The 72,089-nt window shown below is 32.8% G+C and overlaps 1 pseudogene across 1 annotated transcript; it reads right to left on the reverse strand.

Moving 5' to 3' along the window:
- Positions 1 to 40,274: 40,274 nt before the first annotated feature.
- On the reverse strand, positions 40,275 to 41,742 carry LOC149575301 (mitogen-activated protein kinase kinase 9 pseudogene; annotated as a pseudogene). Its single transcript, XR_016360149.1, has one exon. The product of XR_016360149.1 is annotated as a mitogen-activated protein kinase kinase 9 pseudogene (transcript).
- Between the last annotated feature and the right edge of the window lie 30,347 nt (positions 41,743 to 72,089).

The raw sequence follows: 72,089 nt of genomic DNA on the forward strand, positions 1-72,089 counted from the left end.
AGTAGGATCCATTCCTCCATAATTGATTTTGGTCTCTAAGTAGGATCCCTACTTGTAGTGGCAACAACAACATGGCAACTCCACATGTTTCTTTGATTATATGCACTAGTTGGCTATATATCCATTCAGGTCCAAACAACCATGCCTGGTCATATACTTCATTATCTCCCTTTGTATTTTTCCACTCTCCTAATGTTCTTCTATTGTGTGGAGGGAAGGAAATACATAGACTTCTTTTAATAAAGTGAGCTCATTTTTGTAGTGGTTTGTACTTTCTTCATGAGCCTGAGAATAGGAAGATGTCACCTTCACCATGGAATCCACTAGTTGATGGTTTGTCACCTCATTGATTTGAAAAACCAAGTCAATTTCACTCCTTCTCTCTTTCAATGTATTATTGAACTGTGTTCACAATTTGAATGCACATAAAGAGACTCACAAGCCAATGACCTTTCTTCAAGTTTTAGTTCCATAGCTGAGTCATCTTAAGAGGGTTCATCCATTTGGAGGGGTGACAAGAACTCACGTACAATCTCCTTTTCCTTGCTATAAGAAAAATTTATGTCTACTAATAAAACTCATTCTTCTACAAACTGATAGGTAATCTCATGACTATTTTCTTCAATCACATCTTTATCAAGGATAAGAGTCCTACCAGTGGGTTCATGAAGTTCCTCCTCATGCTAACACAACCATTCTTTGGGCCGAACTTCATTACTTCTTTCTTCAATTAGAGTCAGATTTGTAATTATTGGCAGATCACAAGTGGAATGCTCTAGGGTCATGCCATAGTAATGATTCCCACTTTTTGGTGAACTTTGACATTGAAATAGATATTTTTAAAACAAATTTCATTTTTAGATGTGTATTACTAAAAAAATGTAAAGTATTTGAAGATGATATAAACTAATGATTTTTAGCATCTTCATTCTAGTTTCTAACTGGACTTTTTAAATTTTTTTAAAATTCATTTGAAGTCCATTTTTCCATCTCCTTTAAGAAGTGGTTTATATGAAAATCAACATTTTCAAAGAGTGACAAGTCGTTTGATCAAGATATTTTTTAAAAAAGATGATAATGACAAAATTCTTTCGACGATAGAATAGTAACATCAATATCTAGCAAGTTTAGTTGGTTTCATTTAATTTCATAAAAAAAAAATTAGATTTTATTTAGTGGCAAAGTGACACAAATGATAATTTAGACATAGCTTATTTTTTATCAATATAATTTGAGTTGTATTTATCAAAATGGAAATTGTCTTCATTTTTAAGAAAGGTAACACACATACATTTGGTGCACATATTTTTGAAATTTTTTATTTTCTCATTATCTATTTTTGCTGAAGCTTCAAATTGAGATTTGTGAAATGGACATAAAAACTATATTGAATAAAAATAAATTAAAACAAAAAACATCACGATAAACACAATATATAATAAAAATATAGCCATTGGAAAGCTTATTCAGAGTACAACAATTTTCTATATTTAGTTTCAGAATGTGGGCCTAATTAGCCCTTGTTTAAGCCTTCAAAAGGGAAAATTTTGATAGAAATTGAAGTAAGTTTGTAAAAATTCCAATTTTGGGACCTTCAAATGAAGGGGCTTCTTTTGGAGCCCCCTAAGAGGTTGTTTGGGTGGCCCTAGGGGGGTTCAAATGAAGCACCCTCACCCACTTTTCGATCGCCTATTGGCCCTAAGGGTTTAGCTTGAAGCCATAAGGATTTGTTCAAAGCCCCTTGTGGTAGTTGGCACAAGGGGCTTTGAATAAGCCTAGGGCTTCGAACGAAGCCTCTAGGGCCATAACTTCAAACGAAGACCTAGGGGGCCTTCATTCAAAGCATAGGCTTCATTCGAAGGCCCTAGAAGATGATTTTCCCACTTTTCATCAGATTTCTTCATGATGAAAAGTGGGAACCATTATTATGGCCTTACCCTCTAGTGTAGGAAGATGATCATTAGAAGATTCTTCTTTAGAGGACTCTGATGGACTATTGTCACTTTGATCTATAACATCAAGAATAGCCACTTGCCTACCAAAGACTGCAATAATATGAGAATTAGAATTACGTGACATTACCATGGGAACTTCATAATCAGGTGTAGATGTTATCTTCAGATTTAGCTTCTTTCTCTTGTCCTTTGATGGTCCTTTAACTTGTGGAATCGATTTTAGAGGTGGTCACATATCTTATTTTCTTTTGGTTCATCTCCTCTATTAAGGCTCTCTACAAGATTCAACAAGATCTTCTGAAAGACCTTATCCTGAGTTGTATGGAGTTCTTCAAGAGTAGGCTTAGACCTTGGCCTCTCCTTGGTGTTCACATTAATAATGTTCACCTACTCTTTAAACATTTGGAAACCATAAGGAATGGAGTCAGCTAACCTTACCAAGGGTTTTTCATGTTCAATCATCTAAACTTGTTTGAGCTTCCTTCTTTCACTTTCTCAAGTAGGTCTTTAAGTCTTTGGAAATGAGTACAGATGTGATTCCAAAACATCTTTGACATATGATCATCTTTTATGTTGATGTTCTCTTGAGTTGCATAGGAGATTCTTTCTCTATACTGGTCAAAATGCTCATGAAGCACCTTGTCAGTTGTGGTGTGAAGCTCTTTAAGAGTAGGAATCAATTTCAGCCTTGCTTGCTTCAACCTCAACTTCTCTCTTTGCATGTCTTTTAGCTTGTAGAATTTGGATCACACACATTTCTACAGGGATGCAAAAACATGATCATCTTCAATGCTACTATTTTTTGGATAGCATGGGAGATGCTTTCTTTATATAGAAGCACAAGCTCATGCAGTAGCTTGTCTATAGTCACATTAATCTTCTTGGAGAGTCGGCTTAAGCCTTGGCCTTTTCCCAATCTTTTAATTTGGCATGGCCTTTGAGTTACACTAGACCTTGTCAAACCAAAGGGAACAAGTCCTTCATATAGAGTCATTAGTCTTCATCCTAGGGAACGCACCTTTAAATTTTTGAGAATGAGAAACCAAACACTAAGCTTAGATTCTAATCCCCAAGAGAGTCATCAAAAATTGTTGGTTAATAGTTTGACCCTCTTGCTAACTAGGCTTTACCTTGACTCTAGATGCCTAGAATGTGAGTAAAAAAAAGGATGTCACTAACAAATGGGTCAGTGTATGTGTTATATCACTGCCCTCTAAACTATAATGTATAGCTCTCTTATATGCAATACATGCAATGAATTGTGTTTTTAATAGATCATTGGGATGGGGGGTATGCTCTTAACCTGAAGTGAAAAAAAGGATAAACCAGGATGCTCATAACTACAAACATCCCAAGAAGAAATAGGTTTGGGAGACCTATAACACCTAGTGGAATGGATATCAAAAGCTACCTTAAAGCCCTTTTAATACTACTACTAATCTAACCTAAATGCAAATTATTCCTACTGAAATGCAATCTAGGGAGAAAGCAGAGATGCACATGAAAGATGAAATGGAATCCACCATGACTGATAACTCTCCACTAAAATAGAAGCTAGTAAGATATCATTAGCTTCAAATACATCTATCCTACAATCCCATAAAGACTACTTTACGATACATGGTTAGCTGAGCAACTGGAGGAGAGAATAAAGAGAACATTAGCAATGTTGATACTAAATGGAATTAAGACCACACAAAACCTAGTTGTAGATACCAATCAAATCCTCCATTTTATACAACCTCTCGATTCTCATTTAATATATGGAAATATAGGGGGAGAAGTTGCATAAAATTGTCGATCCTTTCTATTAACTTAGGAAATTACATATATAGGCCCCCTCTTAAGGTTCTTAGCTAGGTACAGATTCATCAATTACATTAACAAAGTACTTGAATCACTCAAAAAGTAGATAGTCATCTATTACAATTCAATACAATAGAGAAAGAAAGCAGAAATGGTTAGAAACTCTCAAAATGATTCATATTCTTCTTCAATCTGTTGGTGCCAAATTCATATAATTTGAAACTCAACAGTCACAGTAGGTTTAAATCTCCACTGTCAATCTCCTATCAATGGTCACAATCAAAACCTAATAATCCTCTTTATTTCTCCCTTGTCCCTTTTTTGCAACTTTCTTTCAATTGATATCTTTACTCGATGCGATGATGCAATCCAAAAATTATTATTTTATTTTGCAGTTTTGCAACCTGAAATGTTTTAAATTCTTTTTAGCCTGTGGCCTTGTGATTCCTCTTATTTACCACTTCATAGCTTGAAATGTCTCCATTTTACTAACCGTGGTGACTTAGCAACAACTACACACTAACATGATGGCGCCTTTGCAACTTGAGACAACTTCAATGTATTCTAACTTGAGACCTTGCAATGACTGTTTGAGTTTGACTGTTATCACTTTCGTTGGGTTGCAACCTAAAAACCTTTAAATGTTTGATTATCCATGACAATGTGATTGTTTGTTTTAAGGTTTAACTGTTAACACTTTTTCCAGGTCGCAACTTAGAATGTCTTAAATGTTGCTTAGCTAGAGACCTTGCAAAAAATATTTACCTTAACCACTGTCATCTTTCACACTGTCACAATCTTAACTTTAGATTACCCTTAATTGCTTATGACCATGTGATCCTTCTATTGGTTTCTCTATCGTTGCCTTAACTCTGGTTTTCTTCTAACCACCTGCAACCATGTGATCACTAGCTTTCATTGTTTCATTGTGCTAACTCTGGTTTTCATCTAACCCCTTGCGACTATGTGATCATTGGCTTTTTCTTGTCTATGACCTTAACCCAAGGTTGACTTAAACTACCTATGACTCTGCGAACACAAGATTTTCTCTCTATCATGATACTAACTTCGGATCATCTTTAATCCCCTATGATCCTATGAAAAATGGTTTTAGCTACTTTGCCATGTTAATTTTGGGTTACCTTTAATCACTGGTGAACATGTGATGATCATTGATCTTTATAATCTGACGGCTGGGAAGATATATCTCTAAGGTCCATTATAATTCCATCTTAAAGCACCATCCGTCGATATGGTCTTCATCTAACAATTTGGACTTAATTTTTCAGTCATTTGACTTGTCAACTTTGGAATGTAGATGCATGGATTAAATATAAGCCATCAATTGGATTTCAACGAGATTCATACCACCTTTGACCGAGTTCTTTTTACCATTTCTTAGGATTTATCTGCTTCTCCTATATTCAATTTGACTTCTATGGTTTCCATGATGTTCCTATAATCTACACCTTGGACCTAAGCTTTGATCCAAATGTTTTTAGTCATCATTTGTTCTGAATACAATGTGATATCTTCTTTCAGATGTCTCATGCCTTTAATGAAATATTTGATCATAGAGGTAGGGTTTTTTGAACAACTTTCTTCTCATCTAGGAAATGCATAAACTTGCCCTACCTTCCCTAATCACCTAACATGAATGAATTCATTAGATTTCTTTTGAATGCCCACCTAGGTGTACACAAAGGAATAGATGAGAAGAGAAGTTACTTAAAGGAAATCTAGACACAAACATGACATCACATTGACTTCCTAATCCTAAAAGTTTGAAAAATATAGGGGACTAAAATCATGACAACATATATACAACCTAAAAATTGTTCAGGTAGTTAAGTAAAACTATATAAATAGTTACATAATTAAACTACTAGAAAACTACTTCCTAAATAATAAATAAATTAAAGATGATCCCAAAGGATTAGTTAGCAAATCTCACCCCTCAACACATACATGCCTCTAAAAAGACATATTTTAATTGTAATTAGGTTATTTTCTTCTTTCATGCTTTTTCATTGATATTATTCATCATTCTTGATTTTATCTACCAATTCTCCATCCTCCAACCTTTCCAATCTGAAATGTATGTTTACCATCATCTTGTGGGTTTTCTTCAGGTTTAGTTCTACTCTTTAGTTATCTAATCTTATTTTTTAACTATCTCAAAAAACTCACTCACAATTAGAATTTTTTCACTACCCAATAGAGATTATTGACAGTCTACCTCAAAAAATCTTGTCTACCCACTTCTGCATAGTAGTGGACATTTATACACCAAGCAAACTTTTATCTATGTTTTAATGACGACCAACATGATCTTGTACAAGATTCATTCTCTTAGTAATTTCTTGCTTCTACAATTCTAAACTCTCCCAAATCTACAACAAATTAATTAAAGCTCGATGAAAGATCAATCTAACAACATACAACCTTGACCCATCTCCAAAAAGAAATTGATTTTGAATTGAGTACCCAATGAAGCCCAACCAATCTAAGTAGCTCTTACCAATTTGATGGTGTTAATTTCAATTGCTATGAATAAAATACATTCTATCCCAAGATATGATGACAACATTAAAATAAATGATCTCAGTGTATCTAAAGCATAACAAACCTATGAATTTTATTTTTGCAAGAAGAGGTCAAAGAGTAAAACATCAAGCGAGAAGAAGAAAAATCCCAAGAAGGAGAAGAAGGTCAAGGATCCAATCTTTTTGCATAAAACCACAAACTACTTTCTTCTTGTTCATATATTGCCTATAATTCCCTCATGTGTGTATATTTAATTGCTTTTGTTTTGTTTGATTGATGAAAACACATACAGTTGGCCCGTCTTCTTGTTGACATTGCTTTAATGAATAAATCAAGAAAACATATCAAACTATATGTTTTCTCATCTAGCATTACTTTTCAAAATCTTCCAAAACCTTATCAAGACACACACTTTCAAATCTTTCAAAAGTGTGTGAAGTCCCACTAGAACCATAAAAAGCACATAAAATCAAGCCACAGATGAGCATACATGAATTCTCACCACTCATTGGACAGAGATCCTTAAGCTCGTCAAGAATCAAAAATATTGATAGTGGATTTAATAACTTCATGAGGAGGCTTCTTAGGCTTCTTGAGAACTAAAAGAAAGGCTCATCCTATAGCACCAACAATAGCAATACCTGCAACAACAATTGTGAGAGATCCATACTTGTTTAATCCTAGTCATCCACCTTGATGGAGGATGTTGTTTGGATGTTGCCCTGGATGCATCTTTGACTTCTGAGTCCCAATCTTGTCCACATCTTCTGGTTTCATATGGTGTGTATCCACATTACTCTTTCATTCCCCTTCTACTGCCATTGTTTCTCCACTGCGTCAAATAAAACCCTAACAATACTAGATGAAAATTAATGTTGTATGGAAATTGTATGTGGGAGTATGAAGTATAAATGTATGAGAGTGGAAGAAAATGGTGGAAGTAGGTACATGTAAAATTTCCATGCAATGAGTTAGTTATGCAACAATTTGGGATACATGAATGAACTTGTAGATGTCACACACACACCACTTTGTAATTTCCCTCTCTTTGACTAACCAACAAATGGCAAAAAATATGCATTACATTGAGCTCTTTTACCATAGTGGTAGATATTTATTTGTAGCAGATGTTGTTTAGCTAGTTTTGGATATGGGAAATAAATAAAGGGTGTTTAGCAATGGGAAATTAGATCTTTTTGTAGGGGAGTAAATACAATGGATTATGATATTTAGTTTTTTATTAAGAATGTGGATTTTCTTTTTAAAAATCAAGATTTAATTATTATTTATTTTAAAAAGTAAGTTTAATGTCCATTTCAATGTCTCAAAGTTCATATCCCATGATATGAGGACACAAATTTAGGAAAAGTTCACATGTATCGATTCATCTTTTGAATTTAAATATAATTAAATATGTATAGAAGAATTAATGTGTTGTCTATTCCAATATTTTTTAAGTTTATTTTTTAAAATATTTGAACAATGACTATATTGATTTTGTAAAATTCTTTATATCATAGGAATATATATATATATATATATATATATATGAAAGTCCAAAAATATATATGAAAGAGCTCAAGTACAATACATATTGCCTACACAATGAGGTATGTAGATTATTGTCTTGTTTCACTTCACCAATAAAGAATGTTTTGAATATAAGTTCATTTTTTAATAATCTTGAAGAATAGAGGGATATGTTATGGAAGTAGGAAATGAATTCTAATTCAAATGTCTTTTAGTATTAGCAGATAGTATCGTATTTTGGAAAATATATAATATTAACTATTATATTTATAAATATCTAAAAAGACTTTTTATATGTCACAAGAACAAAAAAACATTACAATATCAAATCTTTAAAAATATTTGAAAGAGCTCAACTATAATGCAAAATGTCCACAAAATAAGGTACATAGATTTTTTACTTATTTCGGTACACCAAATTCAAATGTTTCACATTTTAGTAGGTTATCCAAATATTGTACAAAAGGGGAAGATTTGAATCATATATGTGCAAAAATAAATTCTAATGAATGCTTTTAAATATTAGCACATATCATTAAATTTTGAAAAGTGTGTACTATTGATGGCTATATCATAAATATCTAGAAAGGTTTCATTTATCAAAAGAATAAAATGCCTACAATGTTAAATCCTAAAAAATATTTGAAAGAACTCAAGTACAATACATAAGGTCCATAAAACGGGGCATGTAAATTTCCAATACACCAAACTTAAATAAATTTTCCCAATGGAGAATTCTATAAAATACTTATAGAGCTCAAGTATAATGTATAAGGTACACAAAATGCAATATGTAGATTTCTTACTTATATTGCTACACTGAATTCAAAATTTTCACAATATGTTCTAAAAGAAAAGAGGGTGTAAAAAATGAATTCTAATGAATACCTTTGAATATTAGCACATAGAATCAAGTTTTGGAAAATGTGTATTGTTGGTTACCATATAACTAAATACCTAAAAAGTTTTCATCTCTGTTGTAAAACAAGGTGAAGATAACATGCAATAAGAACTTAAACTAATTATTTAAGAAAATCTAAAACCAAAGATTAACCCTTAATAAAATGGTCATGGATTCAAACAAGAACTAGAAAGTCATTGAACATAAAGCACTAGATGTATGTGGAGAACTCCTTTCAGGAGAATAATTGACCACAAAAATAGAGGGAAGTATACTACTAATCGAATGAATAAGACGAGAAATAAATTTCTTCGTAGACCCATGTAGAAATTTAATGTCGAACACATTTTTACCCTAGAAACTAAACAAGACTGAATGATTAAATTTAGCTTAAAGTCACGATTTATAGGAATTTGTGAGGATGAAAACCATTATGGTATCATAAAACAAAATATGATAAAATCATCTGGAAAAATCTCACATTCATCTCCAAAAATAGCCTAACAAATGCTCTTACAACTGTCATAAAGCATCTCTTATGCATGTCTACTTGCGTAAGGAATCTGCTATAAACTATTATATGTGTTGTCATACAATCTTATTTAAAAGCATCTTTGTTACTATCCCTAGCTTCAGACTTCTTCAATTTAGCATTGTTGACAACATTATCCATCTATACCTCCATCTTAATAATCTTTTCATTAAGACCTTTGACCTCATTAACCATCCATTTATCTCAAGGTTTTGTGTGCTCTTTGGCTATATATCAATGTTTTATAGATCAAATTCTAAAGCTCTCTATTTAGGGTATTTTAAATTTTCACCATGTAAAAAAAAAATTCTACATGGTAGTCACAACAAATAAAAATGAAAGGATATCACATCTCATAAAAAATGCAAATGATCTCACAAAGTCCAAGCATGTGAGTATAAGCATGCGAAGTCACTTGTACACCCACTTTCTAAGTACTACAAAATTATTCCTTTCCTTCGATATTTGTTTAGCTTCTTATCAATTATAGAATTTTCTCCTCTACGTGTGTCCCATAACTATATATCCCTTGCACCTCCTTTAGGTGCAAGTGTTAGTAACTATAATGACAAGTGTAGGCCACTATGTAGCACTTGTTTATGTGTAAAATCATTATTAAATCATCACAACTAACATCGTAAATAATTATATTACAATAATCAAGATTTAGGATAAGCTCATTCTTGGCTGCATGATCTACTTTAGTGATGTGCCAACATCCATTTAACATTTATTTTCCATCATTATCAAGAAGTTCTGCATAAATCTCTAAAATATACATATTTTCAAATTTAAAAAATAACAATGAATTGTACAATATTGACTTGACAATTTGGGGCCCCCGAATTTGTGGCCCTCTGCAAGATCGTGCACGCATAGGATTACTTATGCCTAATCACTTGCACTATTTTGCCTCTCTACTCAATAGTTGAACATACAAAATTTTACCTCTTTTGAGCTTTATCCCATTCAATAGAAGGAATGCAATGGTGGTTTAAAGCTTAATCAATCTATTTGCCTTGAAATCCACACAAAATTCATATTGTGATGTGTAAAATAGCTGCCTCATTAACATTGAATGAACCAATTCATTGCATGGGTTTCTTTCACAAATGGTGATGCCTATCATGATTTATCTAATAGTTTTGTAGAGATGTCACCTTTACAAAAAAACATGTGTTAAAAATTATTGGGTGAAGAGGTTGAGTGCAATTCAAAATATCGAGAATGTAACAATGGAAATCAACAATAAAGAATCGAACTCTATTTTGTCCACGTTGTTTTAAATATGGTACTTGCTACTTTTGTTGAAGTTAAGAGAAAAAAAAATTGTGCTATAGGGGAGAGGACCCAATAGTTGAGCACCCTAACTTCGCACTTCTCAAAATCCTATGTGGAAATTTTAAATCACGATCATTTTTTATAGTAGCTTACTTGGCAAGTCCCCTGCTTATAACTAAGGTTTTAGAGCCACATTATCAAATATGATGCCACATCACCATGTTTTTTACCAAAGTGTCCAAAACAACCCCAAAAAAAAAGTGAGACCAATCATAGTGCATTGGAGACCCCCATACTTGAGCAGTTGATGTGGCATCATACTATTGGTTGTTGTTTTGGGAAAAGGGACAATTTTCATTCAATTATGGGTAGTCATCATTAGCAAGAACAACTTTAAAGTTACAACTATTGGTACAATCTTGTCAAAAATGTTGGATATTAAATCAACAAGTGTGGGTGTTAAGTTAACAACTCCTATCACAACCATTGGAACATGCTCAAGTACTAGATCCTCTCCCTATAAAAGGTCAATCATATAGGTATGTTGGTATTCCACAAAGCTTGACAAATGTCTCCTTAGTTACCAAATAGTGTACGTGACAAGATAGTTTTTTAAATTAAATAATAATATTTTTTAAAAAAATTGAAATATAATTATATTCTAATTTTTATTTAATTATTAAATATAAAAATATGTTTTATTAGAGATCCTTATCATGTCTATGTAGAATTTAGTTTAAATTTTTCTCCTCTTCTTTGATGTATGAAAAAGATACTATTGTTGAAAATATTTTATGGTATAGTTTATAGTATAAATTTTTTAATTGGTACATAGTTTATAGACTTTATTTAATTTGATAAATATTTTATATTTAAATAAATTAAATTATAAACTACAAAATCATTGTCTTTCAATTTTTAATTTAATTAATATACACAAAATATCTATTTAATCGACTAAATTTTATTGACTTCATAGACATCACCATAAATTTTAAAAGATTTGGAGAATTTTTTCTATTTTCTACATTTAAGTAGCATTTGCTTTGTGTAGAAGTATAATGATAATATTATTGAATAAATAAGTGAATGAATGTTTGTAATGAAGTTCACAACGTCAAATAGTTTATGGGACTCACAGATAGCTAACATTGTAAACAATCATGAAACTACCACAAATAAAAGTTGACACAACTCCACTAACAAGAATAGGGTAGGCCCAAAGATCATACATGTACTTACTCCAAACAATGGGTACAAGGTTCAAATTCCACATGCAAGTAAGGTGGTTAAAGATATAATGGTTATAGGTAAGCGGGGAGTAGCTATACTTAGCCCTGACAAGATGGAGAGGGATCTAATCAGGCCATTTGAGAAGAATTGGGCATTGACTAGGAGGACAATAGGAAAGGGGATGTCTCTATTGGGAATTTAGCTAAGAGGATGTGTGATGATGATATAGATTTTTTATTTATGGAAACATATACCTACTATGAAGAAGGCAAAACATGCTATGATATTTTGGATACTTGGACTTACAAAATTGTCTAAGTGTTATTCTGGAAAATTGTAAATAGTCAAGGTTTTTTCTTTAGCACAGTTTACTGGAAGCACTTGAGACTATGCTTGATTGAGGGAAGATAGTATGGGATGTATAGAGCACATAGTTAAAAGTTCTCAAAAAGATTAATTGTATGGACAGAGATATGAACGTTTTACTATGTACAAGCTATGACGGGAAGAACAAAGAAGATGATAGAGTAAAGACATTTTGGTTAAGGGATTATTTTGATTTACCAAAACAATGACTTAACAAGGTTGGGATGACATCCTAGATGTTAACACTCGCTTAGGAAAAAATTAGTTCAATTTTTGGCAAACATCCAAGGTATTGCAAGCTCGCAGATTAAGCAATTATGTATAAAGGAAGATAGTTTTGATGTAATGAAGTGTGGCATTGTATTGTAATGATATATTGTTTAAATGGGAAATTTTTACTATCAATATTGATGTAAACTTGATGATAGTATAGTACATTATGAATGATTAGTTATGTGAAGAGAGCTACAAAGGAAAAAAAATTTATTGAAAATATCAGCATTGTCAGAAAGGTTTTTGTATCTACACCTTTTGTATACAGATTGTACCATTGTATATGCATAATTAGGCAGTGGGCTTAACTTTCTATTTGTATTTTAATACCAACTCCTAATAGGTTTGAGGCTTCTAATAAGGCTTGGTCCTCTAACAAGGACAAATACACTATACAAATGTAATAGACTCCTAACAAGGTCTATATCTTTCACAAGATACTTTATATTAATGGATCATTTTGTACCCACACTAGGATTTTCCCTTGGCCAATGTTTCCCTAGTTAACAATAATGGTGTGATGAGCTTCATTTTGTTATGGTTATGTTTACTTTTCAGTTTGATCATATATGCAATTTTGAATATTGTTAATAATATTGATAGTTGGAAAAAAATTGTGGAACACTAATTTACCCCCAACCCCCTCCTGTCCCTCTTTCCCTGCCCCTGACCCTCTCAATATTCCCTATTTCTAAAAATTGGTATCAAAGCACAATTACTCAGAGAAGGCCTAGTAGCTTGAGTAAGATCTCTATGGATATGGATCAGTTATAGAAGAATCTAAAGGAAACTCTTGAGAAACTTGATGTAGTTACAAAGGAAAGAAGCATGAAGATCAAACTTAGAGATGCAAAAGATTTCATTCAAAAGTTAAAGGATCATATTGAATCAACTAAATCCAAGAAGAAAGAGTTGTATGATCAGATCAAGGATAGTGATGTCATTTCTAAACTTAAGAAGGAGAATAAAATTCTAAAGCATGAGCTTGAGATCACTAATCATAAGATGAGTATGATGGAAGATGAAAATAAAAGTCAACCTGATTTGATATTTTAGAATGTAGATCTGAAACCTCAACTTACCAAGGTGACATCTAAGCTTGAGAATACAAAATTATAGTATATAGAACTTGAGAAGTACAACGTTATTTTTAAAGAAGAACTTGCACAAATAAAGCAACATGTTGAAAAGCTATATTCTAGCACTCAGAAGCTAGATGAGTAGATTATGCCACAAAGACTTGTTTAAAACAAGACATGGATTGGATATGTTGAAGGAGAATCATCTAAAGGATCTGAAATTACTAAAGAACAAGATTTACTGAAGCATCAACCTAATCAACAAGAAGGTTTGAACAAAGAAGTACATAAACCACCTGAACAACATGAGGAAGTAAAGAACCAATTTAATTGAAGATACTTTGCATGTAATCATCTTGGACACATGAAGAAGGGTTGGATAGATGAGTATACTAAAACCTTCTTTGGTTATTGTTATAATTTATTTTCTAACATGGGCATAAATCTAAGTAATGTAGGAAACCTAGATATAATAATAATAGAATATAGGAAAGTACCAACCCTGCAGCTTGTAGCAATTGGGAGCAACAAATGTCATAAGAAATGAAGTTGTGTTATAAATGCAAATTTTTGGACATATCGCTAGGGATTGAAAAATATAGACTGGTCAATTTAGATATGAAAACAATGTTATATCATGTCATATTTGTAACAATTTGGGACATATAGCAAGGTTTTGTAGGATGAAAGAATATGAATATGAGATCACAAAATATTAACTTCAGAAGGAATGCAAATTACAGTTTATGGACTCCCACCGAGCGAAGAAAATACTAAAAATCAAATAATTAAACTTGTATCAGCCAAATATGTGAGAGGGGACCATTCACTTGAACAAATAATTGGAGATAGAAGTGTTGGAGTAAAAATAAGAAGCAAAATAAGAGAAGGTACATGTCTAAAAATTGATTTTGAGCCTAGATTAGTTAAAGTTGCATTGGATGATGAATGTTGGATTAATGCTATGAATGACAAGACTGATCAATTTGAGAAGAACAACACATGGAAACTTGTACCAAGACCTGCTGATAAGAATGTGATTGGAACAAAGTGGGTTTTTGGAAACAAGGTGAATGAGAATGGAGAAGTGGTAAGAAACAAGGCTAGATTGGTCTATAAAGGTTATGCCCAAGAAGAAGGAATTGACTATGGTAAGACTCTTGCACCAGTTGCAAGATTGGAAGGTGTAAGAACTCTTTTGGCTTATGCTAGATACAAAAAATTCAAGGAATATCAAATGGATGTTAAATATGTAGTTTTTAATGGAATACTTAAAGAGGAAGTTTACATTAAAAAACTTGAGGGATTTGTTGAACTTGGAAAGAAGAACATGGTTAGCAAATTGAACAAAGCATTATATGGATTGAAACAAAATGTCCCCCTTGATAAGATGTGTGTTTTCGTTTAGAATTCTTACTAGGAAGTTTGAAAATGTTTGAAAAAAAATTCTATCCATTTTGATAAGATATGTGTTTTAGTTTAGGGTTTAGATGTTTCCAAATAATTTTCTTAATTTAATACTAATAAAATTAGAAATATAATTATATTCTAATTCTTAATTTAATTGTTAAATATAAAGATATGTCTTACTAAATATCCTTGTGATGTCTATATAGACAATTCAAAAGAGTTTATGCCATAGTTCATATTATAGATTTTCAAATTGGTATGTAGTCCATAGATTTCATTTAATTAGATATATATGTTGTGTTTATAAATTACAAAACCACCTTCGGTTTTTAATTTAATTGATATATACCAAATATTTGTCTAATCAGTCAAATTTTATTGTCTTCATAAACATCACCATAAATTTTTTTTAAAGAAAAGAAATGAGGAGAATTTTTCCTATTTTCTACATTTAAGTAACATTTGATTTATGAAGAATAATGATAATATAATTGAACAAGTGACTTGTATTTATCATGAGTTATAATAGTTTAATTAAGTATAATAGTTAAGATTAAAATTTAATAGTTACAAGAAAATAAATTAAATTAATTGAATTTATTTTATTTTATTTTTGATTGGCAATGGGAGCCTAGATTAATTATTATTATTGTTTGTTGAGATTAATTATAATTATGTTAAACTTGAGTAGATTCGAACCCAAGACCTCCTTGATGAGAGGCTCACAAGTTACCGTTGTGCTATAAGCTCTTGCCTAAATTAATTGAAGTAATTGTAATGATAATATTTAGCATAATTTAGTTAATGTAAATGATTTTTCTATGGAAACTCTAATTTTTAATTTAGAATTATAATAAAAAGTATCATTCTACTATTTTTTTAAAGTATGTATGATATATTTATTTATTTATTTAAATATTTTAAAGAGAATATTTATTAATTAAAAAAATTAATAATTTATAATATAAATGTAATTTTACAATTATAATTTAATTATAATGTTTAAATTTTTTTAAATACAAAATCATTAAGTTCAGACTCTAATATATTTTTTTGAAATGTTTCATTTATCAAATATCTTATTTTTTTATTTTTATTTTGGTCAATGGGCCCTTAGTCTACCGGTGAAGTTGAGTGGCTCACAAAGAGCCTACTAGGGAACAAGTCTTACTGAGTGCAAGGCTCTGATATCATAAGGGATGAGGTTGGGATCGCACGTGCCCTAGGTGATTTTGACGATGTGGATGCCCCTCAGTCATTGGCTCTAAGTCGAAGAAGTTTTAGGCACGAGTGGGCCCGTATCAGGTCCCTAAAAAGTCTATGTGGTGGCCTTCATTGGTTGGTAGCTTGCAAGCTTTGTGCCTTGCTGGGTTGCCTTGCAAGTTTGAACCCTCCATAAAAATAAAAATAAAATCTAATTTTAAAAAGTCATTAGATATTTTGTTGTTTTTTATATTCTTATATATAGTTCATCCTCAAATATTAGGTAACTATGCTTCTTGAAAATTCATTCACTCCTTTAAGACCCAAAATGTATAAGCCAATCAAGTTTAAGTAAAATAATTTTAATATTTTTAAAATGATAAATATGACATTTAAATATTAGAAAAATAATAACTTACAAATGAAACCGTTTTGATTGGAGTGGCTTTTGTATAGTTTCCATTGTCATTTCATTGGCCTTCGTTGCTACCATTTCCAAATTCTCACCAAGTTTCTTTTCATAGTGGAAGTTTTGGTGTTGGGGTTTTCAAATCTGGTGGTGATTGCCAAACATCGTGTAGACTCTCTAGATCGTATTCGCTAATAATATGAAGTTATCTAAGTGGCGTTCCACTAAGCTCTCCTTGCCTTTACTATAACTATAGAATAGCCCTTTCGAACTAGCCACCTAAGCCGATCTCCAAACCATGGAGCAATAAATTTGTAGCATACGCCTCAATTTTATGTCTTACATACAATTGATTAGGCTTTTTGATATAGGTCGATAACTGCATCTCTCCCACACTAATTTATTTTTCACAAAGATGAGTTCCAAAGGAAGAGTGAGTTTTGTGTGTGTCAATTAAATATAGTGATTTCATTAATACAAGGTTTGATGAGTCCAATTGTTCAAGAATTTCTCCTATGATTATAGTTAAGATATTGTCCTCTCTAGACACCTAAGGTTAGCGTTGTTTTTTCTAGCCTCTTTTTGCTTTTCCTATCTCATTTAATTTTCTTTGTTTGTTCTGATTCTTCATGCCATTTCAAGTAGATTTGGTAGTCAATTTCAATTCAAATAAGTGGTTATACATCTAAAAATGTGACTAGTATGGTTCCACTCTTCTCAAGTGCAATCCCTATTAACAATTTCAATTTAGAAAATATAGATGTTGTATAGATGACACTCTCTAACATTGGTATTCTATATCGGAAAAAAGTATAGAAGTGTTGTAATCCTCTTTTAATTAAAGTTTTGTCTTATATAATACTTATAGTATAATCTACCAAATTTCTTTCAAAGTTCCTATTTTAACCTGTGACTAAGTACATTATTTATAATTTTCAATAAATTTTTTGTTCTTAGTATTATTGTTAACATTAGAATAGCTTTGGTAAAAATTTTGAATCATCCCCTAAAAAGTTGTTTCTCAATCGTCAACATTTATCAAGTTTGATCAAGTTTAATGAGTGAAATAAATTGGAGCTAACATGTATTATTGAAAATAAATGTTGGATGTCTAGAGAATTTGGTTGTAAATAATATGTCAATTATTTTAAACAGAAATGGTGGGTGAATAAAGACGTTGATAGTAACTAATATGCAAATTGCTTGAAAGAAATGGTGGATGTGTGGATTGTAGTTATTTACAATAGAAATATTAGTTTGTGTTTAAATTGTTAAAAATATAAAAATTGACTGTATTCAGTGTACAAATTATTCGAAGTAGTCGGTATGTAGAGAGATTGATTATTTTTAATATATAAACCTCTTAAAATAGAAACAATGGATAGTTTGAGAAATCAGTCATAATTATTGAAATAATTTTTTTGGGTGTGGTGTAAAATTCATTGTAATTAGCATGTAAATTGTTGTAAACAAAAATGGTGAAAGTGTGGAAATATTGATTGTAATTAATATGTAAGCTCCACAAAACAAAAACATTAGAGTAAAACATCATTTGAGAAAGATTATCCTTCATGTTTGTTCTTAAGATGTTTGGCTAGGGGGAAACCATTGCTATAATGACTACTAAATTGAAATCTAAGTATATGAAACTATGTTTTAATTATCAATATCAATGTCAAGTTACTTTTGAATGCTTTTAAAATTTTGTAACTTCTACATTTTTTTTTTTAAATGACTCATATGTACTTCCTCTTATCAATTAATCTCTTTTTCCTCTTGCGTATAGGTTCATTAAATAAAATATTAAAGTTGTACATTGTTGAACCTTCTAAGAGGTTAGTCAAGTGTATATGTCTCTATTCAATATAAACAAATAATTCTGTGCCATCAATTTGAAATTTTACCTTTAGTTTTACATCTCTTCAAATTTTCTTTTCTTAAAAACCTATAGGCGTACCCCTGGCACCTCTTTCCAATATAAGTAGTAGTTTTATTTTTTTTAAGCTTATATCACATACAATCCAAAACAATTACCCGAAAATAGAGGCAAGGACAGCGTCTTAATGCATTATCAACGTGCATATGTAATGCGTAAAACGGCTTTATCTAATAATTTTGTAGAGTTTCCACCTTTGGAAAAACATGTGTTAAAAATACCGAGTAAAGACATTGACTGCAATTCGATAATCGAGAGAAAAGACATGAAATCAATAAAGAATCGAACGACATCATTGAGTGTAATTAAAGATATCAAGATATATAAAAAAGTTTTATTCAATCAAAAGTCATCTTTTGCCGAAATTAACAAGATAAAGGGGGAAAAAAAAAGGTTTTATTCAATCAAAATCATCATATGTCAAAGTGACAATCATATATTCTGATATTCCACAAAGCTTGAAAAATATGTCTTCATTTATCGAAAGTATAAGTGGCAAGGCAGTATTTTTACTTTAATAATAATAAAATTAAATAATCAGATATATAATTATATTATGTATATTAATTTAATTTTTAAATGTATAAATATGGCTTATTCGAGATCCTTAATACTTATTGTGTCTTTATAGAATTCTAACTAAAGTTTTTAATCTTTTTTAATGTGTGGAAAACAATACTATTGTTTAAAAGAGTTTATGACATAGTTCATTAGCCCATAGGCTATTTTTTAAGGGAAAACTCCCTAGTCATATGATGTTTCATAGAGCAATAAATACATATGAATGTAAAAATTTAAGAAAGTTTCAGTTATGAAAAAAATTGTTTGAATAAAGTCACTTGGTAGAGCAACACTTGACATTCACTCACAATTAGTCCATTTCTGACTTTTAGCCCAAATGTCATACAAATGTTATAAAAAATGGCCACCCTTAAACATCACATATCTTGGGAAAATAAGTCAACTTTGTCTATTTAACACCTTTAGTGTAGGAATCAAGCCTTAGTGTGTGATATTGAAGTCATCCAATAAAAATTAGGGAGCCCCAAATTAGACTATAAAGGCATTTGGACACACTTTCTCAGTTTAGAGTGCATCCTTCTAGTTGTACTGCTTATCTAAAACATAAACAAACCACAAAAACAATTTTCATTACAAAATGTCTGATATAGCTAAGAGAAATCATTTGAACAGAGGCTAATGTCATGATGATAAAGACCTTGAGAGACATTGCTCTTGAGGCTTGGAATTTGTCAAAGCTTGTGTCCAAGTGCTTGCTCTGGGTGATATTGTTTCAAGTGACCACTACTATATTAATTTTGTCTACTCTTGAACTTTTAGTGTTAAATTTAGTGACTCAAGCTTCTTTGTTTTATTCTTCTTGTTTCTAAAATATTTTGTATTCATTTCATTAAATTTTAATTATGTTAGTGCTATAGTATTCTTTTCATTTCAAAAACAAAAATCTCTACTTCTTCTTATTATTATTCTAGTGCTATAATGTAAACAAGAGGATTAGAAATTTCTATTTAATATTATAATAAACACAATAGAATTTGGAATTTATTTTTCTTAATATTTCAATGCTATAAAATATGTACAAGACTTGTGATGCAACTTAAATCCCTACCTTTTGCCAAAAATAGCAATGTTTGAGTTGGTAATCAAATAATTGCAATGTCAGAATTAACACTAAGATTTGTACATCATAGATTGACTCTAGCTTTGCAATATGTTCAAATGTTTTTTAAATTTTTATATTAAATAATCAAAGTCTAAAAAATCTATTATAAAAGATCTTTCTCTAGTTCATATGAATTATTTGTAGCTAATTATTTAGTAATGTTAAGCTTTACAAAAGATTATGCATTTTTATCTAATTTTATGTATTTGATTGGAATGCCTAGATCTCTTGTTTAGAGGGAGTTTGTCCAAGTTGTGTCCTTGGAAAATATCCTAGCGTTCATTTTCCTAATGGTATGGACATGCATGTTTTGACTCCCCTTAAGTTCATGCATAGTGACCTCATGTTATTTACCACTCCTTCATTTTCAATGAAAAAGTGTGTGCTCACTTTTATCGATGACTTTTCTAGGCATGTATGGGTGTACTTTTTGAATTACAATGATAAAGCTCTTCAACATTTCATGACCTTCTTTCTTACATAATTATTTCAAGGTGAATTAATATTTGATTATAAATCATACATATCCTTAAGAGTAAGTTGTGAAATAAATTTTGAACTTGAATAAATAGATTAAATATGTTTTATTTGAAATGTAATGTAGATATAGTATTGTTACCAACTTTTTTACCTTGGCCTTTTTCAAAATTCATTGAACATAAAAGACACTCCATCGAATTCCAAACCTTGAACTTGAATCTTATTGTTTCAAGGTTCAAAGGTTCAAGCTCACCACTTGCTCCATGTTGCAGTACTCTACCTTGTTGTTATCTTGCATGGAACCGGAGTGTCAAACTTGAACCATTGAACCGCTTGGTTCAAGATTCAACATTCATGTTTTCATCCTTGCATGTTTTGTTCATCTAAACATGTAGTTTTTTTATCACTAAGTGGACCTTGGTGTTCTTAAAGTGAAGTTGAACTTTGCACCTCATGTCATGCTAGTTTGGGTTCAAAGTTTGATAATAATAAAAAAATTCCATGATTGTTATGAGGGAGGTCTTTTGAGCACCATGTCCCAATATCATCGGTAAATGGAACTTGAACTTTGAACTTATTATTTCATGGTTCAAAAATTCAAAATTCACAAGCTTACAACTAGTCACTCATAAACATGTGGCATACATGAACATTCAATTCCTTCCAAAAAGGTAAAAGGACATGTATTAAATGATAATTGGGAAAGGTAGCGGTGGAGTGACATTTAGTATGTGCGAAGGTGAATTCTTTCATTAAAGATTATGATACCTTATCAAATCGATACTTTCCCCTATCATTCAATGAGCATGTTGTCTAGATCTGAGCTATCATAAATCCCTTTTTTGATAAAATGCCATGATTTTATGAATGAGCTAAGCTCACTGTATTTTCTTGGAGTTAAAAGGAAGTGGAGAAGTAGTGTTCACATCATGAGAAATTTTTTAATTCAATCATGGTGAGTCTATATCTCTTACCCAAATTCTCTATTTTTATTTCGCTTTCAATAATTTAGAAACTCTTATGGTTTCTTCTTTGTAGCCCATTTAGTGACACAGAATTAAGACCTGCAAATTCTAATGGCAACCCCATGTCCCAAATTTCCTAAAGAAAAGAAACTTGCACCCTTGGTGAGTTTCTTACTAGAACTAGGGGATATCACACTGATTGATGAAGAAATTGAAAGGGTAGTGTCTAGGTTTGAAAATCCCCAACCTAGGTCTATAGTTGAAAAGGTTTTTGAAAGTGGATTAATTCAAGCTCGTGGGTTCGTTGAAGCTATTCTCTATTCTAAGTTTGTGTAAGCCCCAACTAATGATGTAACTAAGAATGCTATAAATGTGTGCGATAGAGTCATATTGGTTGTTATGTTCTCATTGATGTCAAGTATTAGTTGATTAGACATTATGCTAAAACAAAAGAGTGCTATATCATTTGTTTGATGAAGAGGATTTGAAGAAAGTATGATGATGATAGAGTTGATAAGTATGGTATTCAATGGGCACTTGAATGAGTTGGATAGTGATAATGTAATGTTGGTTCGATTTCATTTAATTATGGGTAGTCATTATCAACAATGCCAACTTTAAAGTCAAAATTTTATTGGTGCACTTTTTTTTAACAAATATTAGACATTAAATCAACAAATGCTATCATAACTATTAGAACGTGCTCAAACATATGGTTTTCTTTCCTACCCATATACATGTCATGATAAAGATAAATTTCATTTACAAATGAAGTGAGTGTATCTAAGAAAGAAAGAAAGAAAGATAACAATAATTTGAAAAACATGCATGTGATAAAACAACCCATCCATAGAAAATAAATCTTCATCTCTAAGAAAAATTACATACTCTAAATGATAGAATGATTAGATGCCACAACAGAAGGATTACTTTAAAATGATTGAGGTATATATTAATGTTGCTAAAAATTGTGACATCAAGGTATGTGTAGGATCATGGTGTGCCAAAAAGTAGCAGTGTGAAAAAATGGAGTTTGAAAATGTCTAAAAGTGTTTCAAAATCCACTATAACTTTTTTCCACCCATCCTAGTACCAAGGCTAAAAATTTAGGACCAAGCCTTTTCGAGTATCCGATTTCATATTGAATACCCAATATTATATCGAGTATCCAATATGAAATTGGATACCCAAAACCTATGACATAGATTTTTTTTTAAAAACCAAGAGCTCTTTTTACATTGCATTTTTTTTTGTTTGATTATTGAGCTTCATTCGGTATCATATTACTGAATGGGTATCAGATTAGGGTAATTTTTTTTTTTTATGTTTTGAATGAATATTATTATAAATTAGTTATTTTAAAATGAATTTGTTAGAAATTAGGTTTTTTTAAATAGAAATTTTTGAAATTCAGGTTGTTATGAATAGAAATTATGTTTTGCAAATTAATAGGTATGACTAACCCAAATGATAATACTGAGGCAAGAAACAATGTTCCTTGTAACCCTCCACCAAATGATCTAGTACCCCCTCAAAACCATCCACCAAATGATCCCCTACCCCTCAAAACCCTCCACGAATTGAAGATTTGATATTTAAAAATCTCGCCGAATTGAAAGTTTTGTGAACACATATAACACTATACCTACATTGGCTCTCATGTTATCTACGTTAAACACCATAGTGGATAATATTGAAACACTTACCAATGAACAAAATGCTGCTCTTCACTAGTGTGAGAAAATGCACGCCATGTTTGATGATGGGTTGGACTATTATTATAAATTAGTTATTTTAAAATGAATTTGTTAGAAATTAGGTTTTTTTAAATAGAAATTTTTGAAATTCAGGTTGTTATGAATAGAAATTATGTTTTGCAAATTAATAGGTATGACTAACCCAAATGATAATACTGAGGCAAGAAACAATGTTCCTTGTAACCCTCCACCAAATGATCCCCTACCCCTCAAAACCCTCCACGAATTGAAGATTTGATATTTAAAAATCTCGCCGAATTGAAAGTTTTGTGAACACATATAACACTATACCTACATTGGCTCTCATGTTATCTACGTTAAACACCATAGTGGATAATATTGAAACACTTACCAATGAACAAAATGCTGCTCTTCACTAGTGTGAGAAAATGCACGCCATGTTTGATGATGGGTTGGACTATGATGAAGTTGTGGCCCTAAATATAACTAAAGATGATATAGTTCGCCTTTTTGTGGACCCAAAAACTAGTAAACAACTAGAACACACAAAGCCTAAACTATCAATTAAATGGTGCACAAATGAGGCTATGTGTGTGAACGTTTGGGATCGTTGGTGGATGGTTTTTGACATCCCTCCACGCAACAATTTAGAGGTGCCATTCTATTTCATTAAAAAATTGTATGTCAAATTTGTGTTGCACCTCAAGGTGAACTATTGGAGCATGAGGCCCAACATGGGTGTAAGAGGAGGTGCTCCTTAGAACAGACCCTTTGCCCAATAGAAGAAAGCTGGCACTTTTGTCCCCCTACTAATGTCTCCCCCCCTCCTCCAGTACAACATCCTTATATCATGGCAGAGGCTAGCTCTCACACTATTAAAGTCATCCAGAGATTGAGTAGCCTATTAATATCCCAAGCTAGGTTAATGTTGCCTTCCCATGTTGATGATGCTGGTGCGAGCTCATCATCGGCGAGCTCATCACATGTTTGTGTGCCCCATACTTGCATAACATGCAAGAATATTTGTCTAGGTCTCATAGGTGATCTTTCTAAGTATCAGTTTGTATTTGAGGAGGATACACCAAATGCGCGTACAAAAGCTACACACCTTGATGTGAGAGAGGAGAGGCGTGCAGAGGCATGGAATCCTTCTATGTCGATATGTGTATACATTTTTTTGTTACAACATATGTGATTTAAAGTTAATCTTTATAATAGAGTAATTTTAATTTTTAACCCATACTGACTTATACGTGTATGTGATCTTCATTCATGTTTAGTTGATGTCTGAGGAGGAGCTCAGATACGTTGATAATGTCATGCTCTTGGCTATTTCATTTGGCCTTGAGACATCTACGGTACATTATGTTGTGTTCTCATTATTTTTTCTATTTGATATTGCAGCATATATGGTTTCTAATCTTTCTTTTCTCTTGCAGGTATCACCTGTTAATGGGGGGCAGAATGTGAAGAATGAGGCACAACCCATTGACAAGGGAAAGATAATTTGGTGCTTTTAAAGTGATTAAATATCAATGCATGAACTACTAAAATGTTTGTGGTAATGAAATTTAATTACATTCTTTATTGTATAGGACGTGGCTACTAGTGATGATTCTAAGCAGATTCCACATCGAAAACCCTTTGGCGTTTCCATTCGCAGTGATAGCCCCATCATATGTATAAGTATCATTTTTTTTTATTTTCCTTATTTTCATAAATAAATTCAAAACTAATTTCCATGATATTAACAACTAGTATTTTGTATCTCATAGGAAACACCTAGTGCACAGGAGGTTGGATGCCAAAGTTTTGTATCTTTGCTGGCGCAGCCATTATATCCAGAGGAGGAGTCGATAGAGGTAAGTTTTAGTTTGAATTCTTGATTATATGTTATAAATTTAGCATGCTATGAATTATAATGTTATAGTTTAATTTTTAGATTCATCTAACAAACATACTTGAACATATATGGGCCACACTCAACGAGGTTCAAGCATTGTTGAGGACACATGAGTGGACTCCTAACCAGTGCAGGAGGTTGATAAGAGAGGTATTTATGATGAAAGTTTAATACTATAAATCTTCATTTAAAAAAGGATCATTATGCATTTGAGTAATTCAATGTTAGATACATTAAATCATATAAATTTAGTAGTCTAACTTTGGGTTTTCCTTTTTTGTTTATGTAGGAGGCATTTGATCCACCTAGTGCAACAAAGAGGCTGCATTTTGATCATCGACCAATAGCATAGGATAATATAGTTGTCATAGGATGAATCATGAGATATTTTGAGATGGCATATGCCACATTGTATACAAAAACATTGATATTATACACATTTTGATGGCATGATCAGCCAGATTATATCTATATATATATATATATATATATATATATATATATATATATATATATATATATATATATATATATATATATATATATATATATATATATATGCATAATTTGTCTATGGATACATGAACTTTGATATATATTTATGTAATTTGTCTATGGATGTATGTATTTTGATATATATATTTATGTAATTTTTGTGCACAATTATATACATATTAATTTAGTATAGTATTGTTCAATTTATCGTGGATCATGTGTATTGTTCATGTTTATGGAATATCATTCATTTTGATCATATTTGTTATATTAAATTCAAATGCAATAATTTTTGAATAACATTTTAACAACCTTTATTATCAAATTTTGATGTAATGTTTAATTTGAAATGCTATCATATATATTTAATTTGAAATAATCTTTGCAATCCCTTAAGATGTCACTATGGTTCACCTACCCAAACACACTTAGAGCACCTTGAAAATGAGATCGGTTACTGTAGGCCTCGGCATGACCATCCTATAGCATTCAACATTTCATCAATAGCCCCCATGAGTTCCAAGTTATGACCCTCAAAAGATCAACCTTGAAATGCACTTAGAGCACCTTGGAGACTCTTTGGTACAAGGTGGCCGCGAATGATGGAGGCTCTCTGTGGCTAAAAAAAGGGTATCACTAGGGTTCACTTTCCCATCCAAAGCTAATGGTGCTAATGATTTGATGCCAAGATTAGTGATTTCAAAGTTACACTATGATGCACCTATGAATTGAGGCACACTATGAGTTTTGGCATCAAGCGAGATTGTTGTGTCAAATCCAAACGGAATGTGATCTCTCAAAAATTAGATAGGTTATTTTAGGCATTGGAATGACCATCTTGTAGCATTTGACATTTCATCGATAGCCCCCATGAGCTCCGAGTTATGACCCTCAAAATATCAACCTCGAAACACACTTAGAGCACCTTGGAGACTCTTAAGTACGGGCCGCAAAGGATGGATGTTCTCCTCAACTAGAAAAAGGGTGTCACTAAGGTTCACCCCTCCATCTGGAGCTAATGGTGTTGACAATTTGATGCCAAGATCAATGGTTTCAAAGTTATGATGTGATGCACCTATAAACTGAGGCACGTTGTGAGTTTTGGCATCGAGCGAGATCATTGTGCTGAATCCAAAAAAAATGTGATCTCTCAAAAATGAGATAGATAATTTTAGGCCTTAACATGATTGTCCTATATCATTTGACATTTCATTGATAGCCCCCATGAGCTCCAAGTTACAACCCTTGGAATATCGACCTCGAAATGCACTTAGAGCACCTTGGAGACTCTTTGGTACAGGGTGGTCATGAACGATGGAGGCTCTTCGCAGCTAGAACAAGGGTGTCATTAGGATTCACCTGCCCAACTAGAGCTAATGGTACTAATGATTTGATGCCAAGATCAATGGTTTCAAAGTTATGTTGCGATGCACCTATGAACTAAGGCACGTTATGAGTTTTGGCATCGAGCAAGATAGATGTGTCGAATCCAAATGGAATGCGATCTCTCAAAAATGAGATAGTTTATTTTAGGCCTTGACATGACCATCTTGTAGAATTTGACGTTTCATCGATAGCCCCCATGAGCTCTGAGTTATGACCCTCAGAAGATTGACCTCGAAATGCACTTAGAGCACCTTGGAGACTCTTCGGTACAGGGTGGTTGGGAACGATGGAGGCTCTCCGTAGTCAGAAAAAGGGTGTCACTAGGGTTCACCTGCCCATCCAGAGCTAATGGCATTGATAATTTGATGCCAAGATCGGCGGTTTTTAAGTTACGTTGTGATGCACCTATGAACTAAGGCACACTATGAGTTTTGGCATCGAGCGAGATCAATGTGTTGAATCCAAATGGAATGTGATCTTTCAAAAATGAAATAGGTTATTTTAGGCCTTGACATTACTATCCTATAGAATTTTTTGTTTCATCAATAGCCCCCATTAGCTCCGAGTTATGACCCTCGAAAGATCAACCTCAAAACACACTTAGAGCACCTTGGAGACTCTTCAGTATGGGGTGGCCATGAATAATGAAGGCTCTTCATGGCTGAAACAAGGGTGTCACTAGGGTTCACCCATCCATCTAGAGCTAATGGCATTAATGATTCAATGCCAAGATTAGTGGTTTCAAAGTTACGTTGTGATGCACTTATGAACTGAGGCACACTGCGAGTTTTGGCATTGAGCAAAATCGTTATGCCGAATCCAAATGAAATGTGATCTCTCAAAAATGAGATAGGTTATTTTAGGCCTTGGCATGACCATCTTATAGAATTTAATATTTCATTGATATCCCCCATGAGCTCTAAGTTATGACTCTCGGAAGATCAATCTCCAAACGCACTTAGAGCACCTTGGAGACTCTTCGATACGGGGTGGCCGTGAACAATGGAAACTCTCTATGGCTGGAACAAGGGTGTCACTAGGGTTAGTATTAAGTAAAAACATTAATTTTTACCTCTCTTAAGTTTATGGCATTGGGCACAGTGCAAGTTTGGTGTTAGTATGTATTAAAATCATCATTTTTTAGGTCCCTCCACATAAATTGCATTAAGTAATTTATCATCTTTGTTTCTTACATTAAATCAACAAGTTTACATCTACAATATCTCAAGCGTTTCATCATTATTACATCAATACACAACTATCAAAAATTTTAGTGTCAAAAATAGAATAGATTTTTCTTCATTCTACTCTTTATTTAGTTTTTTATCTTCATGCATGGCTACTCTTCATGATCTACCTACATTCCAATATCATAAAAAATATTAGCAAGTTATTATAGTAAACAAGATAATGATCAATTCACTGAATCATTATGAAAAAAATAACATAAGAAGTAAATATACCTAGTCAAGTGTTCCAATAGGGTCCTCTCTCTATTTTAGGGTCTCCAATAGGGTTTCATGATCAGCATTAGTAATAGTAAAAAGTTCTTTTACTTTTGTTCTTCCTTGATGCTTCAACAACTTCACATTTGTTGCTATAATAAGATGTGAATATGTGAGAATTGGTTTGTGCTTTTGATAGTCTTCAAATGTAGGAATTTGATTCCTTCTAAAGCATGTATGTTCATAGCCATGTTCCAGAAACAACCACTAAACCAATAGGATATGTGAATCTATCATCATTTGTAATCAATTATGCAAATCTTTTTTACCTCTTACACAACATGCTAACCAATAATCTAATTTCTCATCATTCTCCTATGGTGCAACCAATGTAAAGACATGTCCTAGTTGAAGAAGATCTGATAAATGGTTATGCTTAAGTGACTTTTCCATGTCATCATTTTTTATAGAGGGTATGATAGACAATGGAGTAAGATAATGTGGAGCCCATGTGTCCACCCACTCACTCGACTCACAGTGATCTCAATCACATTGAAAAAAACTAAAACTAAAGCAAGCTAGCCATCATGTCCAAATGGTCCATGTACTAGAATCAGAGCTCCAGAATGAATGCATTTTTGATGAGTCTCTCACTATAGCACAGTTTGATCTATCACCTATGGATCCTTCCTCAACCAACCAAAAGAACTTGTGTACTACTGAATCAAGAGTCCCCCCTTGTGATAATGTTGAACTACACCAATCAACAAGGCTACCAGCATCAATAAGGTATGCTCCTAAAATCTTCAATTGCTCCTTAACTAGAGCTCTCTTCACACATGCCCCTGCTCCATCACGTTCCCCTTTCCCATGTTCGGACTCAAAAAAACTCCAAATATGAGGCACCCCCCACTCTACGTGCATCCTACACAACCAATCAAACATGCGAGCATTCTTGAATTGACCTATGTAATTATCTGACCAAATGATATGTCTATTCATAGCAATGTCATGCTCCTATAAGAAATCAAATTAATTCTCTAAATAATGTTGCACAAACTCGTGAGAGTGAGATCTACCATCATTCGTATAAAAATGGTACTCTCTAATAATCTTCCACACTATCAAGGGCATGTCTATATATTATGTGGACAAAAATAGCAATGAATGGAGTTGTAATACTAAGATTGAGTCTCATTTTGAGCCTGCAATGTGTAGTTCTTAGAAAAGTCAACAACTAATATAATAGTGCCAATGGGAAAAGTCTCCTTACACATTCTAAATTGTTGATCCAACCACTGAAACCTGTGACTATGTCTTACAAACTTGTAAAAAAGATTTGTCTTGAAATCTAAAATAAAACTAGCCACACTGATTTCTTTTACAACCAATTCACATCTAGAGCCCTCACCCCCACTCTTCAATGTGTATTTCACCATTTCATATACCATTATTTTGCACCCCTCATGGAAACATATGTCAAACTTGGATAAGCCACCACATTCTAAACACCTATCATTTAAGAAAAATTTCTATAAAAGAACCAACCATCAACTCTACGACATAAAAATTGATCTAGCAAGTCTCTTGATGATTTTGGAAGCCCACTAGCACCACAATTTTCCAACATTTCTTTACTATTCAAAGTAGAATGGATGAAGTGTAATAGTTCATGGTGCATAGAAAATTTGACATGATATTTGCAACATGTATTTCAAATTTTAAGTGGCACACAATAAAACGGCTTCAAAGATTTAAAAGCCCTTTGTGATATATGCAATATTGGATGACTCTCTCTAAATTTTTTGAACAACATAGTTTGACTTACCTCCAAATAATGTTTAGCATGTGGTGTGAGGTCTCTGATACCAATTCTCAACTTTAACACTTTTTTTGCATTGGATGATACTCTTGAGCTAGATTGTCAAAACTATGTAATTTCTTCCTTCACATCATCAAATAGCTTCTTATCAAAACGTGAAAGTCTCCCACCAAAAGCCCATGTTTCATTTTGAAGAGGATCATCAATTCTCTCTCATCTACTAAGTGCTCTTCTCAAAGTAGTACAATTTAGGTTCAAGTCAATACAAGTTTATCTCATATATCTACCCTTTCTCAAATGATGACTTACCAAAGAGGTTGTAATAACCCTTCGAGCAGCTCTGTTATCCTTCTCCCTACTATTTTTTCCAATGCTATTGAAAGCACTAAAAAGATTTTTCACAATAATGGCATTTCTTTCCAATTTTTTTATTGGCATGAAGCTTCAATTTGGAAATCATAGGTCTCATCTTTTGCATCTTTAATAAGTGCATAAAAATCTAATATTGCTCCACCACTATCTTGTTGTTGAAAAACATCTTATATAGTCTTGAAGCCCATAACGGAATGGTTCTTTGTGATTGTTTCCCTTTCAAATTGGTAATAATCGTTTCATCAATTTCAATTATCTATTTTGGTGTTCTAGAACCTTCATGTCAATTATAATTAGGAGATATGTAATGTTCCTATATATTGTCATTTTTGATATGATCAATCATGCAATTTACATTATGAACTGGTAAATTTTCATTGTCTAAATTTTCAATCCTAGCATTACCATTATCAATTGGTACATTTTCATTCTCCAATTGTACATATTCATTATCTGACTCTATGATTTCACCTTCGATCAATACATCGTCAACTTGACTCACATTTAACATGCCTTGTCTCTTCCTTCGGTGATTTACCTTGTCCCTTTCCCTATATGTTGCAGTGTCTTCATTCGATACCTTCCTTTTGTGTTTACCCTTTCGATGACTACTACTCCCCACTCAAAAAATAATATTAGACACCTAATCATACATTCTAGAACCTTTTTCGATCATATGGGTCCCAAGAAATCATTTTTTTCCAAATTCGTGAAAATGGCCCCCAAAAAATGTGATTGTCGGGTCTGCAATGATAGAGAATATTTTGGAAAAAGTATGCTAGTATTTCAGGTACCTAATCCCATATCGGGTATCCGATCCCAAATTGGATACCCGATATGATATTGGATACCCGATATGATATTGGATAACCGAAATGGATGCCCAAATTTTGGAGGGAAGTCAAAATTTGGCAAGTGTAGGCAATGTGAACAAATTTGTACATTATTATATATTAGCATTTTATTAAATATAATATTATATATAATTGTTATTATGAATATTATTATTATATATAATATAGTAATATATACGATTATTATGATTGTTATTATTAATATTCATAATAATCATATATTGTAAGGTCCCTTCCCTAGTACCTTATTACAAACCCTAAATGTTATGGATATGATTAGGATTTAGAAAGAGCAAGAACATTAGATGATATGTTTTAGTTTCTTGTGAAGAGGACATGAATTATATGAATAGTTATCCTTATATCTTATGATAAAATGAGGGTAAGGAGGTTTTCGAATTTATGTATGTCATGAGCGATAATTTACTTATCAATAATGAACTACAAGATGTTGCTTGAGATGGATATAGATTTTAGTTATTGCTAGGTTAAATAACCTATTTAGTTGCATTTGGTTGATGGGTTAAGACCATATGGGATAAAGGTTTGAAATGTCATAACCTAGAAACTAGGTCAATGGATTCATGGTATTTTTTGATCTATTAAGATAATTGAATTAGATGGTTACTATGGAAAGATGAATCAACACCCACCCTTATGATATTACTAATAGTCATAGATGAAAATTGTTGTCAAGATTGGATAAGGGTCTACACAGTAGAACTCGATATGACATAATGTAATAAGTTAATTATTGTGAAAGTACTATTAGGTAGATATGTTGACATTCACAAGGACAAATTTTATGGCCCAATAAAATGTAATAGATTTATTCTATGATTGATTTTGAAAACTATATGACTATGCAAACATCCTAATTACTTGACATAATTGATGCACGCTATTATGTGTTTTATCTCATAATGATAACAAGATATTGTTAGTAATAAAACTATATTGAATCATAGGATACTAGTCGTGATGTTTACATTTTGGTGATTTTGACCTAAGATATGTATTCAGAACTAATTATCACATTGGTCGACTTAACAATATAGATTTGATATTTCACCATGGTAGAAAATAGAATATAATGTGATTCAGAATATTAAATTTATCATGATAGGGAAAGATTAATGTTGATATGTAGATTTTGATATCTTAATAGTTTAAATACTTTTCATATGAAAATGATTAGAAAAAAAGGGTTGATTATGGAAATTTGAATATGTTGATTTTGAAATATTAAAATTATCATGTATTTATACACATGCATCTTATATGATATTTCATTGGGCTACTGATGTTCTAGTTTAGTGTGCAAGAAATTGAACCATGGAATTTGTTGGGGAAACAAGATCCAAACTCATGTAAACATGGTTTAACCAAGGTGAATCTTTGGAAGATTCAAAAGCCTCGTTGTGATGTATTTTATTTTGTAAATGCAAGCTTGCATGTGTGTGAAAATTTTAATCTCAAAGAAGCATTAGGGACATGTCATGGTGTTGTGTAATGTGCTTTAATGTGTCACTTGACACTTGTAGATTGTTGTGTGTTAATAACATGTCACCTAGGATTTTGGTCATGGTGGCATTTAAGCCTTAAACTAATTACCTTTTAAGTAAACCCACTTGACAAGGGATATGATGAGTCAATATCAAAGAGAATTTCGAATTCAAACTTGACAAAGGTTTTAGATGGTCAATAGGTGGTCCCAAAGTGCCTTTTTTGTGAAAATAAGCTACCCATATGTTAGCATAACATGTTAGGTGCCTAAATTTGACCATTTTAGTGCTTAGCTAGCCTAGGGGGTCTCTTAACCAATGTATGGAAAATTGAGTTGTCCCATCAGTTATGCCCATTTTTCCTCTTAGTCAAAAGTAACAAATTTGGTAGGGACAAAGTTGTAAGAGATAGTGGCTTGATGTTTTTTCCAAAAATAGATGGTGGGAGAGCCTTTTAGGGAGACTTGGACAATCTAGTGGATTGTGTTGTGGTATTCACAACACACACCCCATTCCTCACTAGGAATGGGGACCCCCTACTTTTTTCACTCCCAGACTTACAATTTGAAAGTCAAAAGAAGAAAATTTGGTTAAAGTTGAGTCAAAATTCTAGAAAATCACAAAAAAAATCAAAAAAGGCAAAAATATTTGAAAATTTAAAAAATAAATAAATTTAAAAAAATAAATAAAATAATAAATAATAAATAATAATAATAAATTTTCTAATAAAATGAATAGGTCCCCAAGGGGGACTTTTTTTCTCACTTGCATTTTTCTCGCTATCCAATTAATGATCATATTTTCTTTCTTGTGATGCACAGGTAACACAATCAAATGGTGTCCACATTTGGATCAGCAGCAAGACCAGTTGTTTACAAATTTCAACACGTGATCCCAAAATCAAGATTACATGATGACTACACTGAGATCAAAGACACAAACCTCGGGCACACGGACTTGGGAGAATTCCTGAGAGTTTGCAAAAATTCAACAGAAAGGTCATCCTTGAGGTTTGCACTAATATAATCTGGATTAGTGAATGCAGCATGACATCCTATGTCAATACAGTCAGTTGAGTTGATCATGACCCTATCTTGGCATTTTGTTCCTGATGAAAGGGTGGTTAAGAGCATCATTGGAGAAGCATTCTTAGATCTGCGACCTAATAACATCGAGAGAGTTTTCCATCTACCTAGAGCTGATCAGTTCATAAGACTCTCATATGAAGCAGCTGAGAGATGGTATAAAGATCACCACCAAGAGGCCATCGACATCATACATTCCTTATACTTCATTGAGAAGCCACCTCAAGGAAAGACAATCAGCAAAGTGGATATGACTTGAGGACACATGAAGGATGACATCAGATACTCCATCATTCTTTTGAGCAAAGTCATGGGCTTACCTGCAGCAAGTCATCTCACCCCATTCATGGTCAAATTCATTGAGACCATCAGACATGTAAAGATACCACTGGATTGGGCCACCACACTTAGCGAGAACTTGTGTGATCAGTTGAGGATGGTAAAGGACACGAAAAAATTATATATGACTTCTTATGTGGTGTATCTACTTGCAGCAAGGGCAACCAACTATCTCAAGTTGTACAAGAAGGGTAGTATGTAGGACCCCAATGCATGGCCATGTATAGTCTATCCTCAATTGGTGAAGAAGAAGCTCTCGCCACAGAGTAACGAGTACAGGATTGTAAACGACACCTTCATCTTTTCCATCATTTGATTCATAGAGGGGGACTATGGGAAGAGATTGTCAGAGGAAGCCAACGGACAAATCATAGCTCTCGGAGCATATTTCATCAAGTTCTAGACATTTACATACATTCAGGTAGGTGGTGCATCTATCAATCCGAAGAAACTCCCAAGGTACCCAAGTGACAAGTTGGTCCTAATGGAAATATCTAGGCAGATTGAGTCATCTTATGAGAAGATCAAAGGCACTGGAGACCTTGTTGGGATTGGCCTTTTGTAATAGGAGCATATTAGGTGAAGAGAAAGCAAGATATCCCAACTTTCAAGTGGGAATGGGAAAACTACCCTCTTGAAGAGTATAACTCTCCTCGGCCATTCTTTGACAATGTTGGTAAAGTGGAAAACCTGGCAGGAAAGGAGTTCTATCATGAGGCTACCATTGAAGATCATTGGATGAATGCCACAAATGACTACGATGTCCACATTAGAGACTATTGTAGGATGACTTTGTATCTAGTAGAAAAGGCTCTCCATTTGACCATCCCTAATGAGATAAGGCTACAGGACTTCAAGGAACCACTAGATCCTCTATTCAATACAGATAAAGTGGCTCACCCTCCTGAAGGTATAGATACAGAAGTTGTTAGTGTTTAGGACTATGAAGTGAAAGATATTATGTTAGGAAAGCCTACATAGGATACATCCTGACAGATGATGACTATGGGAGTCAAGGAGGTTCTCAGGCACATGGAACAGGATGAGATTGAAATCAAAACACTTTGTAGGCAAGTTAAGATCCTAAAAGGATATCTAGCTAAAGTTATTGGTCCTCTTGATCCTGAATGCCCCGAGGAGACTTTGAATACCATCCTTAGAGAAGGGGAAGATGTACGGCTCAATCCATTTTTGACATTTTATCAATGGACAAAAACGTTAGTGTTCCCCTCTAGCCATATTCTTTGCATTTAATAAAGATTGTCACATCAACTATATTATTGTGACCATGTTGCATTATTGATGACAAATTCTATCGAACCTTGTAAACATTATTAACTAGAGGCAACTACCAATTTCTAATTGTGTTGTTGTGGGTCCTAGTTTCATTCTCATTTTATTATTTATATACTACCACTTGTACCTATAAGAGGTTCAAGGGATAAGCCGATAGAGTATTTTATGAATATTATCACTGTCTAAAATTACATAACTCACTAAAGCATTAAACATGTTTTTCTTATGATTTATAGGATTTTTGGTCATGAAACAATAATGGCTAGGGTGGTCTCAAAGTGCTTCACAACAAAGGTATTTTTCAACTCCTCAAGTTATCTCTACCTATCATATTTTCAAAATGCTTATATTTTTCAAGTTCAACTTTCCAAGTTATCTCCTTATCAAATTCCCACAATTTGTATATTGTTGATTTGATTAATTTTTGTATTGTGATTTTGTAAGAATTTTTAATCAATATTTTGAATTATATTTCATGGTAATGATTTTTTGTCAACATTTTGAAATATATTTTGTACTCATGAATATATTATATAGGTGAGTTTGTAACATGTTTTTATAGATATTATTGTATAAAATAAATTTATAAGCAATATTTTTCTTTTTAATAATATTGATTAACTTATGGATATGATTGTGTAAAATAATTTTATCAACAATATTTTGAAATATATTTCATGATTCATCATCAATGTGAAAAATTTCTAAGTTTAGCGTTACTTTTTTTTTAACTTTTTCATTCTATGATGAATTACTAGGTGTGATTCCAAATCATTGATTATAAAATAATAAAATAATAAAATAATAAAATAGAAGATAATCAAGTCAAATGGTGTGCTAATGACTCGCATAATGTTTGTATCTATGGCCTCAAACGTCTTCAATTAAGCTTGTTGACATGTTGAGATAGCTCCTGATGGTCTAGAACATGCTAAAGGCAACACCAAAAACCCTACAAGGGATGCTACCTTAGCCTCCAAGGAGTAGAAAGTTAGAACCATCATTGAGTTTGGTAAATCTTGTAACTATTATGTTAAATATTTTTCCAATAGCATACGTTTTAAAGGACACTTTTATTTATTTAGTTATTATGAATGATGCTTTTCAAATCCTTTTAGTTTTTTATCTTTATAATTTTTTATGTTAAAATTAATTTTCCAATTCTTGAAAACATTTTTATTATATAAAAACATTTATGTTGATTAATAGTTTTTTTTTTTTCAATATGTAAAAGTTGATTTTTCTTATTAAAATATTGCGATAATTTAATTAATTTCTATAAACTTAATCTTATCTTTTATGACCTCCAACAATAAAAGGTATATTCTTTTTTATTTTATAATAAATTTGTTTTGAATTTGTCCAAACATAGGCTTGAAGCATTAAATATTTTAAATGCTCTTCTAAATAGATCACCTTAAATCACTGATATATGAAATTAATTTATATTTATATTTAATTTAATTAACTTTATTAGAAATTGTTATTTATTTCAATTAAATTAATTTCAATAAACTAGTTATTTAATCTTTTATAAGTTGAAAAAAAATTATTTATTATTATTTAAATTTCAAATTTATTTTTCAATGAATATTTCTATTAATAATCATATAAAAAATAGAAGATAAATTACATGGGGTCTAATTTTTTTTAAAAGTTTTAGGTGAAGTTCTTTTTAATTTTATATATATAATATTTTAATTTTCGAAAGAAATAATTAAATTCAATTAAATTTTAAATAAACATATTTATTCTATATTATTGATGAAGTTGCTTGAAATTTTTTAAAAAAATATTTGATATCAAATTTTCAAGAAAGTTTCAAAAATATTCTACTTAAGCTCACAGACATTTTTGTCAAATAAGTAGAATAATAAAATAAGTTAATCATTGAAAAAATGTAATTTAGGCTTGAATCTTAGATTGAAAAGTCAAACACTATACATGGGACTCAATCTCCATGATTGGTCAACTATACAATTCTCGATGGGTATGGAATATATTTTATAAAAATATATCATGTTAATTGAAAAACAAAATTTATTTTTAATCAATCTTTATTTTTCATATAATCAATTGGCCAAATCTAAAATGAAAGGCAATCTTTTTTTAAATATAAATATCAAAGGAGCATGTAAAGGCAAAGAGGGAAGGAAGAATAATTTGAAGGATGCGAATGAAAATAGACTAAGAGAACAATATATGTCATGCCACATGGTAGGATAGACGTGTTTTATATTGATTGATGTTTTTTTCCTAGGGAAGGTGGAATAGCAAGGATAGACATGCAAAAAAAATCAGTAATTTTGTTAGGAAAAGATCGCATGAAATAAAAATACACCACCAGTTTGGATGTGAGACACGATTTGAGTGCGAGACACTAAATTGCATGTATGGTAGGAGGTTCCCTCCAAAGGAAAAGCCTATCGGCTTAAATATAATAAATATCCTTAAGTTCATTTGGTTGCACGCATAGGAATTGAGAAGAGGAATGCATTTTGGGAAGAGGAATGGCTATTCCAATAACAACCATTTTTTGGAATGGACATAAGCTTATTTTAGAGGTAAAATGAGAATATGTATTCCTATTTCTTATTCTAATTGATGCACCAAACAAAAAATAGAACACTTATTCCTAATTTCCTATTCCTATTCTATAACTAAATTGATCATTTAAAAAACCAGAGCTCTGTTAGAGCAGGAGTCCCTGCCTATTGCAAAAAGCCTCAAACAATAGTATAACTAAAGACATGTTCTATATATTTTATATATTTAGTACATGACATTTTGGAAAAAATTAACATTTATGTATAATGAAATATATTTGATTATAATTATGTAAGAATATCAAATTAGTTTTTATAAATTTATAAATATATTAAAATTAAGTTTATCAAAAAAATTATATTTATACTACATTAAGTTTATTTATTTTTGAAACAATGTAATATAATTAAGTTCATAAATTTTAGGAAAACTATTACTTATATTTTGAAAATTACTAACCAAATAATTTAAATTAAAATATGAGTACAAATATTTTAAAAACATTCATATAAGATATGTATAGGAGTGATTAAAGTTTATAATTTGTAATTTGTTAAAAAATATTTTTTATAAATCAAAAAAATAATAAAAAATAATTTAATTTGAAATAAATTATTTAAAATTTCATTATTTATAATTCAATATCTTGAAAAATAATAAAGTGAAGATTTTGAAAAATAATAAAATTAAGATTTTTTTAATTATTAATCTTTAAAAAACAATAAGAACTATTATTTTTATTTGTGTTACTATCTTAGAACTTTTTCGAATTTTAAAATACACTTATGACATTTGAAAACTTTGCAATCTCCAAATTTTTAATAATTTATGAATTAATCAACAAAAATAAATTTATTATTATATTTTATTGAAATATTTGATTTCTAACTAAATTTGAATTTAAAATAAAAATATCTTCAATTGATTTTCTTAAAAATTAATTACAATAGAATAAAATATAAAATATAAAATAAATTTAACACAATTATTCAAAATAATAGTAAAAATAAATTACTAAAATAAAATAAACATAATAAAAAAATTTAAAAAATTAAGTCCTACTATATCTCTATATTTATAATGTCTTTATTAATATTAGCTAAAACATTTTATTAATAAAATATTATCCATTTATCATATTAATCTATTTATTATCAATTTTTACTTATAAAATAAATATAAAACAATGCCTCTTGTTTTTCAAAATAAACCACTTACTCATTCGTAAATCAATAAAAAATTATACAATCAATGTTTGAAAAAATAATAGGTTTCATTTGTTGCAGACGTACTATTAGCTACATGTCAATTTTGTTAGATAACACGTGCTAATTGCGCTTATAAACGTGGATGGTGAAGATTGGATTTGACGTGTGTACCTAAAGTTTACTATTAATGCATTTAATACAGTGTTTATCTTTTTTTTAACTGCGAAAATAGTATAAGCTGATAGCCAATAAAAAAAGAGTAATTACTGAACATAAATGAATTAAAAAATAAATTGACAAAGTTCAATAGTTTTAGTTATAAAAATTAATGGGGAGGTCATCCGGAAACATTAGTTCCCTGGGACTAAAAATTCGAGAAGAGAGATCCAAAACTTACGGCTACCCTACCCGTCGGCAGCGATGGATTCTTAAATTTGTGATCGGATTTCTTATTCTCAAACAATACAAAGATGTATGATTTAAGTGTTAAATCGTCACATGTGACGTCAAACGATAGTTTTTCTATTAAAGGCGTCCCATAATCGACATTTAGGATAAGCTCATTAGTGGCTTAGTGATCCACCTCTACTGACGGAGATAAAATGTATACTTCCATTTAGCATTTAGTTTAGATTAGTTTCCCTTGTCTAAGGTGATCCTAACACTAATATGTGATCAATATCGTAAAGTAAATCGGTTTAACAAACCATTGCAACAAATATATGAATTATAATATATCTTTTTAAAAATATATTTTTCACATTGACAAAATAACAATGAATTGCACAATATTGACTTGACTAGCAGTCTGACTCTTGACTTCAAAATTTAAGGCCCTCGATTTCCGTGATGAGCGGAAACCCTAAGCCACTGCAATGTCCTGCACGTGCAGGATGGCATCTGCCCGATCACTTGCACTGTTCACCCTCTTTCCATCTCAACTGCTCCACAGCAGCGTCCTGATTTCACCCTTTCGGAGGAAACGAATCCAATGGTTGGTTACAGCTTAATCGATCCAGTTCCCCTGAAATCAGTACAAAAATCACACGTTCTGCGAGATGTTGAGGGCCTGGAATGGCACTTTCAAATTGCAGGGCTGCTGTAACTGTGAATTCCTGTTGACAAATGGATGCTTCAGAAGCTGTGAGGCAGTCCATCGCTTTCCTGCGTCTTTCTCAAGACAACATCTGATGAAACTCTGGAACTCTGCAGATGCACTCGCAGGGGCAGAGGGCGGATCTCCAAAACAAATGGCACACATCAGTGCGGACCAATCCGCTTGTTCTCCGGCCGCTACAAAGGGGAAATGACCCACATAACATTCCAGCAATGTCAATCCCAAACTCCAGATATCCCCTGCATACCCATTGTATTTCCCCCCATAGCTCTGCGGATCGAATCTCTCTGGGCTCATGTAAGCACACGTTCCCACATAGGAATTGCAGCAGGAATCTACGGCGTGTGATACGATCCTACTCACACCAAAATCCGCAATTTTGATTCGCTGGTAATTCTTGCTGATCAAGAGATTTGCGGGCTTGATGTCTCTGTGAACAATCCTGTGGCTGTGGAGGTATTTCAACCCCTCCAACACTTGTCTTGCGACCTTTGCGAGGCAGGACTCGGTGATCCGAGTCCTCTGCTTCAACAGCTCTGCGAGGGATCCACCGTCCATGTATTCCAGCACAAAATTCATGTTTCCCCCCTCGTGGAACACAGCCTCGCATTTCACAACAGAGGGAGAATCGATTTTCCGGAGGATGTCCATCTCTCTGGTTATCATGTGGGAGGTGAGGGAAGAATCATGGCCGTCCAGGCGGATGACTTTGAGGGCATAATGAGCGGAGGATTTGGGGTGGAAGACTTTGTAAACAATGCCTCCGCTTCCATGTCCGAGCTTTCCCACTCTTTCCAAATCAGAGAGCTTCTCTACGCTCTGTGGCGCTGAAAGTGCCTGTGGCGGCTTCGGCAGAGGGAGAGGCAGGGGCAGGGGAAGCGGAAGGGGAAGAGGGGGTTTTGGGTGTTGTGCGGGGATTGGAAGCTTCAATCCAAGCCTGTTCTTTGAAGGCATCGCAGTCTGTAATGATTCTTCTCCTCTACGGATCAGAGACGAAGAAAATTAGATGAATTCGGGTTCTGCCGAGAGAGACTTGGTGTAGGGGGCGTTGTTATAAGAGATGGGAAGCAGGGGAGCTTCCAACGGGAAAAGTGGGGGCGGCAGAGGAAGGTGCGAGGAAGCAGCCAACGGGGCATGTGAAGTGTGACGTGTAGAGATGACGTTGCTGTGGAGTGGGTGGAGAGGTAGATAAGGATAGGAAAGAGACACGGGTAAAGGTCGCCATCATCCTTCTCATATGAACGTGAGAGGGCGTCCCAGTTGGGTCCCTTGTGGACATTTTGGCTTCTGGAGATTGACAAACGCAAGGGAAAATTTGAGGTCATGGCGGCGTCTCAATATATTCACCACGTGCATGATTTAACATTGAAAGTACCGATTCATTGAATGGGTTTATTTAATAATTGTTGCAACTTGGGCCCGAAGTGGTTGATTTATCTAATAATTATTTTTGTAGGGACTCCACCAGGCCTGGAATTTGAAAAATATTGATTGTGTTTTTTTTTTTTTTTAATAAATAATTTAAATACATTTAAGATAAATATTTAAAGAGATTTTAGATTGTCCCAGATTTTAGATTGGGACAATCGCAAAGGAGTTGGGTTTATAGTTTCGCAGTGTTTTATGGTTTGGTGGCTTTGCCTTCTTCCTAGTGTTGTTTTTTCTTGGGCAGGTTTGGGGTCTTGCTTCAAGTGTGTCTTTGTCCTAGCTTTCTTTTTCTTTTAATAAAAAATTTTCCGTATAGTGGCTCTTGCCTATATATATATATATATATATAAAGTGATCAAATTATTATTAACTTAATATAATAAAAAAAATTAAAATATTTTTAAAAGCTATAAATTTACAATAAATTTTTTAATCGTTTGTTTTATCATACAAAGTAACAAGTTTCTAATTTATAATTTTATATAATTTATTCTATATTAAAAAAATTAATTAGTTATAAATAATATTTAAAACATATATATTATAAAATAATATTCTATATTGCTTATAATAAAATTTAATGGTTTATTAGAAAATTTATGAATAATATTTACGATTTTATAAAAAAAATTAGCTTGTCAATTTATAGCGTCTATCAAATTATCAGCTAGCTTGTCATATACGATCCAAAAATAGAAAGGCTATCAAATTCGGACTCCACTTTTGCCAAAAACATGTGTTAAAACTTAAAAATATCAAGACTGCCACGTTTGCCTGCGCTAGAAAATATGGAGATAAAAGACAAGCCAACGGGACGATGGAAATTATTATTATTATTAAGGATGGTATTTTTTTTGGCCACGTTGTTGTTTCCCGAATGCTAGTTTTGTTCAAGTTAAAAGATTGTATCCAGCAAAGGCCATTATAAGAGTATATGCCAAAATTGCAAATCATAATTTCCGTATCACACAAAGGCTGCTGCTATTGTTTAGCACGAGGATAATGATGCCGTTATCGAAAAGAGTTTTATGGGAATTCGTGCAGTCTATAATGTAAATTCCAAAGTTTTTAATAATACATGTGTATAGTGTTTATCTTAAGATTTATTTATTTCTTAAACAAAGTTTAGTTTTGGAGGAATCTTTATAGCTGCACATTTTGAATTGGAGTAATGTTTTTGAAGGAATCTTCATAGTTGAGCATTTTGAATTGGACTGGTGTTATTTTCGAAGAATCTTTATAGTTGAGAATTTTGAAGTGGAGTAATATTGAAATGGGTGATCTCGTAAGAAAGATCATTTAAATGCAACATTTGATTTGTGAAGAGGTATAATAAATTTATTACTAAACAAATAAATGATGAAGATTAAGATCAAAGTAAGTCAACTTTGACTATTTAATATTTGTTTTCTCTTGAAGTTAGTTGTGTATGATGTTTAGGGAAAATGTTTTAAAAAGAGTTCGCAACATCAAATAGATAATGGGACTTCCATATAGTCAATAGAATAGATAATTATGAAAGGTCACAAGAAAAATCCTACATAATTCCTACTAAACTATTTTCTTCCTGATAAATAATTAATTATTTTTGTATTTGTAATCAATATATTCTTGTTCTCCATTATTTACAACTGAATTTAAACAACAACAACAACAAAAAAAGTGACTTAAAAAGTCATGCAATTGTAATTGAATCATATCTATTATTATGAAATATAAATAAATAAAAATTAAGAAAAAAAATTAAATTATTTTATTAAATTATAAGAAAATAATATAATTTAAATAAATTATATTAAATTGATTACAAATATAGATAGACGTATATTATTCATATTACCCATTTTCACACAAGGTTCAATTGGTAATTAAGCATTTAGCTTCTTATTTCAAATGAAGTCATGGATATCATATTTATAATATGAATTTTGTTTGCTTCATCATGCTTAGGAGCACTAAATAAAGAGAATACATAAGTAATACAATATTGTAATATTTCATGACAATTGATTTGTTTCATCATCATGATAATGAAGTATGCATATGAGATATACAATTTGCAAAAATGATTTATTTATATTAAAAATTCAAAGAAGTAATAAGAGATCCACATAAGTTGTGGGATTTCCAATGGAAAAATTCATATGACATGAAGAGAAAAAGACAAGTGAAAGAATGCACATCCATCATCACTTGGAATGGCTGACAATTTGATCCCTACTACAGTTGATTCGTCCCATTCTCAAGCTCCAAAAGTGCCTAAAAGGTATATAACTTTTTTGTTAGAGCTTTGAATATGTACCTTTGAAAAGCCTTGCCACTATAATACTAACATACTCCTCATGATATACAGGATTGACTATGAACATGAAATGTGGAAAAGAGAGAAGCAAGAAAGAGAAGCACTACAAATGGAAAAGAGATCCACCCTTTTTATTATAACATTCTTTGTTCCATGTGTAGATACACCTGAATGGAGATTCTAAGCTATTCAAGTGTCATGCCCCATATGCATGAAACCTTCTAGCTTAAGTTGCAGATATTTTGAAGACAAAGAAAACTATTAAAGGAACATAGTTTGATTTTATGAAACATTGTAGTCTATTACCCACCAAGTTGAAGATGTAGAGCACGTACAAAGACAACCTTTTTGAAGGGACATAACCTCTAGGTATAAAACCTTATAGTATTGACAAAGAAATGTAGCTATACAAGTGGTCATCAAAGGGACATACATTCATTTTGTGTGTTTCATCTTAAATTGGATGCACTCCAATTTAATGAACATTTAGCACCTATTTAATGCAAGATCATCAATCTCCTTGTGCCTTTCATTTCTTCTTCTTTTAATTTTCTTTTTGTTAGGTGGAATTGGGGTAAAACCTAATAGATCCTCTTTGAAGCTCCTATTTTTATAGTGTTGATCTCAAGGTAAAATCTATATTCTTGGGTCATCTCTTCTCTTCATCTATTTACTTTCAATGTGCTCCTTGCCTTGTAACTGTTATATATCAGACTCTACACCCGACTCTAGAGATCTGGGACCTGTTTTGGGTCCCAAAGAAATCCTGAAGGTTCTGGAAGCTAGTTGTTAAGGGTGTAGTGAACCCCTAATGGGCCAATAAAGGGCGCAATGCGCCCCTAATTGGGACCTATTTTGGGTCTCCTCTTCGAGTCTTCTATTTAGATGTGTTTGGGGTGCTAATTCCTATGTAGGCCAGCTTGTGGGAGTTAGTCAACTCTGAGCTCTATATAAAACCTCCCATTTGATCCATTTCTCAATAATCAATCACCATGCTCAAGTACTCTAGCATTTTAGCACTCAAGTTCAAATTTTCAAGCATTCCTCCATTGAAGATCAAGGATTGGAGCATTCAAGCAATTAAAGGAGTTTATCTTCAAGCTCTCCTTCAATCTATTCAATATCCTTTATTTCATCTTCTACATCAATTCATCTTCATCTCCTTGATCCAAATGAATTGGTAAGTTAAGCACATTGCATTCGATTCAAGAGATCCAACTATTGTAAGGTGAATTCATTTATTTACTTTACAATTCATTCTATTTTAATTCTTTCAATTCAAGGTTAATTTTTAAACTAGGGTTTGACTAAGGCAAACCCCCCATCAACAATAAAATCCCTTTTCTATTGCAAGTTGTAGATATTGAATCGACGAATAGGTTACAGATTTGAGTACCCTATTCGACTTTCTTTGAAACTGTGAAATCAGAATCAATGTCATACATAGTCAATTAGGGGTGCATTGCACCCATGATCATCTATTTCACCCTTGAAGATCTACTTTGCTCCTGTCAAATCGTCGAAAGATTTTTAGGTTTTTTTTGCTACACAATTTTAGGCCAAGATCCGATAATTTCTATTCATTTCTATCAGAATAGAAAGCATAAAACGAACTTTAAAGGTGTGTTATTTACCCTCTATGTTCTTTCATCACATTTATTCTAGTTTCTTACATTCATCTAGGGTTTTTTAAGGACTTGGATACGTTCCCACTATTCTTCCTAGACCTAGTTTGCATTAGTGTTACTTATTTGGTTAGAACTAATCTCTCTAAACCTAGTTCTCTAGAATTGGAATTAAAAGGACTCTTTTACTTGACTTCCCTTCCTCTATATGCATATGTATGTGTAGGTTATGTGATGAACTTAGGCTTTTATCCTTGACTCACATTTTCAACCCTACATTTATTGGTGAACCCCTCTGCGTCAACTCTTTCTTTTGTTATTAAATTCTCCTTTGCATTCTCTTGTGTGTTCACCATTATTGGTGAACCCTATAATCACCTAAAAATGGTCATCTAGACTATTATCCCCCTTCTCAACATTTTGGCTAAATTATTTAATCATTTGCCCAGACCAAATTGCTAGAAATAAATTTATTTGATTTTAACCTATAGTTTGACAATGATATTCTAAGTCCATATTTGATTAAAAGAACATGTCCCCTTTTCAATTAAATAAAAGACCCCATTCTTCTAACGCATTCAATGTGCACACATAAAGTCTTTTTCCTATTTACAAATTAAAAGAAAAGACTTTGTCTCACATGAAAAGTCAACTCCTTTTCGTTGGTTGACTTTCTCTTACACATGGATCATGCCAAAAGTCAACCCTAACCCTTGATTATCTATTCCTTGATCTTGATCTTAACTATCCCTCTACCTTTAAAAGAGAGAGCTATCTTCCTCTCTAGGGATCCAATTTTTTAGTATTGTTATGCTGCAAGTTTCTTGATAGGTTTTCTTTAGAGCACTTGTGGAGAACTTCTTGCTTCTTGTCTCATTCTTGCATACTCCATCTTAGCTTAGATTCATTTAGAATAGCTTAATTTCCTTTAGCATAGCATAGATCACATATCCTAATTAGCAATGGTTGTAACACATTCATCTTTTTTAGCTTAGTTGCATTCTTGCATTTCATCATAGTATAGTTTATCCTTACATTACATGTTTGAGAGTTCTCTTGGACATTTGCACACTTTCTCTTGTCTAAGGAGTCTATCATTTCATAGTTTACTAGCAAGGGTTGTGTCTCAAAGGCTCAGCTGATAGCTCCTCATATGCACAAACACACACCTTTGCACTCCATGGATAGAGAGCTTTAAGTCATCATTCAAGTGTTCCAATCTATGGGATACCTTGGATAGAAGGCTTTAGAGAAGTTCACTTTCTTAGTGTACATTTTTGGCACCCATCATGGGGCAAAACTTTTTGGTTTTGCCTCCTAGTCTGCACTTTTTCTTGCATTTTCCATTTGTTGATTCCGTCTTTTTTTCTGTAGTTGTGATTATCATGCGATACTTTGTCAAAATCGTATGATAGTTCTCAATACTTTCGTGCGATACTTTTCAAGTAAAAATATCATGCAACCATATAAAAGTCTCTTGTACCAGTATAAAAGAATCTATCACTCGGGTATAGTGCAAAGTATTGTAAAAAACAGAAGTATTGTATGATATTCTATCAGCAAGAAACTGTCACCTAGCCTGAAACTTGTTGTTGTGTGGGTTCTTTGATTATTTTTTTGTCTTTAACAACCTTTTTTTGGATTTTTTAAGATTCATCATTGTCTGACAGAGGTTTTATTACAGGTTTTCACAATATTTTGGTACTAGCCTTTGTTGGACTAACATTTATGCTTGTAGGATTGCCCTAAACACTTAAAAAAATTCCTTAAAAGAACGCATGTCAAAGCTTCAAATTCAAAAAGGCTACTAATGATTGTTTGCAGGACTGCCTAAAAGCATAAAAATAAACAAGTGCATGTATTTTCCTTATCTTTGTGTGCGAAAATATTACTAGTTATTTATCTTTCATAGGCACATAAGGCTTGTGAGTGGGGTCTCTCGGTGGTAGGAAATTATGCTCTTCACCCTTGCGGTGAATCAGATATCTTGAACCACCTTTAGATTTTTAAAGCAAGAGGGTTAATTGAACTTGTTGGCATGTTTGGAGGAAGCAATCGAGATAAGAGAGTATGCTCTTCACCCTTGAGGTGAATCAAAAACCTTGAACTCCAAAAGCGGATCCAATCTATTTTTGTCCAAAATCCTTTAGAGGGCATGCTCTTGAGCAATCAAGAGGAACAACCCAAGTGGGGACAAGCGAATCAGGCTATTCTAACCCACTGTAAACCAAGGCTATCAAGGATAGAAAACCTTGGTAGACGCAATGCTTGTCTTTTCTTAGTGTGAGTACTTGTGGGATTGGGACCATGAGGAAAATACTAAGCAAGAATGCTTAAGGTACTCTTGTGATTGTGAGCCTGTTACTTACCACAAGGCAAGGTGTCCCATAATTGGGTGCAAGAGGAGTACTACAAACGAAAGTCCTTTCTAAACACCCTAGGTTAGAAGCTACCTTATTTTACTGCTCAACATCTTGGTGCAAGGACCGATCCTAGTGGATTACCCAAATCACCCCAAGATTTTACAGTCACCATTTGTGTCCCCTTGGTTGTGCCAATGACACTTCTATGACAAAGCCAATATCTCTCGTGGGTAACCACTTGGTGTGAGGCGAAGGGGCATCAAGCATGGCCCAAGTTGTTGAGTAATAAACCATGAATCCTAGGTAGGTCTTTCTTTGCATGTATTTTCAAATATGCTAGACTTCGTAAGAAAATTCTTGTAAATCAAACATCTTGTTAGCATTCATAGCAATTTTTTCTTTGATATCACAATTGCATGTTGTCAAGGTTTCTTTGTCCCTTGTCCAACTATTTGAGACATGTTAATTGCCCTTACTATTTTTAAACCATGTTATTCTCTATTGTAAATTGAGGTCCTCTACTATCTATGTCACACTTTGGTCTGAAAACGTTTGAGAAATCAACTCGAAACATAGGATTTTCAAGCTTCAAACCTCCTTTTTGTCAGTTCATTGGTCCTTTATCGCATGCCCTCTTGAGAAATATCATACGATATTTCGTACCTGATAAAGTATCGCCTACCCATTGTAAACTCTATTGCTTGATAGTAGTAAAGTCTATTGCCCTCCTTAAGGGAAGCTATCATCTAGAAAAAAAAAGTATCACATCGCTACTATAAAGTCTATCGTGTGATATATTATGTTGTCCTAGTATCGCTTGCTTATCTAAGAAGTATCGCCTAGTTTCTGTTGCTTGCAAAACAGAGTCAAAATTGCATTTTAGCTAGTTTAGGGGTGTCGTCACTTCATCCTACCTGAGTCCGGTCAAAAATATTCATGTTAGGTAATGTTCTGAGTTGAAAAGATGGTTCTAGTTTATCAGATGTAATCTCAAGACATCACTAATGGTCACTTGTCAAAATCTGGTTACCTTTCTATGCTAGCTACTTGCAATCACACTTCTTTACCACTCTCTTGGCTCGAGTCATTAGTGCTATAAATTCTTGAGCGCTCTTAACAAGCCACTCACTTATTCTATCTTTGACAAGTGATCGTTCTTGGCCTTACAAGCTTCAAATTTGAAATGCTTTTTCTCCTCCCATTGAACAAAGACATACTCTTACATGTCGGTAGCAACTAGGTTCCAAGTCAGTAAAGGGAGTCATCCTTCTTTCATCTTTGAATAATTGGAAACTCCAACTAGGTGTCCTTGTGGACAACCTTGTGTAGAGGATCTCATCTATGATACTTTTGTTCAAGTTAAAAGATTGTATCCAGCAAAGGCCATTATAGAGTATATGCCAAAATTGTCAATCGTATTTTTTGTTATCACACAAAGGCTATTGCAATTCTTTAGCACAAGGATAATGATGTTGTTATGGAAAAATTTTATGGGAATTCATGCATTCTTCTTTTTTTAATAATACATGTGTATAGTGTTTATGTTAAGATTTAATTTTAATTTTAATCAAGTTTAGTTTGGGAGGAATCCTTATAGTTGCACATTTTGAATTGGAGTAATATTTTTGAAGGAATCTTTATAGTTCAGCATTTTGAATTGGAGAAGTATTATTTTGGAGGAATATTTATAGTTGAGAATTTTGTACTCGAGTAATATTGAAATGGGTGGTCTTCTAAGAAAGATCACCTAAATGCAACATTTGATTTGTGAAGAGGTATAATGAATTTATTACTAAACAAATGAATGATGAAGATTAAGATCAAATTAAGTCAACTTTGACTATTTAATATTTTTTTCTCTTGAAGTTAGTTGTGTATGATGTTTAGGGAAAACATTTTTTTTAAAGTTCACAACATCAAATGCATTATGGGACTTCCATATAGCCAATAGAATGGATAATTATGAAAAGGTCAAGTCCTACACAATTCCTACTAAATTATTTTCTTCCTTATAAATAATTAATTATTTGTGTATTTGTAATCAATATATTCTTGTTCTCCATTAGTTACATGTGAATTTAAACAACAAAAAGTGACTTAAAAGCCATACAATTGTAATTGAATCATATCTATTATTATCAAATATGATTCGATAAAAATTAAGAAAAAAAATTAAAATATTTTTTATTAAATTATAAGAAAAATAATACAATTTAAATAAATTATATTAAATTGATTACAAATATAGATAAAGGTATATTATTCATATTACCCATTTTCACACAAGGTTCAATCAGTAATGTTAATTTAAATGTGTGTTATCAATTTCAATTAAGCATTTAGTTTCTTATTTCAAATGGAGTTATGGATATCATATTTATAATATGAATTTTGTTTGCTTCATCATGCTTAGGAGCATTAAATAAAGAGAATACATAAGTAGTACAATGTTGTAATATTTCATAACAATTGATTTGTTTCATCATAATGGTAATGAAGTATGCATATGAGAGATACAATTTGCAAAAATGATTTATTTCTATTAAAAATGCAAAGAAGTAATAGGAGCTCCACATAAGTCGTGGGCATGTTCAATGGAAAAATTTATATGACATGACAAAAAAAACACAAGTGAAAGAATGTTTGTCCATCATTACTTGGAGTGGTTCACAATTTGATCCCCACTATAGTTGATTCATCCCATTCTCAAGCACCAAAAGTGCTTGAAGGTATATAATTTTTTTGTTAGAGCTTTGAATATGGACCTTTGAAAAGCCTTGCCACTAGAACACTAACATACTCCTCAAGATCTACAAGATTGACTATGAACATGAAATGTGCAAAAGAGAGAAGCAAGAAAGAGAAGCACCACAAATGGAAAAGAGATTCACCCTTTTTATTCTAGCATTCTTTGTTTCATGTGTAGATACACCTGAATGGAGATTCTAAGCTATTCAAGTGTCATGCCCCATATGCATGAAACCTTCTAAGCTTAAGTTGCAGATATTTTGAAGACAAAGAAAACTAAGGAACATAGTTTAATTTTATGAAACATTGTAGTCTATTACCCACCAAGTTGAAGATGTAGAGCACGTACAAAGACAACCTTTTGAAGGGACATAACCTCTAAGTATAAAACCTTCTAGTATTGACAAAGAAATGTAGCTATATATGTGGTCATCAAAGGGAAATACATTCAATGTGGGTGTGTCATCTTAAATTGGATGCACTCCAATTTAATGAAGGTTTAGCACCTATTTAATGCAAAATCATCAACCTCCTTGTGTCTTTCATTTCTTCTTCTTTTAATTTCCTTTCTCCTAGGTGGAACTACGATAAAACCTAATAGATCCTCTTTGAAGCTCTTATTTTCATAGTGTTATCTCAAGGTAAAATCTATCTTCCTGGGTCATCTCTTCTCTTCATCTATTTACTTTCAATTTGCTCCTTGCCCCATAACGGTTATATCTCAGACTTTGCACCTGACTATGGAGATCCAGGACCTATTTTGGGTCCCAAAAAAATCTTGGAGGTTCTGGGACCTAGTTGTCAAGGGTGCAGTGAACCCGTAATGGGCTAATCAAGGGACCTTATTAGTACCCATTTTGGGTTTCCTCTTCAGATCTTATATTCAAATGTGTTTGGGGTGTTAATTCCTATGTAGGTCAGCCTGTTGGAGTTAGTCAATTCTTAGCTATATATAAATCCTTCCATTTTATCCATTTCTCAATCATCAATCACCACACTCAAGCACTCTAGCATTTTATCACTCAAGTTCAAGTTTTCAAGCATTCCTCCATTGAAGATCAAGGATTAGAGCATTCAAGAAATTGAAGGATTTTATCTTCAGGCTCTCCTTCAATGTATTCAAGATCCTTTATTGCATCTTCTACATCAATTAATCTTCATCTTCTTGATCCAAATAAATTGGTGAGGTAAGCACATTGCATTCAATTCAAGAGATCCAACTATTGTAAGGTGAATTGATTTATTTACTTTACATTCATTCTATTTTAATTATTTCAATTCAAGGTTAATTTCTAAACTGGGGTTTGACTAAGGTAACCCCCCCACCCCCCATCAACAATAAAAGCCCTTTTCTACTGCAAGTTGTGGATACTGAATCGATAAACATGTTACAAATATAAGTACCCTTTTCGACTTTCTTTGAAACTATGAAATCAAAATCAACGTCATACACAGCCAATTTAGGTTGCATTGCACGCATGATCATCTATTTTGCCCTTGAAGATCAAGTTCACCCCTAACAACAACCTGATCTTCGGCTTGATAATACTAAAGAGGATTATTGTTATTCAATACATTATCATATATAAAAATAGTTTGAATCTCAATATGCTTGGATCTTTGATGAGAAATAGGATTCCTAACAAGTGCAATACAACTTTGATTGTCACATAAGAATGTGGTACTAGGATTGGATTCCATTTTAATTTTATTTAGTTGTTGCTTAATTTAGATAGCTTCTTTAGTTGCTTCACAAGAACTTCAATATTTAGCTCATGAGAGGAGAGAAATACAGCTCATTCTTTTTTAGAACCCCATTTGATTGTACGTGTGCCAAGTTTTAAAAAAAATCCAAAAGAGTATTTCTAGTCCATAGAATACCTTACAAGATTAGAATTACATTATCCATATATTTTTAATATAACAATAGTAAACACCAAAGTTAATAATACCATTATTTGATTATCTTAAAATATTTTTGTCATTTTCCAATTTTTTTATTAAGGGAAAAAAAATATTTTTGAAGGGGCCCCAAAACCCTTTACATCTAAAAATTAGTCGAGTAAAGCATTAAGCCCAACAACAAAAAATTCAAAGACCATAAAAAAGCCAACACTATAGACGATACACAAAAAGACCAAAAAACTAGAAGTAGAGCACAAAGAAATCTCAAAATTGAGAGGACTAGAGACACAAACTAGTAGCAACAAACAAACATTAGGCTAGCTCCTTAAAGATACTAACCACCTCTTCCTCGATAGCATTCATCCTTTTGGCCACCTTCTTGAGCTCCTCAATGACCAACTTTCTTTTGTTTTCCCTAGTCCTTATTCTAGGGCACAAAACATCCTAAGTAGTTGTGTCATTTTCCAATGTTGATCATAAGGTTCTTATGTAGAACAAGATGCAACACCAACTACATAGGAAATGCCAAATGAGAGTAGATAAATCAAGCTTCTAATTATTTTTTGATAACGAGTGGAATCAAACTTTTTCCAAGTAGTATAAATATCAATTTAATACCAATTCAATAGGGATAATTGATGGTTTGAAATTAGACATATTTCACTTGAGATATAATGATTGAGTAATGATCTTGAAAAATGGACATTCTCAAAAAATAATGGAAACCTAAATCAATCATTGTATAGGTAAGATTTAGTTTTTGTTATTATTTAGTATTGATATGAAATACTACTTGTGATAATTCATCCACATACACTACAAGGACAACTATATGTTTATCTTCAAAAAAAATTTAAAAATGACATTGTCAAATATACAACAAGAGAATCCTATGTTTTGAAACAATTTTCTTATTTTGGAATATCATGCTCAAGGAGCTTGTTTGGGTTCATAAAGAGAATTTTTGAGTAATTTAAATACATGGTTTTCTTTATTTTCTTTGACAAACCCTTGAGGTTCATGCAAATAAGTATTTCTTGCAATTATTCATTCAAGAATATATTTTTAACATCCATTTAGTTGATTTCCCATCTTTTTTTTAGTAGCTCATGAAGAAGTAAACAAATAGTGCCCATTTTCACTACAAGGAAAATGTTTTATTATATTATATGCCTTTTTATTCAGAAAAATAGAAAAATCTTTAGCCACTAATCTAGATTTATATTTATCAATATTTCCTTGAAGATCATATTTTATTTTACAAATCAAATGACAATCAAAAACATTGTGATTATCATGTAGTGGAACCAATTCTCATGTAATATTTTTAATGAGAGCATTGTATACAATATACATTGTATTTTTCAATTTTGGTTCTCATTTTTTACTTCAAATGTTTGAGTTCCAATTTCACATAGTTTCATTAGTGCAAAGTATGTGTATTGACTTCTAGTCAACTTTGGATCTTGAATTAAGGATTGATCCCACTTAGAATTTTTAGAAGGTTGATTATTGGGGTTAATTGATTATCTTCACAATTTATTGTAAACAATGTTACTAATTGGGTTAGACATGGGGTCTCCAAAATACATGTTTTCCCTATTTGTAAATTTTGTGTGGTCTTATTACCACTCTTTCTTATGTTTTTTATTAATTCATGTTTAGATTTCTCTATATATATTTTTTTGTCTTTTTAGAATAAAATTTGTGTACTCCATTAATTATAATATGATAATATTCTCATTATTGGTGTATGTCACTGTGATCTTTTTTATTACATAAATACAAAAAAAAAATACATAAGAAATTTAAAGAATGATATTAGATAAGAGGTATGTCTATTTTAATTGATCTAATAGATTGATTGTTTTTTATTATTTATAATTTTAATATTAGATATATTTTAAATTTTAAAATAAAATATTTAATATTTTTCATATTAAAATGCTATTATTTTTCTTGCTATTTACTTAGTTTGTATAGACTAAGTTACAAATTTGTTATTTTTTAAATATATTTTTCTTTTTCTGCATGTGAAACCATTTCGTAAACAAATAGTGGTTGGCTACTACACCCAACAAAACTTATAGATACAAAATTTAAGAGCCCTCCATTTTATTGTAGTAACTTACTTTGAGATCTACAATTCAACACATGTTCAAATCTCGAGAGCTCTAGTTATCAAAAAAATGATGTAAAATGGGGAATATCATGAAGCTCTATAGGGAGATTTTGAAATTCAAGCCTCTTATCATTTTAGAGCCAAAATGGGTCACAACATTCCATGAAAAAATAAATGAGAAATCCCTATGTGAAAAATATTATTTGTGTAGATATGAATGAAACATCCAGGATAAAGAAACAAACCTATATTCATTTGGCTTCCTAATGCACCAAACATGGACAAACTTGATTGGAAAAACCATACTTTAGTAGAACAAATAAAGTCATTTGTTGTCAATACGTAAGTGTGTGGAATCCATCAGATCAATAAAGAAAAAACATAAGACATCATCATTTACATGAAGAACTTTGCTCGTTGAATACAACGGGATATTATCTAGAAATACACTTGATGGGTACAAAGACTTGATCAATCATATCCAAGGGCACACACAATGTACTACAACAATATGCCTATGCAAATGGGATCAATATTTAGAGTATTTTTACAAAGCATTGTGACCTAAATGTGCTATCTTTTCCTTTTCCTTTGATGACACCAAAAAGAAAGCATACAACCCTACATGAAATGATGATAAGTTTAACATACACAACCCGAAAATGAAATCGATATGGACAATTATTATGGATTGTAAACCAATTGTACCAAAATAACATCTTCTTAAATAATTTCCCAATAGGCATCTAAGGAAGAAAAGAAATCAGAGAGTTGTCTTAGTATGCCAACATGAATTTAACCAATAAGCAGAAGAAGACCAAGTACTAGAACAACATATCACTGATTTATGGTTGAGATCGTTGCAGAAAATGGTATAGGTGCATAGGAGACATGCCATATTCTACAAAATTTTCCAATAGTTCTTTGTAGTTGTTCATTAATGACTATAAATGTTGGGAGGAAAATTACTCCATCACATCAAAAGAAATATACACAAAAATGTGTTGCCAAAGAACTATTTACACTCCTACATACAATGACTTGCTAAGATGGAATTGGTGACATTATTTGAATCTTGTAGATCCTTTTCATTTTTGTCAAATTACAAAGCTTCCAAGTGGAAATCTAGGAAGAAAAAGGCAATTATCAACCTCTCTCCTCAATTCTATGCTATACCCAATGAGGATTCTGAATAATCTAAAATAAATTTTTTAAAGTGAGATACTTATATACAAGCATTTTTGGACCATTTGTATAGGTATTGCTCTAACTAGATATAGCATTTTTAAAAATTGGAAGCAAATGAACACTCATAAATACCATGAATAGCATATTGATCACCTCAACCATATAGAGTTTAGTTCCATGTAGAGGCTAATGACCTTAATAATGTGGATGGTATATGGAATACAATTCAAATGAATGAATGGGAGTTTTTATCACAAATGAGCCTTACTTATAGCATAAATCTAGATTTCCTTGAAATATTGGGTAGATGTCACTTTGACAATACAAACACATAAGATAAATGTTATATACCTCCACATTTGCATAACAAAAAAAACATTTCATAAATACAAACATGATATCCCCACAAGATGAACAATGCACATTTGAGTTGAAAGATCAACCATACCCATTATCTTCTAAACAACGAACACTTACCACTATCAAAGAACATTATACTAATTGCTCCTATAAGCATCCCTTACACATTATCATACAAGGAACAACAAGTACATACAAATATTACCTTATACATTGCATTAAACACACTTCAGAATTTAGCATCAAAAACTCAAAATCCATTTTTTGTTTCTACTCCTATAGAAATTCGTGTGTTTAACATACATGCTTCAACTATACACACTTCCCTCAAGATCCATTACAAAAAAATAATCATTAAAATAAACTATATTTCTTGAATTTATATGAAAACTTATTATTTGTTTCTCATTTTTCATCTCTTTTTTTAAATTCAGATATTAGGTTAAAATCTCAACATTTCTACCTTTTAGACAGGGAATAAATAATATGTATTAAATTTATATCTTCCCTAAAGAGTATTGTTCACATTCTATAATATTATATCCTTCTTTTTTATCCATTAGTATTATACCCTTATCTTATTCCTCTTCTTCTCTCTTCCTTATGAAGAGTAACAATTATAATTTGATATTGATCATTCTTATGTTTCTTTCATATTTGATACTGTAAGAATTTTACTTAGGGAAAAATTCACCCAAGAACTAAGAACTCAAACACCAGCACAACTATAGACCAGAAAGGAGTATGATTAGAATAACAATGTATTCAATTCAATACGCACATTAAAGTACACTAGGAGTGCTTGTATATAAAGGCCTCTGAGATGCATCTAGAACGCCTCGAAATCAGCTACACGATAATTCATACAACTAAACACATATCCACCAGATATGGGTTATCCTCCATTAAGCAGGGAAGTAAGTACGATGATGAGAGGATAATCCTACAAGAGTGTAACACACAAATCAGTGTTGTAGACAACATATGCTAAAAAGGGAGTGTGAATAATTGTGTTGTCTACATTACAACTCAGTGAATGATGCAAACTCCAATGTTGTAGACACCATGTGCTGAAATAGAGTTGCATACTTCTGTGTTGTCAACATGACAACTCAAAAAGGTACACAAACTCCTAAGTGTCTCACAAAATAAAATAATGTAAGATAATAAAATAATGCATTAACCTAAGTAAACTTAAGTAAGTGTAAATAGTAAATACGTATTTACACCAACACCCCCCCTTAAGTGCAACTTAGGGGAATGCCCTTAAGCTTACAAAAACTAGGATGAAATGCATGATGGGTCATAGCTACTAGATTGTATTAGGTACCCATGTACATAATGAAAATGCAATCTCTCATAAAGCAAAGAAAGAGGGAAAACCTCATGGGAAAAACCCTCCCCCAAAAAGAGAGGTGAATAGGGATGCATGGATGGATGGATTAATCAAGACCCACCCATTACAACATACATCAAGTAGATACAATAGTGAAGATGGAGAAGAACAAGACCTCATAAGAGGAAAAAGTTCCCCCCCCCCCAATGAAGAATGTCGACCAGTGACTGTTGCTCCAAGGAAGAAGCTAGTCCATGAATGTAGAATGATGTTCCTCCCCTTCGGAAGAAACAATGAAAAAGGTGCAATCTTGAAGATGTATGGTGGCCCTGAAACCTGCTCAAGTATCCCTATATTGATACTAATGTTCGTCCCTTCCAACTATGTTGAAAAGAACGAATGCAAATTGGGCAGGGATATCTGTTGAACCTGTTCCAATGAACCATATGTCTTCTCAACTGAGAAAGAGATCTCTGACAATTGTTGTTCATAAGGATCCACAATCAAACCAACCTGTAAAGATTGATCATGTAGACAATGGACATGAGGGTCAGAGTGAGCCCTCGCAACAATTGTAGAAGGATCATCTTCATCAAAGAGAAGATGTAAATCATCAAGGTTGTCTCCCAAATCTGCGGTGTGTGACTCCATGAACAAACCTGCAATGTCTACCATGTAGTCATCAACTGAAGTTGGAGCTGGAAGATGAGATATACCATGTTGTGTTGGACCTTTCACTGTGGCAATATAAGCATGTGGACTATACCGATGATGTGACCTCTCACGACAACTATCAATAGAACCCCACGTGTCTGAATCTGTTGAAGCACTATCGCTAGTGTCACTATCAGTTTCCACATTATATGAAGTGCAGAGAGGATTAGAGGATAAGTTGGGTGAACTTTCCTCAAAGTGAACATCCTTCTCCACAAAAATCTCATGAGTCTCTGGATCCATTAGTCTATAAGCCTTAAAATTGTCTTCATAACCAATGAAAGTACAAGGCCTAGGTGTTGGTGCCTTGCATCCACTGGAAGATAGGTTTGCCCATGTTGGGCAACCGAAGACTTTGAAATAACTCACAATTGGTTTTTTGCCACACCATGCCTCAAAAGGAGTCTTCCCGTCTAAGGCATTATGATGAGACCTGTTAAGTATGTGAGTAGCACTACTGATGGATTCAACTTCAAGTGTTGGATCAAGAGACTTGGCTTTTATCATGCAACTTGTCATGGTCTTGAGAGTCCTAATCCTCAATGTTGTAAGATCTGTCTTGTGCAGATTGAATGTTGGTGGATTTTGACAGTCAATCCCCTCATGTTTGTAAAAGTCTTTAAGTCTTCTATTCACATACCTGCTTTTGTTGTCCATCCGTAGAACCTTGATGGCTTTCCTTGATTGTGTTCAACATGAGTCTTGAAGGCTTGAAGCTTCTGAACCACTTCACTCTTATGATGAAGGAAGTAGACCCGTGTGAATCGTGAAAAATCATCAACAAAATTAAGGATGTAGCGGTCATGGTTGATTGAAGTCATTGCAAAAGAACCTGCTAAAACCATGTGAACCAACTGGAGAACAATTGGTACTCTAGAAGACTTGCCTTTATCATACTTCTTGAGATGCATATCCATTGAACATGATGAACACTCACCCTTAGAAAATTTGATGTTAGGTAGACCTTTGACCATATGTTTTGAGAAAAGTTGTTGAAGATGGCGGAAGGCAAGATGACCAAACCGCTCATGCCATAGGTTGATGTGTGAATGTGAGTGAGTCAACAAGGCTTGAGAAGGAGACTTAGGCACAAAGTGGGAGAAAAAATAAAGCCTCTTGTCATGATTGACTTTCCCCACTGTAGCCAATGAATCATCTCTAAGACTATGCACCATCACTGAATCTGGAAGGAACTCAACTTTATAACCATCTCCAAGGTGAGTGATTTGGTAAACTAAGAGGAGATTGGAGCTAACATTTTGAACATAGAGAACATCTTTGAATTTTCTATTTTCCATTTCCAAATGTCCTTTTCCTTCAACTTCCATTTTAGTATCATCTCCCACAAAAATGTGTGGTACTTGTGACTACTTCAATGAATAAAAGTCTCCCTTTGAAGAACCCATGTGGTAAGAGGCACCTGAGTCAAGTATCCATTTCGAAGAAGAACTTGAATTTTCCATAAGTGCTTGCCCTTTTCCCTTCGAAGAGGTTGGAGTTGTATCCTTGGAAGTACCTAGCACTTGAATCTTGTTCTTCCTGAGTAGGTTTTCCAACTCATCGATTCTTTTTGTCTTGCAATGATGTTCATCATGATTTGGATTTTTGCAATATGCACAAAAAAGTTTGTCCTTCTTTTCATTACTTCCCTTCTTGTTAGAAGAAGAATTGCCTTGCTGTGAGGAGGATTGTTATGTCTCAAATTGTGATTTTTGCTTCCACTACTTCTTCTTCTTGTTGCTAGAACTTTTCCCTCCTTGGCTTGATTGGTGCTCATTACTAGCCACCAAGGCTTTGGTCTTTGATGTCGTGAGAAGTCATAAATTCATAAAGTGAGTTTGTTCAACAACCAACATCTCTGCAAATGCATCAAATGTAGGCTTCTAGTAAGTAGTTCCCATGGTCAATTTGTGAGTATTGAAACTCAAAACAAACGAAGCATACTCTGAAGGTAGCCTCTTTAGGATGTGATGAATCAGCTTTTCATCCTTCATGGGATTTCCACAATCTTTAAGTAGTGCCCTATACTCATTGGCTTTGTTGATGTAATCTTGAATTGTGTCAAAGTTCTTTGGATCCAAGAGAAGTAGATCATCCTCAACCTGAAATCCCTTTTCCTCATCCACCTTACCATACAATGATTCAAGTTTTCCCAAGTTGATTTGGATTCTGTACAACTAGCAATGTGGAAGAAGAGATCTCTATGTATACAACTCCTGACAATTCCTAAAGCCTTTTGGTCTTGTTTTTTCCATTCAATGAGTTCTTTAGCATCAGTAGGTTTGGTAATTGTACCATCAACATAAAGACTGTAACCTTTTTCCATTAATCTACTCCATGCAATATCTTTCCATGTAGAATAATTGTGTGAAGTTAGAGGTGGACATTTAAATGAACCCATGATGCAAAAAATGAAAAGAGCACAAAAGAGAGACACAAAAAACATAGTACACACCCCCCTTTTTTACTCAATCAAAAAACCCCCGCCCAAAAAAGATGCTTTTGGCACTTTATAAGTAGTGTGTGTACAATGGGCCACTTGTCAAAATGAACAAAGTAGACTTTCAATTTTTTATTTTACAACTACCTTTTGAGGCCCAAATTTGTCACTAAGCATTGTAGCTCAAATGTACAACAATTCAGAAAAGTAATCAAAGCTTTAGAATGCTGAAAAAGCCCTAGTTCTAAAAGTGAGATTTTTGTCCACACAACCCTCAAATCTGATTATAGATCTAGAAAGTAGATGAAAAATAATGCACTTTCAAACAAAACCTATTTTCATGTCCAGATGAGCCCGTATGGAGCGTTTGAAGTTGCAAAATGTAGGATTAAGCAGTACAGTAGTGGCCACCGGATGTGCTCATTGTCGGGATTTTTCCAATGCCAAATAATGTGCCCAAAAATTTGTAGGAAGTGCACAGAAATTATGATGAAGCCCACTTGATAAAAAAGTTTGTCGAAATAATAACAAAGGAATATTCCTCTACACAGGGTCGAGATCTGACAGCCCAGTACCTGCAAAAAAAATTCTCTACTACCTACCCAGAGGGAAAAAAAAATCAAAAAAATTTAGTCGAAAATGCAGAGAATTGAATTATAGACCTGAAAAATTAATCAAATAGATCTACAAATGACCATACCCGAATTGCAAATCGAGGCCTTCGAGTGCCAATTTGCAAAAGAAATTTGCCTCACGATCGACTTTGGCCTAGGGTAGCCAAATTTATAGTCGACCTTCATCGAATCAGCATTTTGAATGCAATGGTGATGTCAGATCTAGCTCTAGACACTCCCAATCTCTGCAGTACTTTGGATTTGGGCCGAGATGATGAAGCAACAATGGTCTCGAATGGCTATGTGATGAGAAAATCTCCAAGCTCTTATACCATGTAAGAATTTGCCTTAGGGCAAAATTCACCCAAGAACTAAGAACTCAAACACAAGCACAACTGTAAACCAGAAAGGAGTATGATCATAATAACAATGTATTCAATTCAATATGCACATTAAAGTATACTAGGAGTGCCTATATATAAAAGCCTTTGAGATGCACCTAGAATGCTTCGGAATCAGCTACATGATAAGTCATACAACTAGGCACATGTCCACTGGATATGGGTTTTCCTTCATTAAGCACAGAAGTAAGTGTGATGATGAGAGGATAAGCCTACAAGGGTGTAACACATAAATTAGTGTTGTAGAAAACATGTGCTAAAATAGGAGTGTGAATAATTGTGTTGTCTACATGACAACTTAGTGAATGATGCAAACTCTAGTGTTGTAGACACCATGTGCTAAAATAGAGTTGTGTACTTCTGTGTTGTCAACATGACAACTCAAAAAGGTACACAAACTCCTAAGTGTCTCACAAAATAAAATAATGCATTAACCTAAGTAAACTTAAATAAGTGTAAATAGTAAATACATATTTAAACCAACAGATACCCATCATGAATGTTAGTATATTTGTTATTAACATTCCATATTTTATCTGTTATTAGATAGAGATATATTTATTTTACTACAATATATTTATTTTACATACATAAATCCAAACAATAATATTGATGTTGACCACCTACGATGAGAAATTATTTTGTGTAAAGGGCAAAGAACAATGTTAACACAAACAATGTGGAGCCAAACATGATTGGTCAATGTATCTCTTAGTAAAGTAATGCATATCATGTACACAACTAGCACTAAACCCCTAGATTTGCCTCTCTATACGGTTGTTAGGTTCAATAATTACACTAGTGCACCTTGGAACCAAAATATCCTAAAAAGATCCAAACCTATTAAATCCATATCCCTAAGGAACCATAGGCATATACTAGTATCCATGGCATGAAAAAACACTATACATAAATCACAAGGACTAATACTTCCCAAAGAAACAATACATATTTGTAGAATAGAAAGACAAGGATTAACTTTTATAACCATATCAAAGAGTTAAAATAATGGACGACCTTCATATACAACCACCATTCTCCTTTGATTGATATTCACGAATGAAAAATAATTTGATTACACAATTATCAACAAAAGTATCAACTCTGCCAACTCTCAATATAACGATGACAAGTATGCATTGCCCTTTTGCCTTTTATACTTAATTTTTCCCCTTTTCATGTGGCATACACTATTAATTGAAATTGTATAATTTTTTAGTATATTTGTTACCTTTTAGATATGACTTTATAAAATCCTTATAAAACATTACATACAACTTATAATTACTCACACCATGCTCCTATCGGCGTACCCCTTGCAGCTCCTTCGGTTGCAAGTGCTAGTATTTAGTCCATACCCAAAAAAATATACATTGAGTAGATGTGGAATCAAGTTTTTATCTCTTTAGCTTCAAGCCCATTTGGCTACTGAAATTTGTAATTCTAGCATTGGCCTCATCTCCAAAATTTGTTACAATTTGGATTTGCAATCTGGAATTTGGGTTTTAGGAAAATAATTTGATCCATTTGGTTCTCCTGGTATTTGATGAGGAATATGTTTTCTTTGTGTTTGGTTATACAAAATCAAAATTGGAATTTGAGTTTTGCAATTCTCAAATCAATGTTGTTAGACTAAATAATTAATTATTAATAATTTATTCTATTTACTTAAGCTTACTTAGGTTAATGCATTTATTTAATATTTAGTAGTTAATAGTTGTAGTGATGAATTGTTGACAACACGGGAGTTTGTTCCCTTCTAGCATGTTCCACCTTTTTGTGGATGCTTAGTTGTCAACCTTATCTTCTATCACTCTCCTTCTTGTTCTAGAAGCTTCCATGAGGCCTTTATTTTCGGGCTCTCTCATTGTATTTTCACAACACAAAACTCATTTTTCATTATAAATACATTTTCATTATTTTGCAATATGTTTTCTCTCATGTCTGTTTAGGGTTTTTCCAAACTCCACCTCTTCCTTCCTTGGTTTCCCTTCGACAGGTTACTTGCATGTAGGTGATCTTGGTGAGGTGTGGAGTTGGATTTCATCAACTCCTACATGGTATCAAAGACCTCCTGTTGCTTCTTGTTTGAAAGATTTTTTTAAGCCGCGATTTGAAGACACAAACCTTTGTTTGTGCATTTTTCTTCAATCTGGGGGAAGAGCATTTTTTTGGAGCACTTTGGGCCCAAACGGATGCTACCATTGGATCCAGAAGGTCATTTATAGTCAGAATTCATATTAAAAATTTCAATTTTGGTGACAGAGCTGTAGGGGACAAAAACATTTTGGTTGCAAGCCCTGTCATACGACCGTACAGACAATCTAAGCAAAAGAAAATTTTAATCATTTTAGGCCACACCACTGCTGCATTGCCTAGCGGCCACTATAGAGCCACCCGCACTCCACCTGGAATAGGCCTTGTCACCCTTGCAATGCTCGGCCACCATCTCAGCCCGCGCTCCCCCTTTCTAGCAGCGCCCCCTATTCTTTCCGTCGCGAAGCCACCTCTTTACACCACTCCACCGATTCTGTCACCACCTTCACTCTGCTCCTCTACACAATGTCGCCCGCCAATAGCACAGAGCCCACTTGGAGTACAGTAGACACTTTGTGCCATTTGGCAGTCATTTGGTGGTGACATGTGGCATGGGTGCCACGGTGACACTTTGCCACGTGGACCCTGCCATGTCACCACCTTGCCGCATGGCATTGCCACATGAATTTTTTTTGTTTTGACAGCCCTTGGACTGTCAAATTTAAACTAGCGGATTGCTAACGTCAACATGAAGTCATCCTACATCAGCACCCCTGTCAAGCTCTCCAAGGTGATTTTGACCTACTTGTGGTTTTTTGGCCATAACTTGAGCATATGAAAGTATTTTTCCAATCTGAAAGAAGCACTGAAAAGTTGGTTCCAAGATAGAGACATTAGTGTAGGTATTTTTAGGTTTTGATGCAGTTTAGTTGCTTTTTTTTGCAGTTGAAGTCCAAAGTTTTGTTTTTGACTCTGACATGCATATCTTTTGCATCCCATGTCAGTTTTTTGAAAACGTTATATTTTTAGAAAGCTTGTATTGTCATCTTTTCATAAATGTTGTCATTTCCTGTAGATTCAAGCCCATGCTCTTTCTATCATGTTTTTGGCATTTTTTCTCTATGGTGGATATCTTGAGTGTTCCAAGTCTGAGGATCATTTTCTTGGCATGGAATCTTTTGTTTTGGACTGTACTATCTTTTGTATCAGCTTTTTTTTTTTCTGATCATTGTAGACATCATTTGTCAACACTTTTATGTATATGCACTGAGATAAAATGCCACTCTTGCATTTTGGGTTCATGAACGTTGTTTTGAGAAAGTTGTACTTGCACTATTTTTATAAAGCACAATGGGGGGATAGTTGTTTGTTGTTTTTGGCCTTCTTCCTTTTGTTTTCCCATGTAGAAGCGATGTGACCATGTCTTTATAGGTGTTTGTACCTCTTTCCCTCTCTCATTATTCTTGGTTCTTTCTATAGGAGGATTTTGGCCCACCTTCTTAGTTGTCTGTCATCTCACCCCATCTGCATTAAGAGGTGGTTATTATGGTGTTCTAATGCTTCCGTGGTTCGATGGTTCGATAGTGTGAGTTATGTATTCAGTGGTTGATCCTATACATGAGGTGATTACAATGGTTAGCTACCTATGGATTTCGGTGAGATGGATCATCTACCATATAGACACACTCGATTCGTGTCTTCTTCTTCCATGGAGGTTCTTCAAATCAACAGTTTCTTTCTAATGGTAGAATTTGTGGCTTCTTCATGCTTCAGTGATGCTCTTCATGATCACTTCTTATTCCTATTTTATGGGACATTCCTCTAGTTGGAGGCTTCTTTAGTCCTTCACTAGGTTCTTACCTCTTTTTGGGGGAGGGTTTTTGCCACGTGGTTTTCTCTCTTTCCCCATTTTGAAAGGTTGCATTTCTTGCATTGTACATGGGTACCTAACATGGCCTTGTTGTCAGGACCCATTCTGCATTTCATCCTAGTTTTGTGAGCTTAAGGCATTCCCCTAAGTTGCACTTAAGGGGGGTCTTAGAGTAAATAATTAATTAGCAACTTAGGGGGGTATTAGAGTAAAGAATTTATTATTTATTATTTATTCTATTTACTTAAGCTCACTTAGGTTAATGCATTTATTTAATGTTTAGTAGTTAATAGTTGTAGTGATGAGTTGTTGACAATACGGGAGTTTGTTCCCTTCTAGTATGTTCCACCTTTTTGTGGATGCTTAGTTGTCAACCTTATCTTCTACCACTTTCCAGCTTGTTCTACAAGCTTCCATGAGGCCTTTATATTCGGGCTCTCATTGTATTTTCACAACACACAACTCATTTTTCATTGTAAATACATTTTCATTGTTTTGCAATATGTTCTCTCTCATGTTTGTTTAGGGTTTTTCCAAGCTCCACCTCTTCCTTCCTTGGTTTCCCTTCGACAGGTTATTTGCATGCAGGTGATTTTGGTGAGTTGTGGAGTTGGATTTCATCAACTCCTACAAATGCAAACTCATCACCAAGTTTTTGCAAACTTGTAGATTACATAATCTTGAAAAACATATCCTAAAACAAAATCATTGCTCTCCATTATTATCATCTTCAGAACAACAAATAAACAAAAAGTCACAAAAACCCTTATCCTAAACAAATCACTACTTTTGAAGAAGTTGTGGAGGACTATCATGATTAGCCAGCGTAAAACATGTATCTGTATAACAATGATAAAAAAGGTTCCTATGATGGAATGGACCAAAATTGATCTACCATTGGTTTTAAAACCACATAAATCTATGGTTCTTTTATTTCATGGAAGTTGAAACAAGATCCCTGGAAGCAACATTAAGAACAATAGAACCTCGACTATGACTAGCCCCCAATCAAAAGACATTGTTTCTTTGCTTAATACCTTCACACTTCAACTAGAACTTTTAGAAAAGAAGATAAATGGATCAAATGAAAAGTTACTACAAAGGGCAGAATTTATTGTGTTGAAAACTTAAGACGCATTTGGCTACCTAGACCAGAAGCCTCACGACCCAATCTCCAGGGAATTACAAATCCCTTTTGCCTTAAATTTGCTTCAAAATCAATGCTTTCAATTTCTCCACTATTCAAAACAAGCTAAAAAAAATTGTTAAAGTCAACTAAATCGAAGGCTCTGCAATGGCGATGGATGCCATTTTCCTAATTTCTCAAAATGTTGAAGAGAAATAGATCAGCTTTTTTTACCTAGACTTGAAATGTTTATCAAATATGAATAAGGGGAAATGGGAAGTGGAATTACCAATTCTAATTCCACTTCCTACGGGAATACCAAATTCTCATTTTTTATTCAAAAATGGGAATACAAATTCCAATTCCCAATTCCAATTAGGTGCATCCAAACTGTGAATTAGAAATTTTAGGAATTACCATATTCCAATTCCAGTTCAATTCTAGCAAACAAATGGGCCCTTAAGGATATGGACATATGCAAGATTGCCAAATATTTGAAGGTGACAAATATTTGGCTTTTTATTTGACCTTTTCTTAAGGGAAATGATAAATGTAAATATTCATGGAAACATAGTTATATTCATAGCTTTGGGTTATATTCATAGCTTTGGCCCAAAAGAACTTTAGTGTATTATAAGGATGCAACATAGATCTTACCATGTGTAAAGGAACATAGTTTGATTATGTGAAACCTTTTAGTCTATTACCCACCAAGTTGCAAATGCAAAGCACGTACAAAGACAGCTTATTGAAGGGACATAACCTCTAAGTATAAAACCTTCTAGTAGTGATAAAAATAATTTAGAGATACAAGTGGCCATCAAAGAGACATACATTCATTTTATGAAACCTTTTGCTCTTAATAATTAGGCATCAAGGAATAACGAGGATACAATCTTGAGAGTGAAGAGATACAATTCAGAGGTAATCAACCCACCATTCCATCACAGAGAAAACAATATGTGAGAGAAGCCAATGTGATGAAAGCACAAGCGTGTACATCATTTGCGAGCAATGGAGTATCATCATGGTAGTAAGGGCACAAGACAAACCCATAGTTTGCAATAATGTCTAGATTGGAAGGCACTACAAAGAATTGATTTGGTTGTGTTGTTCTATTGGAAGTGTTTATCATGTCATTCCAATGACAGGAAGGAAGTTTCACAATGTTACAAAACTATAGGGACAAAGTTGAATGGTATGGAGCGGAGTAATCAAGGCATATAGCTACCCAGGAATAGTAAATAAATGCATTTAGCAAGGTAGATTTTTGTTTCTATCATTTGAAAAGGAGAATCACAAAACTCTAAGTGATTTCATTGTTGCTACCATGATAATCGAAGGTATATGTGCAACATGCAAAGAGGAGCTTTTATAGTACAAAACATATGGAGGAATTTGGATTTTATGTTTACCATCCCATAAATAAATGTGTTGCAAAAATGAACAATAGGTAAGGTCCCGTTTGGTTGCAGGCATAGGAATGGAGAATAGGAATGCAATATTGGGAATAGGAATGGCTATTCCAATAATAGCTATTTTTTGCAATGAGTATAAGCTCATTTTAGAGGTAAAATGGGAATATGTATTCTTATTCCCTATTTCATTTGACGAACCAAACGGAGAATAGAAAACATATTCCAAATTTTCTATTCCTATTCCACCAACCAAATGGACCCTAATGGAATCATCAAACGAGAATATGGATACAACCAGTGTACAAAAAAAGATATAAATAAAATTTGAATATTGAATCATGTGTCATTAATGAGAAAAGATAGGAAGAGTTACATAATAAGATATCATTTAAGGATACTCTACGAATAATACTAGATAACTAAAGCACTACCACAGGTAATGAGTTTCTAAAATGTCGAAAACGCAAACAAATCTACATAGAGGGTATATTTTAGAACATATCATATTGCTATATTTTCATAGCTAAGAATACTCAATAACTTCATGGTGCAGAGCCTTACATAAGCCATAGTAAGAAGTGAAAATAGTTCTTGTGAGATGCAAAGGTTGTAATAATAGATATGGATGGTTTGGTGTCTTGAGTGTGGAATGACAAAGAAAGAATCATGGGTTTTGCAAAGAAAATGCACCATGTCAAAGGGACCTGAAAGTAGGACTTCACCCAGGCCATAACTAAGAAAAATCCTAGATTCTTCTAAGAATCCTCTTCAAAACTCGCAACACAAATAGGGAAACTAGAGAAACAAAGAGTCTTAGTCCCCCATTCAACATATTGAATGCAAGCACAATGACCATGAAATATAAATGAAAAGTCACTAGGGTTTTTCACACAAAAGGAAGCAATGTAAAAAACCCATAACTACAAATGTCAACCTGTAACACCAAAGGTTTAAAGGGTTCTCGAGACTAAGTAAATTTTGAATGATAGATTGGAGAAACTGACAGAGAAGGAATGTTCCTGTAAAAATGAATAAATATGTCATTTCAAATCATAGACCATACTTGTACAATTAAGTACAAATTTGCAGATGTACATTAAGAACACATGCATGGTACAAAATGAAATAAAATACAAACATAACCACCATCGAGATCATTTTTCTTGCAGAGATTAATCCAATTGCATGTTGTCATAAGGAGATCAAATAGATTTTAAAACTAGCAAAATACTTTAAGATGTGCACTTACATGTCTGTACCGAAGCCCTTGTTACGCCGAAGGCGTCCCTTTTCTGAAGTTTCAAAACTTCATGTCAAAATCAATGTTCAATATTCTCTTATATAGTTTGCAAAACGATTGAAATAATCCAGACCATTTATTTTATTCCTATCAAAATAGGAATATATAATGTATTTTTTGTGGTGCAATTTGTTTTTAACATTGGCCCGTCAGATGTATTTTCTAGTTTTCTTCCATTGTTCATTGATCATTTTTTTTTTCGCAATAGAATAATGCTTTTATTCATAGTTGTGCTCATCTATTCATATTGAAGGAAAAGATTCATGATTCACACAAAAGACACCATGCAAGTCTCCAAATCCCTAGCATAGATAGTGTTATACAAAGAGACATAACGGTAATGCAAAATGCAAATGTGAATCTTTGTGATTCACCTTGTTAGTTTAATCACTTTACTCCCCTTTCCCCTTTCAAGTTTAAGTTCCAAAGAGAACCATCTCTCATTAGAGATCTATCCTCGTTATAGGTGACCCATAGCTTGAGGATAGTCTCATTGTGTCAATGGATGAGTCAAATCTATTTAGCTCCTAGGCGCAAGCCGCACTTGATAATATTTTCTAGCACATCTACTGGGACATTTGAATCAGTCTTGGTTCAAACAAGTTGCAATATTATGGTTGTTGTTATTATGAGAAGCAACTATGACAACCTTTTGAGGTATCATCCATCATACTTGGTGGCTCTAATTCATAGTTTCATGTAGATTTAGTTCCATCCTTTCATCCTCTAAGCAGAATTCAAACTAGACAATGTTCAGAGCTACCACCGCCAAAGAGGAAGTGTAACACAACAAGTGCACCTAGTGGAGCATCAGATACATCCCAACAAGATAATGTAACAAGTCCATTAAAGGTGGATCAGCCTCCAAAGGTAGAAATTTGATTAAGTGAAAACTCCACCAAAGGCAAAAGTTCCACTCAAGGTGGAGAAGTGATGATGTGATAACACTGGTGGGAATGTTCCTATGTGGTTCCTAAGGAAGCATAAGAAATTTATGTTGGTAGAGACCAAAATCCAACATTAGAACAGTCAATGACCAATAAAAAGCCAACATTGCAGATGATACATAGAAAGACCAAAAAACTAGACACAAAGCACAAAGATATCTCAAAAACTGAGAGGACTAGAGACATAAACATCTCAACAATAGCAAACAAACATTAGGCCATCTCCTTGTAGATACTACCCACCTCTTCCCCAGTAGCATTCCTCATTTTGACCACCTTCTTAAGCTCCTTTGGATCATCGGGTTGAGAAGTAACAATAATTTATTTTGCTTTCCCTAGTCCTTTCTCTAGGGCCAAAGACATCCTAAGTAGTTGTGTCATTTTCCAATGTTGAACATAAGGTTCTTACATAACTCAAGATGCAACACCAACTACATAGGAAATGTACAAATGAGTGATAGATAAATTAAGCTTCTAATTAATTTTTTATAACGAGTGGAATAAAACTTTTCATGAGTGTGAATTTCAATTTAATAACCAATTTCAATAGGGGTAATGGATGGTTTGCAATCAAACATATTTACTGTGAAATCAAGTGTTGGATATATTTTACTTGAGATATAATGACTAAGTGATGATCTTGAAAATGGTGCATTCCCAAAAAATGTTGCAAACCTAAATCAATAATTTTAAAGGTAAGATTTAGTTATTTTTATAATTTAGTATTAATATGAGAGACTACTTGTGATAATCCATCCACATAAACTATAAGGATAACCATATGTTTATCTTCAAATTTAAAAAAATATGACATTGTCATATATATATATATATATATATATATATATATATATATATATATATATATATATAAAAGAAGAGAATCTTATGTTCTAAAAGAAGTTTCTTAATTTGGAATACCATGTTTGAGCAGCTTGTATAGGTCCATAAAGAAAATTTTTGAGTAACTTACATACATGGTTTAGTTTATTTTCTTTAACGAACCTTTGCTATATATATACATATACATATACATATACATATATATATGTACATATACATATATATATATATATATATATATATATATATATGTACATATATATGTATATGTATATATATGTATATGTATATGTATATATATGTACATATGTATATATATA

Source organism: Cupressus sempervirens, chromosome 2 (genome assembly GCF_028749045.1).
Source record: "Cupressus sempervirens isolate cs-2001-9-10 chromosome 2, ASM2874904v1, whole genome shotgun sequence".
NCBI lineage: Eukaryota > Viridiplantae > Streptophyta > Pinopsida > Cupressales > Cupressaceae > Cupressus > Cupressus sempervirens.